The sequence below is a fragment of the Salarias fasciatus genome, chromosome 6 (genome assembly GCF_902148845.1).
Source record: "Salarias fasciatus chromosome 6, fSalaFa1.1, whole genome shotgun sequence".
NCBI lineage: Eukaryota > Metazoa > Chordata > Actinopteri > Blenniiformes > Blenniidae > Salarias > Salarias fasciatus.
Window position 1 is genome coordinate 16,270,105 of NC_043750.1, and position 72,089 is coordinate 16,342,193.

The window sequence follows — 72,089 nt, forward strand, 5'->3', positions numbered from 1 at the left end:
AAAGATTTCACTTAAATTTGAAGGTTCTAAAGTCACAGATTCAAATAAAGTGTTTCTAGGTGATAAAGTGTGATTTCTCTGAAAAAGCTTCCAGTAATCATTTTCATATTTCTAGATCAGTCTGTCTCGACAGCTGCTCTTTACTCTTCTCAGCTCAGTTTTCAGCCAAACAGAAACCCTCCTTTTACAGACAAGACAGGAAGACGAAGCGACCCCGGTGTGTTTTTGAAGGATCCAGCCATGGAAAGACACATCTGAACACGAAGACACGTCAGCCGCTCTTACTTTGCCAAACAAACTCTTCTCAAGTGAATCCTTCAACTTTTTGAAATGTGCAGCAGTTTGGTGATGTTTATGGCACGACGGCTCAAATCGTAACAACTTCAGTGTGTAAAATCTCTGACTTTAGGGTCATTGTGATATATATATATATATGATTTAAATACATGTTTTGAGGCAACACATCTTTATAAATCTTATATCATGGTTCCAGTTGAGAGATCAACGCAGACCCTCCTCGTGACAACACACCTCCCCTGAATTCCGTCTCTTCCTCTGTGTATATTTGCTGTCAGAGCTGCTGTTGGTGTGACACTTTGATCAGGACCGTCTCAGTCTCTGAAGGACATTATACCTGAATATGAGTAGAAATGTGTTTTTGGAATTGTCCTTATATGGCCTGACAGGCTCTGTTTGTTGGAGGTCTTTCTTTCAATCTGTGTTTTTTTTTTTATTTGAGATAATAAGAATCAGCATGCTCTTTGTAGCTCTGCCCTTCTTAATGAGTCACTTTGACAGGTTAAGCTGGAAAAAAAAACCTTTTTCTCCATCCTCGTCTTTCTATTGTGATTTCTTTATACTTAAAAAAAAAAAAAAAAAAAATAGATAAACACCTCCAGAGAAACAGCTCAGTCTGATTTGTGTTATTTGTGCATTGTGTTGCTAACTTTGACTCAATAAAGATAGATGAGAAATTTTAACGTAAAAGCTTCAGACTATCAGCACCAAATTTTAATAAAAAGATCTGTTTTCACACGCTTTGCGTTCCGAGGATGTTCATTTTCAAACCTCAGGAATAAGAATGTGAACGGTCGATGAAATGCGACATAAGCTGAAACTCATTATTTTTCCAGAAGATAGCAACAAGGAGACAAACTGAAGAAGAATCTCATCATCAAACTATTTCTGTTTCAGAAAGAGAGGTGTGGGCTGGCAAATACTGCACGTAAACTGTGGGCTTGGAGCGCAACTTTTCCAAGAACTTGACATTTAAGAGACTTGGTTGCATCACACTGCAGGTGACATGAGATTTTTTTTTGAAAAGTTTGATTGATTGAAGTCATAAATAAAGAAAAGGAGGTGGAGAGAAGCTTTGGTGACTCTTTATCATGCTGCAGAAACGGACTTGGTGAAGGATGGAAGGAAGGGTGCTGGTGAATGTCAGGTGTTTTTTAGTTCTTTGCACTGACGGATGACTCAGATACTGTAACTCCAAACAACCGCAGGGCCAGGAAACATTCAGAACCAGAAGCCTGAGACAAAGTGAAATAAAGTGACCACATCTGAAAAGTCCCACAGGCGTAGGAAAAAGGTGAGCTCAGCACTGAGACGGGTGCCTGTTCTGGCATTTTGAGGGTTAAAGAATATCTATAAATATCAATCAATCAATCAATCAATTTATTTTTGTATAGCCCAGTATCACAACAACAGTTGCCTCAGAGGGCTTCAAGATGTTACATTTGTCGGTAAAAGTAAAAACAGTGAATAAGCATAATGGTAATATGTCAATATTTACAGTAACGAGACAGAACGAAGCAACCACCGCCTTCGACCCTCACATCCGGCAAGAAAAAACTCCAAAAACCCAGTGGGAAAAGAAGAAATCTTGGGGAGAACCACAGTATGGAGGGATCCCTCTCCCAGGGACGGACAGCTTTGGCAACAGCTAGCATGAGACAATAAGAAGTAAAGCCTAGGACTATGTTGAGGACAGTCCGTTGGACGGTCCAGCACAAGAACCACGGATCCCAGCAGTAGAACCGAAGCCAGTCCACGGGCAGGACCGACAGGGGTGTCCTCCCGGTCCGGACGGAGCTTGTTCATAGGCCTTCGTAATAGTGGAGTCAGCAACTGAAACTGGAGAAGACTCCCCCTCGAAGGGGGGGACAGCAGGTGAAAAGCAATGAACGGACTAAAGGGAATAACATTCAGACATTAGAGGAGGACAGGGCTCAGTGCACCGTACTTCCCACAGCATTCTAGCTCCTGGGGCAGCTTTGTGGATACTTAACCTGTTTAAACTAGTATTTAGTTAGTATAGTTTAGTTTAGTTTAATTTAGTTTGGTTTAGTTTAATTTTGTTTAGTGTAATTTGGTTTGGTTTGGTTTAGTTTAATTTAATTTAATTTAGTTTAGTTTAGTTTAGTTTAGTTTAGTTTGGTTTACTGTAGTTTGGTTTGGTTTACTTTAGTTTGGTTTGGTTTGTTTTAGTTTAGTTTAGTTTAGTTTAGTTTAGTTTGGTTTACTGTAGTTTGGTTTGGTTTGTTTTAGTTTAGTTTAGTTTAGTTTGGTTTACTTTAGTTTGGTTTGGTTTGTTTTAGTTTAGTTTAGTTTAGTTTAGTTTAGTTTAGTTTAGTTTAGTTTAGTTTAGAATCCCTAGCTGACCTGATCATAGGCTGCATCGAAGAGAAACGTCTTGAGCCTAACCTTAAATGTGGAGACTGTGTCTGCCTCTTTGACACCACTTGGAAGCTGGTTCCATAAAAATGGTGCCTGATAGCTAAAGGCTCTTCCACCTAGTGTCCATTTAGAGACTCTAGGAGTCACCAGTAACCCTGCATTTTGAGAGCGAAGTGCTCTGATTGGTTGATAAGGCGTTAAAGCATCTTGGAGATAGGTTGGAGCCATCCCATTTAGGATTTTGTAAGTGAGGAGAAGGATTTTAAATCTAACTCTAAACTCGACTGGAAGCCAGTGAAGAGATTTTAGAACGGGAGTAATGTGTTCACGTCTTCTAGTTCCAGTTAATAATCTGGCGGCTGCATTTTGAACCAACTGAAAGTTTTTTAATACACTTTTTGGGCAGGCTGCGAGAAGGGAGTTGCAGTAGTCCAATCTCGCAGAAACAAATGCATGGATGAGTTTTTCTGCATCGCTTCTAGGTAAAATGTTTCTTATTTTAGCTATGTTGCGCAAGTGGAAATATGCTGTTTTACAAGCCAGGTTGATGTGTGCTTTAAATGAGATATCCTGATCAAATAAGACCCCGAGGTTCCTCACAGTAGAGGAGGAGGATACACTGACGTTATCTAAGGTAATAATCTGTTTGGATAGACACTCTCTCAGTTTATGGGGGCCTAGTATAATGACCTCTGTTTTGCCAGGATTCAGACGGAGATAGTTCGTAGTCATCCAGGTTTTAATTTCTCTGATACAGTCACTGAGTCTGTCTATTTGATTAGTTTGATCAGGTTTCATAGATAAATACAGTTGTGTGTCATCTGCATAGCAATGAAAATTGATATCGTGACTTCTAATTATGTTCCCTAAAGGAAGCATATATAACAGAAATAAAATTGGCCCGAGCACGGACCCTTGAGGAACCCCATAACTGACCTGGGAGCACGGTGAGGACTGTTGGTTAACGTGAACAAATTGGTACCTATTAGATAAATAGGATTTGAACCAGCAGAGGGCTTTTCCTCTGATGCCAACCTCACATTCTAACCTCTGCAGGAGAATATTGTGGTCGATTGTATCAAAAGCTGCACTGAGGTCTAGGAGAACCAGGATTGAGACTAGACCTGCGTCAGCCGCCAATAGCAAGTCATTAGTGACTTTAACTAACGCAGTCTCAGTGCTGTGATAAGCTCTATATCCTGACTGAAATTTCTCAAATAAACTATTGTCCTGTAGGTGGCGGTAAAGCTGTTTAACCACAACTTTTTCCAGGACTTTTGAAATAAAAGGCAGATTTGATATCGGTCTGTAGTTAGCTAGAATATCAGGATCGAGATTAGGTTTTTTCAGCAGTGGTTTGATTACTGCGAATTTAAATGACTGTGGCACATAGCCATTTTCTAGAGAGGTATTTATTATAGTTATGATCGTATTTAAGATAACTGGAAGGATATCTTTGAAAAGCTTAGTTGGAATTGGATCTAGGAGACAGGTTGAGGTTTTAGAAGACATTACAATTGAAGTAATCTCAGCCCCATTTACTAATGAGAAACTATCTAGTATTTCAGGTATTTCAGGTGGAGGCAGTGGCTGGATTCCCTGAGCTTGATCTGAGGAAAGCGCTTCACTGATTTTACCTCTAATGGTTATGATTTTATCATTAAAGAATTTAAGAAAGTCATGGCAGTTTAAAGATTCTGGGATTACTGGTTCCACTACAGTATGACTGGTTGTCAGTCTGGCTACAGTGTTGAATAGAAACCGAGGGTTATTTTTGTTTATTTCTATTAAACGAGAGTAATATAATGTCTTGGCTTTAAAGAGAATTTGTTTATAGCTTAGCAAGCTACATTTCCAGGCCTTCAGAGATTGTTCTGATTTAGATTTACGCCACAGTCTTTCTAATTGCCGAGTTTTTTGTTTGAGAACACGGGTTTCAGAATTAAACCATGGAGCAACGCGCCTGGGTCGATTGGTTTTCAGCTGCAACGGGGCCACTACGTCAAGGGCAGATTTTAGTGAGTGCATAGCACTGTCAACAAACTGATCACTATTATCACCACTGGCCAATAAGCTCATTTCTGTGAGTTCACAAGATAATGCAGCAAATGCAGGCTGGATCAATTCTTTGTACCGAGCCACAGATTTTTCAGATAATGTCCGTATCAGCTTAATTTTATCTTTTTGAGCACAGTAGTCTTCAATCAAAACCTGAAAAGTAATTAAAAAATGGTCTGAGAGAATAGGGTTCTGAGGGAGAACATTTAGGTCACTGACTTCTATCCCATATGTTAAGACCAGATCCAGGGTGTGCTTGTGACTATGAGTGGATTCATCAACATTTTGAGTGAAACCGATACTATCTAATACTGCAATAAACGCATTACTCAAACTATCACCAGAATCATCCACATGGATGTTAAAGTCACCTATTATAAGGATCTTGTTATGAGTCAATACTATATTGCTTAAAAACTCTGAGAACTCAGTTAAAAAGTCAGAGTAAGGACCAGGAGGTCGATACACAATAATTAATAGCACAGCTTTTTGATTCTTCCAATTTGGACAAGTAAGCGTTAGTATTAAGCTTTCAAAAGAGTTGAATTTAACATTAGTTTTGGGTTTAAGAAGAAGACTGGAGTGGGAAATCACTGCCACACCTCCACCTCGACCTGTTGATCTAGCTGTTTGGAAATTAACATAGGTTGGAGGGGTACATTCATTGAGCCTCACATAATCATCTTGCTGGAGCCAAGTTTCTGTTAGAGCAAGGAGATCAATGTTATTGTCACCGATAAGGTCATTAACTAACAGAGATTTAGTGGAGATTGCTCTAATGTTTAGTAGACCACATTTTATGTATTTCCTACTGGAAAAGTTATTTTGTCTTGTACAGATGTTAAGCTTTTTACCCATTGACTTTTTTTTAATGCTTTGAGCACTTTGGACAGACTCAGTCTCTGTTAGCCTAGGTAAACCTCCATGCTTGACTTGTAAAAATCCGGGAGCAGGATTAGTGACGGGATCAACAAGATCAACAGAGGAGTGTTCTACACGACTGCTCTGCGCCCGGGGCTCAGAGCTGGATTGTCAATTTAGAGTTCGAAGCCGATCAGCCATATTGTGAGCTAAAAGGGCTGCACCATCCAAAGTTGGGTGGATGCCGTCCCTGCGGATGAGCCCAGGCTTTCCCCAGAAGGTGCACCAGTTGTTTAGAAAAATAACTCCGTTTTCCTCACTCCATCTAGACAACCAGCGATTGAATGATGAAAGTCGGCTATACATTTCATCATTGACCAAATTGGGCAGGGGACCAGAGAATATTACGGCATCAGACATCGACTTAGCCAATTCACACACCGAGGCTACTTGTAATTTGAGCACCTCTGATTGTCTCCGCCGGGCATCATTACCGCCTGCGTGAATCACGACTCGACGGAATCTCCTACCTTCCTGTTTTAAAAGCCTAAGGTTCCCCTCGATGTCCCCCACTCTGGCCCCCGGGTAACACCTAACCTTCACCGCTGGCAGCTTCACGTCTCTAACTATAGAGCTGCCAATCACCAGCGTGTCCAGTTCAGCCGGCGTGTCGTCGCTGAGGGGAGAGAACCTATTGCAGACGTGAAGCGGTTCTTGGAGTGCTACGTGGCGGTGCTTAGCACTAGCCTTCCTCCGGACTGTCACAAACCGGTCCTGGTCTTGTCCCGGCTGCTCGGGACACGCTGCGGGGCTAGGCTTGCTAACACTCCTCTCACTGCGGGAACGGGCTGCGAGCCCTGCCGCTACCTCGCTATAGCTAGCGCTGCCCTGCCCCTCACATCTGCGCAGCCGCTCCTCTAACTCGGTTACCCTGGCCTCCAGCGCTGTCAATACACTGCACTTTACGCAAATACCCCTATCGTCAAGGGAGGCAGGGTTCTGACTCAACATACGGCACACTGAGCAGGAAAGAAAAGAAGACAGAGGGGAGGACGCCATAGCGGTCCCGGCGGACCAAGCTAGTTAGCACGCTAAGCTAGTTAGCACGCCGGTGGCGCTAACGGCGGAGAAGAAATGTAATTCACGAGAGATCGCTTGGTCAATCGGGGGCGAAGTAACCCCGGGGGCGTAAATAACCCCGATTTTTGATTGCTTCGTGAATTAACAGTAATAGCAAGAGAGAGACAGCAAGCACTTCAGTCGCTCGCAGGCTTCAGCAAGCTTCACCAACACGGAAAACACTCACCGGAGTGACGTCAGACGCTCAGGCTGCGCAGAATCCTCAATAACATCCTTAATAACACTTCAAGATTGGAATGATTAATGTCCCAGGATTTGAATATGAGCGGTTTTAATTGATATTTGAAGGCTGAAAGCGAAACAGAGAGCAGCAGTGTCAAAACAGGTGAAATTCTGAAGGTGGACGTTAGACGGCTTCAGACAGATGTTTCTGGCAGATTTGGGGGGCTGTGCCACTCACTGTCACTCTGTCACAGACATTTCTCGAAATCCGTAAAAGAAAAATCGTGACAGCACACTCCACCGCAGCTCACTCAAATCTGAACCAAACAACCACCAAACCGAACTTTCACAGCAGGAACATTAAGAGCACATTCTGTAAACGGACATATGATCAAGACCTTTGATAGATTTCAACACTTGGAGTGTTTCTGTTGGTTTCTGCTCCAGCCAGGTCTTTCAGATCCGACTTTGCTTTACTTTCAAATGTTCCTTTCATGTTTGTGAAGAAATTTTATTCAACAAAGCTTTTAGTACTGAGTAGATGTTATTTTTCAGGGGAAAAACAGAGTGGGGTTTGCCCAGTGAAACTCAGAGCTTTCTAAAGCTATCAAACATGAAAAATAAGATTTAACCAACCATCAGGAGCAAATCGACACAAGAGCAAAGTTTGTCTGAAAGCAATAAATAAAGAATCATTAGGACAGCGGTGACTCAGATCTCTATGGTGTGTGAGTGTGTGTGTGTGTGTGTGTGTGTGTGTGTGTGTGTGTGTGTGTGTGTGTGTGAGAGTGTGTGTGTGTGTGTGTGTGTGTGTGTGTGTGTGTGTGTCTGTGTGTGTGTGTGTGTGTGTGTGTCTCGACACAGGCGTCACTCAGTCCCAGTCACTGATTGCTAAATTGCAATAGATTAAAATAGTTGATTCAATTTACGGTAAACGGTTTTTACACTATTTGACGTCTGTCGCCCACACCGTTCCCAACAAATGATTAAAATCCCAATTACACTACATGATTGGAGGAGTAAATGATGGTCTCCCAGCATGCATCCCTCCATGTAATTATTGTATAGAAATCACACTAAATCATTTGTTTCATCAAACGCATTGAATCACAAATTATGAAGTCGGAACATGTCATGAAACAATTCTGGATTCTGTAAATGTGTAAACGTGTGTGTTTTTAGGAAACATGTTCACACACTCAAGCATTCACACACCTAGTTGAACTACAGCTGGAACATTCCAGGCATGTGTAGTTTACACAAATGTACCGAAAGAAAAGGATAAAATGAAATTACATCAATGTGTGATAGAAGGCTTGCTGTGTCTTCAACTCTTCTTAACAAACATTTGTTTTTTTGAATTGGAAAACCAGCCGCGCTGAGGTGCTTTTAATCGATGCAGACGTGTTTCACCTCGACCCTGCATCAGGCTCAATCAGTGAGATGAAGAAAGTCAATTCCTTCACTCTGTGAAGAAGGAAAAAAAAACCTGAACCAACAGTTTTTCCTTTCAGAGTTGGTACAGCAAACGCATGTTTGTGTCTGTGAATCTGAGCGCAGCATCTCAAACTACCCGTCGCTGTGAGTGTGTTGCCCCTGCGGTTTGACCTGCCTGTCAAAAGAAAGTTGGATTTTTCTTCCAGGTGAGTTTCTGGCAGTAAGTTGTTCCCTTGAGAGCATTTGGAAACTCAGAAAGAGAAATGCCTCACATGGAGATTGGTTTCAGTACTTTTGACAAACCATACACACACACACACACACACACACACACACACACACAGACACACACAGACACACACACACACACACACACACACACACACACTTTATCATTTATAAGTTGATTTGAAAACAACGCAACGCAACAATTCAGACGCACAGACAACAGATTTAAATGATCAATGATTATGATGATGGCAAGTAGAAGGATTGGGACTATAAAACTTCATAGAAAAGTTTCTACTGATCACTTCATGCTCACTGCAGAACACAGCTGTCTGGCCAGTAAAATAAATTGTACCTCCTGACATTCATTTGTATCATTTCTGCACTCCGATGGCAGAGATGAGGCAGAACTGTGAAAAATGTGAAATTATTTTATGAATCTGATAAAATCGTCGGGGCCAGGACCTGTCTGGGCTGGTATTTGTCAGTCCCGCTCCTGAGGACCTGCCATCCTGTGTATCTGCGACTCCTCTCTGCTCATTCAAACGATGGGGCGTTAACACTCACTGCAGAGTTTGACGGCCGCCCACTCATTCCACACAGTAACATGGCATTAACAATTTCTGGGAACCTGCGTATTTCCTCAGAGTGCGCCAGGGTTCACAGTCGGACACCCCCACAGATGTTTCTCAGCGAGACATTCTGCTGTCTTCCCTCTAAATGTTATGACTGTTTACCTAAATTGCTGCTTTTCGCCCTTTCGTTCGCTGTACCCGAGTTGTATAATTAGAAAAATCATCATATTAATCAGGCGCTTTTGACAGAAAGAAAGAAAAAGCAGAACAGAGGCAGAACATGTGCTGTCTGCGGATGAATGGTAATGTCTGGTCGGTGTCGTGGCCGTGCTTCAGTGATGGCGGAAACGTGTTTTTGACATGAGAAATATGCTGAATCCAATTTAATCGTGGGTTTAGGGATAGAAGAACAAATAGGTTGAAGAGGGTGTTTCATTTTTTTGCTTGGAGTCGTTGCTTTTATCTTCAGGAGGGCAACGAAACCAAGTGTGGAGCAAAGCGAGGCTGCTGTAGAATCTACTGCCGATTCAACCAGGGTGGAGTTTAATATATTCCAGTCACTCAGTCCTCAGCTTCAGCATGCTGGAAGCACAAGTGGACGAACAAATTGATATTAAATAAAAGATCCTCACTCAGTGTTGGTACAACTCCCTTATTCATTTAATACACCGTATCACAACCCTATGTGCTTTGGTTATGATGAGCTTAAACACTATTTACATTTTAATTTATGTTTAGCCTTTTACTCCTCTTTACCTTTAAGAAAGACAATGAAAGTTTTGTGTTGTATGTTTGTAAGTGGGATGCCAGTAATGACTTGAAAAGTGGTGAAGACGGCCTCAAAATGCTGCAAATGTGAATGAAAAGCTGCATGCGACAGAGCATCGCTGTCCTAAAATATGCAAAACCTTTGCTGAAAGACATGTAGTCTAATGGAAGCAAATCTCAGTGCACTTTTCAGCACTGATGCATGCTTTAATGACGTGGAAGCTGGCCTTGCCACAGGCAATAATGCAAAACCCAGCCTATAGAGATACCGTCGACTGTTGACAGGCCTGCAGGGCGTCTCTCCTCTCTCGTCTGCATGAGACGGCGTCCCTGGTTCCTGCCGCGGATCAAGGCTCATGAGAGTAACACGGTTCAAAGAGTTGTTCAAAGTTCAAAAACACGGGCAAAAGTCCAGAAACATGAAAGAAGTATGATGATCTGGCAACGGACACACGAGAGAAAGGAGTTTGAAGAGGACGACACAGGTGAGATGCACAAACAGAGTCCTCCACCGGCAGCAGGGTCGCTCAATAGAGGTTAAACACGTCACTGAAAGCTTCAGCTCACGGCTGCTGTTGAATCCTGAGCGAACTATTTAAAGGTGAGGCAACTCAGAAATTGAAATTCATAGATCATACAGCCCACTGTGTTTAGAATGAGTGATTTATGGAAGTGTTGCTGAGTCAGTGCATCGATTGATACCCAGCCTGCGTGACCTCTGACTATTGATAACGCAGTGCTGCCGGAGGGCCCGGCGTTCACCAGCGTCCAGCCTCGACCTTTAGAGCTGTCTCTTATGCACGTGGTTTCATCCGGATCCGTTGCACGGCTTTACTTCTGTGGAGCGACGTCCTTTTAAAATGCTCCTGATATCCAGCTGAGCTGCAGAAATCGGCCTTTTGTTGCTCCTGCTCCGGGTTTTCTGAGATGTTCTCCTGCCATCAAAGTCAAATGAGCAAATACTTTCCAACAGGTGTCAAGGTGTCAGTTTTAACATTTGATACGATCATCAGAGAACAGTCTTTGTTCTCTGAAAGTTGTACATTGTAAATGATGAAATCTCCAAGTTAGTATTTTTATCAATAATTTAATACTAAAAAAAAAATTCTCTATTGTTCTGCTCTTTGAATGCATCATTATCTTTGGTAGCACGTTCTACAAGCACATACACTCCTGACCTGCAGGTGGTTAGAAATTAGATTTCCCTTTTCTACAGGTGATCTATTTTAATATTGTGCAACATAAAAAAAAAACATTACTGGTGGTAGATTCAGAAAGAGTTAATATTATTCAAAAACAGTGCTTTTACTCGATTTTAATGTTTGGTTTTTGTGTTCACTTCAGGTAAAAAAATGACTTTGCCATTATATTGCAACCTGAATGTTTTCACATTTTCCACAATCTACTGCTTCTCTGACCTGTACTCTGATCATATGTTACTCAGGAGGATAACTGAAGGCAGCAGGAACTGAAGACAGTGTAATGGTTTCCTCAGAACATCTGCTTCATGATGCATTTCCATGAACCGGGACCATGAACCTGTTTCTTAAAGCACAGTAGAGTTAAAACCCTTCATGTGTTAACTGATCCAGACACTGGATCATATGGATAAATTATTAGTATATCAGAAATCATAAAGTATATTTAAAGTTCTATGTTACGGGACATGTTACATGAGTAAATGCTGTTAAATTTTTTTTGTCGTACATCATGTGTCCGAGTGCACGGAAAACTGCACTCAGTTAAAAATCTTTTTCATTTCTTTGATGAGGAGACGTCTCTATCATATCAGAATTCTTTTGTGAAAATAAAGAGACTTTAGTCTTCCAGGATCATTTTCAGTGTGTAATTTAAAGAAAGTGTTGGATTCTGATTTGAGATTTCAAAATGAGTGACTCAGGGCCTTCGTGAATCATTTTCAGGAGGAGAGAGCTGCGTTACAGAGAGCCTGATGTGCAGAAAAGCTTTCAGTGCATCAAATTACAGACATGACAATGGCTGCCTTCATTTTGGTCTTCTTTGAGGGCCGGTCCACCATATTTTACCTCCTGTAATCCCTGCGCTCACACGAAGAATTCCTGGGCTCTGCCTCTCTTTCGTCACATTTGTCAAACTGGAAGATTAACGGTCTCCTTGAAAAAGCGTCTGCTGAAAAACAAAGTTGAAAAAAGTATTTATTGACATTTGTGAAAGCTCCAGGAAGCTACAACAGAGAGACTGAAGACTCACATGAAGCTCCAGGAGGAAGAATGACTGCCATTTAGCCATTATGCCATTTTCCATTATGTCCCCTGCTGCAAAGATACAGAAAAATGTCCCCAAACAAAATTCTTTGTAGTCCTCTTTCAATTCGGTTGCACAAATTGCTTGACTTAATTTGGCAAATCTGCTGAACGGCCCTAAAGCCTTCCTGCCACAACGCTTCTCTTCTGGTCTCTGCTGTAATAAGGCTGCAGCTTCTTGGTTCACTTGATGTTTGCAGTCTTCAAAATGCATACATTTTTTTTAATTTTTCACACATAAGAAAATGCTCCTTGCCATGTTCCAGTGTGATTTTTTTGATTATTAATTGATTATTATTAATTTTTGTCAATGTTAAAATTAAGATTCTTGGAGGATCTTCCTGCTCTCCAGATTGGACCATGGGTCGGGCTGATGGTCTGAGTTGTGAAGAAGTGTCAGGGCTTTACATTTGCAGCACGCAGCTGGGAGCCTGAGAAAAGATGGGGTGAGGACGGCGGCGTGAGGTCATCCGAGCCGGCCGAAACGTGCTGCTGCAGCGTGAACGAGCTGCGGGGGTTTGAATATGTATGCTGGGAGACCTGTTGCACGGAATCCCTTCAATCCACCCTCCATATTAGAATCTGCTCCATGCCCTCGGGGATTTTTGTCTGATCAAGTGGATGCTGCACAGAGCAGAGCAGCCAAACCAATCACACAGAACTCAGTTAGATGTGGCGGGGATACAATTACTGACATCCTGTATGCTGAATATGGAATTGACCAGCACGCCGGCTCTCCTTGCTGTTGGCAGTGGTGGGGAAAAAAAAAAACACTCAAAACTGGAGCCATGTGTTTGCTATTCAGCAACTGTCTGAAAAGAAATAAAACTAAAAAAATACATACAGAATGGACATAAAATTTTTGTTCAATATTCACAAGCTGAATTTGAGATCTGAAGCCTTTTTTTTTTGTGATATGCAGACTCACTTAAAGCCATGGAAGTTTAGTTTTGATTGTAAGTCAGATGCAAAGATCAATGTGGTCAGAGAACAAAGAGCTTTTCAAAGCTATTAAATTGATGCTGAGAAGAGATGAAAAGGACATTTTCCCTCAGGAGTTCACGTGAGCAATATAAATCCAAACCTCATGTCGGTATTAAATTGATCATATTGAGGAGGCATCGTCTCAAACAAACAGATCTTCTTTTGAAATCACCTTTTCTCTGGAATATGACATGAATCTGTATCACAATAATGTGATGAATGCAGTGATGTGATGCTTGCAAAATAAAATGCATGGCCTTATAAATTGTTAAAATGGAAATTAAATAAATCCCTTCAAATGGAAATGTGGGCTATTTTCCCTGTTTAAAGACAAGGGGCTGCTCTACCTTCGCCCACAGTCTTCATACTTCCTTCAGCCATCGCTGACAATCTGTCTTGCTCCCAGTAATCCTGACTTCAGTAGAGCAAAATATGGTGGATAAACGCAGGCTAGCTCTCTGTCTTCTTAACTGAAAGGTCATGTCTTTATTTGAAAGATGTTATTCCTCTTAAAAACCATAAAAAAGCATGATTAGTTGCATTATCTGCAGCATCATTCAGTGCAGTACTGGTTTCACCACCTTCATTTAAAGCCATGCCATTATCTTTGAACATAAGAGTCCCATTCTCTGTGCACATTAACGCACTCAAGTATATATATATATATATATATATATATATATATATATATATATATATACTGTGACATCCTGAAAGGTTTTGCCTGGTGCAGGAAGGAAATGCACAAAACAGATTGGAAGTTAGATGCAGGGTTTTATTGCCCGCATGGTACAAAATAAAGTTTAAACTCCACTAAAGTAGAGGGCACAGCGACTTCCCCCTTCATTGTCCTTTTCTCTTGTCGCTGTGGCCGACAATCCAGCTGTCCGCAAGCCAGTCTGCAGTTTCCCTTCTCTCATTCTGGGTATATATTATTTAAAAAAAAAAATAAATAAATATTACAAAAGAAATTGATGTTAGGCAATCATCCATCCTAAACTATAGCGTTTTCCATGGAATTGATGTACAGCAGCTTTCGAACACGCCATGTTGCGAGGTCAGCCGCTATTCCAAAGAAGGGAAACGTGGAATGGCACTTTTGGACTGTTTATAAAAATGACGATATTGACTTCCCTGAAAAAAAATTGGGCCCAGAAAGAGAAAGGTGAAGGAACTAACACCACGATGTCTGGATTGAAGACTTGAAATAACAAGCTGGAAATATTATCTTCAATCAAAGCACTCAAGAAGTATCAAGGAGTACAAATCTGTGCCGTGAAATAATGGCTGAAGAATAGCTCTGGAACATTATGGACGGCCAGTTTCACTCTGAAACTCAGCGGGTTCACAGACATGAACAAGACAGGCCAGTTGGGCATTTTCCTTTGGATTGCTTTTACAGTTGTCACCATAAAAGAGGGAATGTTAATAAAACTGAGAGAGCACACACGGGGAGAGGACGTGTGAGAGCTCAGGGATGTGGCGGCAAAGATCACACTGCTCAGGTGGTCACACAGGGACGTGAGATGGCTTGGAGATTTAGAGAGCTCTGCCTGGAGATGAAATTGATTCTTTACGTCAATAAAAAAGCAGAATACCACCCACTAAATGACGATCGGCGCCTGCAACTCTTGGCCTTTCTAACAAATGAAAAATTAAACATTTTTGGAAACTTTAAAAACTTTGTGTCAATTCAAAAAGATTGTACAAAAATATACTGTGGAAAGCAGGAGAATTTGCTGTTCACATCACCTGATACTTCATGACCAGTCATGTCAACACAACACGACGAGAAATGAAAAGGATCAATAACTCGGTCCTCGGGACAAGACAAGGCGAGGTTATGTGTGTGGCACTATTGACACACGAGGCAAATCAAAGTGCACCACAAAGACAAAGAAATACATTAAAGCAGTATAAATCAAACAAGATATTAATGAAATAAAAGAACATATAAAGGGAATTAAACCAAGAGAATAAATAGTCAAGAATTTAAAATGAAGATAAGGAAAATGTATTCAGAATTGTTGTAAAATAAAATAAGTAATGTATTCAGATCATGAGAATGCTGCAGTGAATAGTACATTTTTCAGCCTGAATTTAAATAAACCTACAATTCGAACAGACCTCAGGTGTTTGAGAAGTTTGTTCCGTAAGTGTGGAGTACATAAACTAAATGCTGCTTCACTTTGCTTGATTCTGCATCTGGGAGCAAACAGGAGACCTGAAGGCTCTGGGTGCTTCATGGGGAACTTAGAAATCTTGTCTATAGTTTGTTACCCTAGACCACATTTTAAAATCGATCCTTTCACTCACACAAAGGTGCTGCTGTGGCTTTCCCTGTTGCTGTGGCTGTTTGCTCGGGAGGGGAGGGAGAGGAGTGACTGGGACTGGTATCCTGTCATACATGTTTCATGCTGTACGAGCCGCTCGCCTTACCTGCATTCAGAGCTGAGCGTGGCAATGAATTCTGCTTTTTGAAAATACCCAAAGGACTCATGAGATTGGAGAAAAATATTCTAATAGATTGTATGACTCTGCCCACGACGCCATGTCTCAGTCACCGACTGTTATGAAGTGATTAGCTGCTTCCAAACCAACAGAAATACCAGCTCGTCTTCGTTAAGGCTGCGATAACCTGCAGTGAGTTGTTTTTTGTTTTTTCATATGAAGCCAGAGCAGCTTAATGCGGTCACGTCGCTGCCCGCCAACTAAAACTTTCACTGTGAAAATGAGGCTGGATTTGCATGCTGCACAAATACATTCATTCTTCTTCTTCATCTGCTTAATCAACTGAATGATAATCATGTCATCTGCTGCGTAAATGGAATTGATTTTTTTAATGAAGATGTTCTGAGCTGTGTTGCTTTTTTTTTTTTTTTTTTTTTTACATCTCAGCTCTGCACTGTTGACTACAGCTTTAAAATGAAGCTTTACTGAACTGGTTGAAGAGAATGACTCAAAACCACTAAATATCATCCCAGCACCATTCCACAAATAATACTCAAGTGACAAAAAACATCTAATATCAACCTGCTAATATGATTTAATAGGATGTGATGGATGCAGGTTTAGCTGTGATTTTTCTTCCACATGCTGACAATCTCTTTTAACCAGATGAAGTGGGTTTAAATGTAGCTCTCCCACACGACTTAAATTAGTCGATATTCGTCAACGGAGAGCTCAGTCGCTATCAGACCACTATCAGGGGAAGTAATTCAGTAAGGCTGGCTTGGAGGAGATACAGGCTTACAGGACTCCAGATCGTTTTGGTAATTCATTTCTTAAAAATAGTAACAAAAGAAGAGAAATCAGGTCGACTGTGCTGAAGAGCGGAGGCCATTTTTCTGTTATTACTAAGCTCGATATGATTCAGTTTCAGCAACTTAGTTTTTGTGCTTACTGGGGGGAAAAAAAAAAGCTAAAAAAAAAAAAAAAAATCATGGTGGAGGAGTCAGGCGAACTGATGATGCAGCCTGGACCGTCCACAGCAAGACTCATGAGGGGAAAAACATCAACCACAGGAAAACATGTAATCCATCCTGAGCATTAACTGCCACAGGCTAAAAGCTATCGAAGTTTGTTTAAACCTATAAATCTATAATTTAGGAAATTCTTTCCCCTACTGAAATAGAGAGTCTCATTTTTATTCATGTACCTATTGGCTTCAAATGAATAAAAGCCACAAGCTTAGCTCTGCTATAAATGAATGAGAGTATATCAGCCCGATTAAAATTAGAATATTAAAAATCTTATAGGTCTTTAAATGTTTCTTTTCATCACAAGCGATTTGACATTTTAGGACCAGTCTTAGCATTTGCGGTCTCTCTTGAATCAAATACTTAATTCTGCAAACAGCATGACATATTTGCCCAAAGAGGAAGACAGAAATAGCTCATCAAAAAGAAAAACTATTTTTTAGATATTTGAGACATCGAATAAAGGCTGGTGACATGCTGGTGACACTTGTATAGTTTAATCTGATCATATTTGACTCTCAGTAATCCAAATCTGGACAAGAGGCTGATGCACACTGCACTTCTTTTTCAGTTTAAGAATAAAGCCACAAAACGGCCAAGACATTTCGTGCTTTACCAAAAGCTGAAGGGTTTGTGTAGGCGATACAGTGGCATGAAACAAAACCTCATTAGATTCCTGCCTGGATGGCATGTCTATAAAAAGTGTGGTCGAAGTTGCGGTGGTCTTCAACCAGGCTGGGGTCCTCATTCAGCAGCTCCAGCTGACTTCCATCTAACAAATAAACTGGCTCAGTTTTATGGGAATTCCTTATTATATTTCAGCTTTTAGAGACAATTTCAGGTGATTGAATTGATTCAAGTGCAACCAAATGCCTTCACAGGTCAACTGATGAGTAGATAAAGTCCGCCTGTGTGCAATTTAAATTCAGCATCAATCCAGTCATTCTGTGAAGGCCTGAGCCGTTCATTAGAGAATTCATGAAAACCAAGGGACATAACAGACAGGTCAGGGAGAAAGGGATTGATCGGAGAAGCAGTACTGGGACAGTCTTCCCACAGCACAGTCAGTCGTGCACGTTTAAATGCAAAACAGTCTGTATGTGTGGCCAAAACCCGGAGGTGGCAGCGTCGTGCTGTGGGGATGCTGTTCTTCAGACTGGTCAGAGTTGATGAGAAGATGTACGAAGCAAAATACGGGGCAATCTTTGAGGAAAACCTGTAAGAGTCTACAAAAAAACTTGATATTAGAGGTTCACCTTCCAGCAGGACGACCAGAAACACACAGGCAGGGCTACAGTGGATCGGCTTACATCAAAGGATGTTCATGTGTTAGAACGGGCAAAACATTCAGTCTCTAGATGTACAAAGCTGGTAGAGACAAATCCCCAAAGACTGGCACCTGTGACTGCAGCCAGTGGAGTTGGTCTATCACATTCAATCCTAATAGAAAATATTTGTGGTTGCAAAGTGAAATGCAAAGTTCAAGTTATATGAATGCCTTAGGAAGCCACTGTAGCGCCTTAAGAAAAATAAATAAATAAATAAAACTGTGACATTTCAAAGACAAAATACAAGTAAAGAAGAAACACCAAACAATGTTCGCTAATTATTTTTTGTCGTTCTCAGCTGTGCTTTGAGGTCCTTCACAGGTCCTCTGAAAGCCTGTTCCAGCAGTTCACAACCTAATGGCTAAAAGCTTTAGCGAGGATTTTCAATCTGTTTCATTCCACAAAGAGAGGCCAGGCCCACAATCCACGAAACGCTCCTGTTTCATTAAAAGCATTCCACTTTAATAGCCCAGTACATCTCAACAAACTCTGAAGACATCCTTCAAAGCCATCAGAAACTTGGTGAGGACCCAGTGTGCTTTCTTCTTCAGTCTTACTTCTCACAACGCAGGATGTTTTAGAATGAATCTATTTCCAGTCTCCTTGAGCAACTCAACCAACTCCAGTGAAGGTTCAATATATGAGCACTGCTCACAACAGGATGTGAATCAAGATGCTACTTATAAATCCAAAAGCATACTGAGCGACTGAATGCCAGCCCCTTTACCGCTGTTTCTCCTCCGTAATTTGTTGAATAAAGTGCATCCCGTGTGGATGCGAGTGGGAATCACACACCTGCAGTAGCACATCTCAGGCTTTTAAAGAACCTGTCTGCGGATCTCAGCTGGCAAAATGCTTTTAATTCACTTTTTGAAAACCTATGAAAGAAAAGTTTGCTGTAACAGACTTTACACAAATTAATTTTTCTCAGAATATGCTTTAATTCTGCCTGGCTTTCACTGGATATGAATCTTTTTTAAATCTGAATTTCCTTGAATTTAATGCATAAGTTTTCCAATTAGAGAAAAAAAACTGAATGCATATTATTGAACTATATGCTACCTCATTCATTCATTCATTCATTCATTCATTCATTTTCTATGCCGCTTATTCTGTTCAGGGACACAGGCATATGCCAACTGTTGTGACTAATTAATTTGCAATGACACTACTCAAGCTGGGCTGCAGAGCGATTTAGTGGCCATCATGGAAATACGAAAGAAAGGAAGTTTCATATCTCCACATGAAAAACACTGGTAATTAGATTTTCTTAAATGAGATCATTATGATTCTTTGAAACACTGATCAGTTCCACACTGTGTTGTTTGGACCTTCCCGATTTGTATTCTTTGGATGTTTCACCCTCTCGGGACTTTTACTTCACTGCAGCTTTACTTCGCGAACACAAGAGAAACAGCATTAAATTAAAGATACGTGTGACTGCACAGCAGGGACTGCAGCAAATTAGCCCTAACTCTGTGGGGGAAAATGATGCATGAAAGTTTTCTGCAGGGGGGGCAGACTTTCAGTTATCTTCACTTTGTTTTTCCATCACCCAAGGATGGATCCACCATCCTGACATTTGTTTTTCCCTTTCAGTAAAAAACAAAAAAAAAAACATTTGTTTTTGTTCACTATGTACTTTGATTGGGTGGTCGGTAGTTTTATTCTTGTGGCTGGGGGATTATGCCGAGGCACGCTTCAACCCGAGTTCCAATCTACACTTGAGGGTAAAGAATGAAACAAACAACAGTGGTTACTCCTATAATGCCACACAAGGTTGCCATACACTGCTGACAGCTGAAAAGAGACACGGTTTTATGTTCAGTTGTGCTGTCCGCACACAGCTGTGTCGATAATGAACATGCTAATAATCAACCAACGCTTTGCAGACAAAACGGTTCTTGGAAGCACAAATATGTTTCACTCAAATATTACTAAGAGAGAGAGAACAGAAGAACCCGTCACCAAGGTGAGAAAAGAAAATGGTCAACTTAGGTGTAAATATTTCCTGTTGCTGTGCAAAAACCCACATGAAAAGAAGGCACGAATAACTGAAATATTTCTGCCTGTGGTGACCCGCGACTACTTCTGTGTTTTGAGCAAAACACTCAGACTTTCCAGTGGCGAGGCGACCCGAAACACTGCCGCATACTTCCGCTGACGGCGAGATGTTCCCGCAAGATGTCTAAGGTCTTGTTTCTGTGGTCACAGTAATCTGTGGTGGGCTTCACGCTATGAATAGAAATGCAGCTGCCGAGTAATGAGAAACAACCCAGCGAAGGCGCTCTCTACGTTCAGTAACCAGGCTCGCAAGGCAGGTAACCAGAAAAACAGACATTTAATGAGCTGCTGGAAAAGTCACCTAAAAATAACCCGATAATTGATTCACGAACATTTCTTTTTCCTTTGTCTCCACAGGGTTTTCTGCACTTCAGAGTGAGTCTGTGCTGTTAGTGCTCTCCTCACTCAGCTTACTGATCATCCTGGACACCGACCGTCATCATTAAAAGAAGCCTTGAGGCATTTCGATTGCCCCTTGCCACCTAATTCTCACTTTATAATTGCTTCAGCCAGAATGACAGTCGCTTTTCATAGTTAAACATAATGGAATATGTACTGTAAGTATTGAATTTTGTGAGTTATTTGCATTCAGTCGTGTCTGCAAGCCACACTTACACCCTTCCTATCTTCACTTCATCGTCTACAAACTCGCCCACGGCCCACACCGCTAGATAATTACCTCAGTGCAAGAAAGTCCACTTTATTGCACTCATAGCTTCAGTTTGTTGAATTAATCTGTGTTAAATTTGATCACATAATATGATAATATGGCATAAATTGGTTTGCGCTCCTCATTCTTGTTTATTAAAAGAATATAGAAACATTCACTGACGATTATTCTTATTAATGTGATTATTTCATCCCTTTTTCAGGTCTGGGATGGACAAAAAAACTATCTCTGTTGATCTGACAGCAGGACAGATTTTTAAATTCGACAAGTGGGGATGAGTTTCAGGATGAACACAACTTGCATAAAGTGGTTGCAGAAGGGATGAGGGTTTAAAAACGGACAGACAGTGAGACTTTACTCAAGATAATTAGCATAATTTTACAATATTCAGATCTTTGCAGGTGATTTCTGCTAAAATAATTATTTCCATGTTTATTAATGCGCAGAAAACACATATACAAGTAAAGTCTTTTATGTTTTCCAGCAGTTATTCACCCTCTTCTTCAGTTAATTGTCATTTCACAGAATGTACTGACCTAACAGCAAATGGACGGAATTTGGATTTTGAAAAAGGAAAAAGATTTTCAGTCATTATTTTTGCAACAGCAGTGAATCAAATGTCAACACGACTCATTTGCCAAAAGATAATGATGTTTCCCACAGTTCACAACTATAATCTTCCAATAATTAATTCTCACTCACGTACTGTCGAATACAGGAGGAGGGTGACCTGCCAACCCTCAAACTTCTCATCCAGGCAGTATTTGTCACCCAAACTGGTATTATAATTCCAGTAACTATTTGTCATCAAAGTAATATTTATGCAATTTCTATTAAAGAGGCGTCTGAAATATGGCCCATTTAAATTGAATAAAAGGAAATAGTATACATATGCACACATTTGGAACCTGCACTGTATTGGACTTCTGAGTTTTCACTTAAAATTATTTTTTAAAGAAAATGTTGATGTTGGTAACTTGAAATGGCAGAACCAAAGTTAAAACAAGATAGCAAGTACACGCCAGACAGCTTTGTCCAAGTGAACATTGTGGGTACTGGATAATATTTCAGCCAAGTATTAGAAAAATATAGGAACAGAAGACAAGCTAATGGTTTTCAGTAAATAAAAACGACACAAATACTGTGACCTATCGTTGCCTCATTGTTCATTCCCATCAGACATCCCAGGACATTTTTTTGTCACACAGTTGACAAAGTTGGGCATCTTCCTGCTATTTGAGAAGATCACCCATTTGTTTTTAGAAACATTTAAAACAAGTTTCAAATCTATAACCTGATGTTCCACAAGGTTAAAAGCAGTCTGCAAGTAGCCAAGGGCCTCGACAAGGGTGGAGCTCCAACAGTAAATGACTGTATCGTCAGCATAAAAATGGAATTTAGCATCAGGAACATTTCTGCCAAATTTGTTCATGTAAATGCTGAACAAGAGTGGGCTCAAAACAGAGCCCTGAGGCACGCCAGGAAACACATTAAAGAGTGTGTTTCGTGGCGTCAGTCCTGACGAGATTGGCAAATTATCCAACTGCTTGATCTGACAGTTGCTGTGACAACACAGAATGGTCCACAGTGTCAAAAGCCTTAGAGAGGCCAACAAAGAGGCCTGGCCAGAATTTTTGGATATCCAGCAACTCTATTAGACAGTCTGGGACTTTTAGGGAAGCTGTAATATTATTGTGCTGTTTCCTGAAACCGGATCGATATGGGCAGAGAATATTGTTTCCTTAGAGAAAGTCCTTCAGCTGATCAAATATCAGCTTTTCAAGGACCTTTGACAAAATGCACAAGTTGGAAGTTGGCCGACAGTTGTTCAGTAAAACACCATTCCTGTAAGAAAACAATTAGAACACAAAATGGAATGGAAGTGAGAAGATAACAGGGTAATCTTCACAATCTGATCTTTACATGGCTGTGTTGCACCTTAAAGGTCTCAGACTTTTGGAGGATAAGAAGTATTTTTGAAGCTTCCTTCCCTGCCACTATCATACCCAGAAACCAGTTCTTTGCCATCTCATCCAACAGCCACATCAGCGATGCAGCAGAATATGATGTAAATGAGAAGAAGAAAGGCAGTGAGGATTATGACAGTCTCCACTGTGTCCGGCCTCTGCTGGAAATGATTAAGTCCCGCTGCATGGCCTTGTATCATCCCAGGCAAAACATGTCTGCGGATGAGAGGATGGTAGATACGAAGGCCAGGCTGAGAATGAAACGGCTCAGGCGGCCTGTATGACACTTGGTCAATGAAGGGAACGCAAATAATGCAGTCATCATATGACTGCAGTCATATATATGTAAGACCGAGACTTTATCTGTTTGTAACAGCATTACTCAATCTACACAGTTTAGGAAAACATTCAGTTTTCTTTTGCTGGCTCTGGCTGGTTTGCAGAACATTATCAGCAGCATATATCCTGCCAGTGATCCACACCGACTGGAGTTTACTGAGCACGTTTCTACGCTCATGGTGCGTCTAAAGACGGTTCAGAAAAACATTCACCACCTGTTAGCGGTGTGGTTTTAACAGCTGAAAAAAGTGAGGCGGACAGAGAGCATTGATTAGTTAATCATAGATTACTCGCCAACACAGGTCCTCAGCAGTTCCTGCTGTGATGCTGTCCTTTGTGAAAGTGATGAAAGAATCAATTTAGAAGAAAGACCAAGGAAAACGTCATCAGTTTACAACAATGCTTTACTGCGAAACCTATTAAGGAAACATCGTAACAGGTATGAAGGGAATGCGTCGCCTTCTGTGTCTCAGTATTATTATTAACTTGCTGCTGCAACACAATCTGTCTTCCTGATATACAAGACAAACAAGTGGAAATTATTTTTATGTATTATGTATTTACACACATTCAAGTGTGGAAATTCTTCCGTTTGCTCATTCTGGCCACTCAGAGTGACCGACTGACAAGAGACGTGCAGCTTGAATGGGGACATTTCCGTAGGCTTGAAGCCAAACGTAACAAATGTACCTGCGGGAAAGTGTTGTTTTTATTGTTAGACTCACACCACATTGACACAGTCTTCCACCATTTCAAAGAGGAAGTGATGTGGGCCGCTGCGGCGGGCCAGCTCGCCCGCCGTCTCCCCGCTGCTGCTGCGCAGCCCCGGCTGCAGGTGCCTCTGGGACAGGAGCAGCTCCAGCGTGTGCGCCGAGTCGGTCTTCGAGGAGTTGGTGTACGAGGCGGCGAGGTGCAGCGGCGTCAGCCCGCCGTTCGTCTGGGCGTTCAGCTGGGCTCCGTGCCGCAGGAGGCAGCTGGCCACGGCGACGCGGCTCCAGCGGCAGGCGCTGTGAAGGGGCGTCCAGCCGTCGATGGTGCGGGGATTCGCCTTCGCTCCACCGGCAAGCAGAGCAGAGACGACCTGGACGTGTCCGCCGTACGCCGCACGGTGCAGCGGGGTGTAACCGTCCTCGTCACAGCAGTGGACCAGCAGAGGATCAGCCGTGACCAGACGGAGGACGATGGAGAGCTGAAAGAAACCCACAGAAATGGGCATTAAAGTGATGCAGAGGAATGTTGGAAAGTCCCCGTAATCCAGAAAATAATTTATTACTCACATTTTTATTGTATATCAGCTGTTTTTTTCCTTTATGTCTGTCTTTAAGATAACATTCTTTACAACATGCATTAGTCTTAGTCTAGGGAGACAATAGACCAATGAAATCATGCCCTATGCATCTTTCACATCCATATGGCGACAAGACGAACATTTCTGCAAAACAAATAAACCAAAAAACCAACAGTTGAGAATCTGCAGCGTGATGAGTACAGATCCTTTCCTTTAGACAGTATTCCAATTTTTTGAATTCCTGTTTTCGTGGGTTTTATGAGCTGGAAGCCTAAATCATGTAAAAATAAACATATAAAAACTTGAAATCATTTAAATTGTGCATTCTATGCAGCGTTTTATAGAAGAGGCCCCAGGTGATTAAACTGGCCTGTGGAATGACAATTCAATGTGTAAAATTTGCAAAGAACACGTAGTCGCCTTTTCTCATTAAGACTATCTAATAAGTTAAATATAGTTACTGAGATTATTGGAGATGAACAGACACGAGACATTATTGAGACCGGAGAAGGGAGGAAGCAAAAAAAACATGGTTTTCACATCTATTGGCACAATAACACGCAAACAGTTGAAGATTTTCAAACAATCTAATGTAAAGAACATTTTGTTTTGCCTAAACTGTCAGTCTGTGTATTCTTCCATGACTATAATGAGTTTGACCCGGCACTTAGATGTTTTTTCTTTTTTAAATCTGGAGGTTTATTTTACCGAATGGTTGATGGATGTTTGCCGCCGCATGATCTTGAACAATTAAAGAATTCTAATGTGCTCTGACAAGTGAAAATTAAATTTTCAAGAGGCCTTTAGGCCAAGCCGCATTAAACTGAGCGACTATCAAGAAAGCCGGCTCCGTGCCTCAAGCCATCAATTGCTCCTTCTATCCAATAATTAAGCATTTAGTACATCGCCAATAAGCTGGAACAGCTTCTTAATGCGTAAACATCTGAGTTTCAGTCTTAAAGGAGAACTCCTGTCATTTAAGTTGTGTGCTTCAAGTCAGCAGAAAGACTCTTAGGAAAATATCTGAAATGGATGCAAGAGCTACACTTCAGGTTGAAGAGCATTTAGCAGGAAGGACATTTCTGTGTAAAATTACAGCGTTCTTTTCAGACCTATAAAAAGCATTATAGAAAAAATAGGAGTTACAGGTAGTCGCCTGAGGTAATAACCTGCACTTCATGGTATTGTTCAGAGCTCTTAGTGAACTGATGTGGGCGGCATTGAGACAACTTGCAGAGAACATACAGAGAAAAGTGAATTAATTTATGCAACGCACTTCTGAAACACATGGATGAAGCCATGGGAAAAAAAAAAAAGGAGGAAAATATAAAATGTAAAAAAGCAGAGTACCATGGACACCGTTCCCCAAAAAAAAAAAAAAAAAAAGAAAAAGAAAAACACAATGTAAAAAAATTTAATGTATGAAGCGCTTGTGTTAATATGATTTAAAGGTAAGAACTGGACATTCTGACAGCTCTGTGGGACTCAAGTCAAAATCAGACTCAACCTAAGCTCTTATTCACACAAATAAAATAAATAATACATCACTCACCAATCACTTCACATTCGTTGATAATTTCTTCAGTTTTGCAAACCTTGAGGAGTTCATCTATTTTTGTGCCAAATTTATTTACAATTGAACATTGGCTTTGCAGAAAGTTTTTTTTTTTTTTTTTTTGGGAGGGTATTCTACAAAGTCGAGCTGACTAGTTGTGAAGAAAAATACTTTGAGTAAGCAACAAAACAGACATATTGGCAAAAGAAAAAAACCTGCTTCAACCACAGGAATGTGTTCAATACCAAGCCTGTGCTGCATCTGAAAGTGAAAATGAAAAGAAAAAATGCAAATAAAAGCTTCTATGGGACAAACAAAGTAAGCAAAACTGCCTTTTATATTTTTGGCCCACTCGCTGTCGCTATTGTTCACTTTCAGTCATGGTTTGTGTGGGTTGAAGATTCACCGATGGCGCCTGATGGTTTTCTCAAAAATTCAAATAGAGCGACAAGTGGTGGGCAGCCTCGTGTATTTCTCAGACTGCAGCCTCTGCAGTTCAGAAATCAACGTGCATCACGCTACACTTTGAATTTACGTTTGATCAATCGGGCCCCGATTCAAACAAGTCGCAGCGTCTTAAAGCCAATCTCGTTTGTCACATAACTGAATTTAGTAAGTATGTTTTTTAACTTTGAGCCAACAGTGGCGAACTACGTTTCTCAGAAGTGAGGAAACAGTCACTTACAGGTGCTGTCGAAAAATGACACGACGCCAGTGCCAGAGAGGTGTAAGTGCTGCTATTAAGCGACATGCAGAGCAAAAAAAAAAAAAAAAAAAAACCCCAACCAGTAATTATAGACCCTTTACTTCTGTCCCCACAGAGGAAACGGCGAGCACCAAAGCCGTAACTGTCAAGTCCAGGGATCATGCCTGTTCGTCTCACTGAGCTCAAGGCATGTTTGGTTCAGATATAAGCAATCTGAAAGAGGCAGCAATAAATCAGCATTGGGTAGAGTTTGGTATTTTGAGGTGATCCTTTCTGGTAAAAAAATGTTATTTGATCATTTTCATGGTTCTACCTTTTCTAAGCCAGTGCATTACTATTTTAACTTCTTTTGGCAGTTTAGTCATGCAAATGAGCAGCGTTTGGCCAGAGTCCTTCTACCCCCACCCCCCCCCCCAACTCACCGATTTTGTCATATTTAACTTACTGTGTGGAAATACAGGGACAAACTTATGCAAATTCACTAATAAAATAAAGTTATACAAAATGAATTATGAAACAAATTCATGAAATGAAGCGCAAACTCAACTCAGGTATATGAGTGATTTGTGTAACCTGCTCAACAGTATGGGTGGTAATCAAATATATGTTTTGGGCAAAATGTGTGTTGCAGTTTATCTAGAAATTATAATGTGTTACTTGCTTGGATAAAAGTTAAAATGTAAAATGGAATCGATTTCTAATCTAGCATCTGACCTTATCTGACCTTTGGTGGATCACATGATGGGGGCACGTCATGGCAGGTGAAATAAGTCCAATCAATTGTTTTATTGACTTTCTTCATTATATTGGTGGAACTTTCGTTATCTGTGGATTTTTTAAATTCGTTTTTGAAAACATTTTGAGAACATTTTTTTTTTTTTTACATAACGGCTTCAAACTTTGTGTCAAAATGCAACAGACTGATCATCGACCACGGCTTGTGGATAAAATCATGGTCTTCACAGTGCTTTGAAGTCAGTGAATGGAAGTTTCCGCTGCTGGATGTTTCAATAGTGTTTTAGTGTCATTCATCTTTGTGTGAGCGTCATCTGCAGCAGCACAGAGCAGCACGGAGGCATTCAGGGTCAAGCCGTCTGCTTTCAGCTCAGTTCCATGCTCACTTTGAAGTATGTTTTCACCATTTTCTCCCGTGTTCTACAAAAACCTGCTGTCAGGATATACTTGAAGCCATTCCCTAAAGCAAAGAAATGCACAATAGGGGATACATATCACCACCAACAACTCAACAAACACCATGAGTCGAGGAAGTCGGTCCACAGAGATGTGCCGTACCGATCAAACTCAACAAAAATGCAAAAAACATTGGACAAAATTAAAAATGAATTCCCCTGTTTTTTCTTGCGGGGCTGACATGAAAAGAAAAAAAGCAATCTTTTTTTTTTTGCTTCTTCTTTTTAGTTGTGATACAAAATGTGCAACCTTAAGATGAAAATGAAAATGCAGTTTGGATTACTGATTATATATTTTCATTATGAGCCAAATAATGTGTAACCCTAAATATTGATAAATGAACAGAGATAATACATTCTGCTTTCCAGAATCTAAAACAACCGTTAACTTCAGCTCCAGTGCCTGGACGGCCAGATTATCACCACCTTCACATCCAGGCAAAGGAAGGTTTCCTTATGAGAATATTAGTCCAGAAAACACGATTCATATTGTCACGATTCCTCACGCCTGTCCCCAGTGGTTCTTAACATGCCGCTGTGACCTTCATGGCTGAGAAATCTTCAGCAGTCATACCAGCTCACGACTGTGTGGTACATGCTCCCCATGCTGTCTTGCGCACATTGACTGCCGCCCGACAATCTGGGCATGAGGCAATCACTCATCTCTTGATTTGACACGCTCCCCTCCTGTTACACCAGTCATGTTGCTCCCCGTAGAGGATGTTAAGCACATCTTCACGATCAATTCAGAATTGATTCTTCAACACAATCACCATTCATACCAACTGATGAGGGACATTCAGCTGGATAAACGGCGAATGATTGAGAAAACCACTGCCTGCTGGTTACGTGAAGCTGCTGAACACGAGCCAGCATTCTAAAGGAAAAGTGCAAGCATATTCACCGATTCCAGATAAGTCTCAACAGAAATAAGTAACAATATGCATGAAGTTTTAACTTACACGGTTGTTTTCTGCTGCCCACAGAAGGAGCTCCTTCGGTTTGTCCTTGAGAGCCTCCTCCTGCTGCAGATACCACTCCTCACTGTGCTCTCCTTCCTCCAGCTCTTCCTCCTCATCCTTGCTTCCAGTCCAGAGGCTGCTGCTCCCTCGCGGGATCAGATGTCCATGCGAGTCCAGAAGTTCAAGCTGGTTGAAATCCTCTGGAAAATCCATCACTTTCTGGTTGTAAGAAGAATTCAGCACAGAAAGACAGAGGAATAAAGAGACATGGCAATGAAAGACATTGTTTCCTGAACAGTCATCATTAATTGCATGACATGCCCACATACTCAATTTGGCACAACTCCAAGATCTCACAGCAAGGCTAATTAATGCAGTAAATCTGGTGTGAAGCAGAACATAAACTGCACATGGCCTCCGAAAAGCAGAACAGTCTGAGAAACTTTCCTTTTCTCATTTGTTCTCATTTCAAAAAGGTCAGACAAAAATCGTTTTGTCTGCTGTGGAGCGGATCATTTCATCAGAATGTTGCTCAGCATGGAAACCTTCAGATGTCTGTCTAATTGATCCCAGTTTGGAAGAACCGCCCATTTATTTAACCATGATGACATTGAAAATGAGTTTGCAAAAGTATTTGAAATATGGTGAGCACAATTTAATTATGAGTTCATCCATCCTTAATGGAGAGCTAGAGGGAAACTGACAATACTCTGCTAATAATACAAATAACCTTTATGATTCCCATCTTCTCCAACTTGAAGCTTTATTGCTTTTGTCCTTTTACTCCCATGTCATTTCAGTAAACTATGAAGAGTTTTCTTCATTGTCCTCTAACATTTAACTTTGTAAATCATGGAAAACAACTAACCTTTCCAGCAAACTAACTAACTATCTGTTTACATTGTTTATTAGACTCAAGAATTAATGATTATTCAAGTTTATGATGAAGTCAAGCCATTAAAATCCCCTGCAGTGTGAAACAGTGTGGTGGATCAAGTTGAAAAGTGGTGAAGTGAAGGATCAGAATGGGATGATAACCAGATGTTGCTCTCATTTCAGTGATTATGCACTCAGATTCAGATGAGGAATACTTAAATATTACATCAAAATATGTATAAATGGATATATCCAAGAACAGGCCAACAACACAGGGCTTTAAAGTCTAGGAAAAAAAACAGACTCAGAAACAGAAGGCATTTTATTGTTCACTTCTTCAGATTTTCTGAATCTTAATACCATGTAGCACATGCACAGACTGCACTTGCAATTTTGCTGGGCTTTTTTTTTCACAATGACAATAAAAACTATTGTGATCCAAAAAAAAAAAAAAATAAATAAAATAAAATCAACAGAATGACATGTGATCAGTCAACTTGCAATGTAGTTTTGGAATTACCACCCATGCCTGACAGCGACATGTCACCACCTTTTTATAGAGACCATTGCAGAAAAAAAAAAATATAAAAAATACTGTGTGCAGCCAGGGCTCATATATTAATAGAAATGGGAGGTAAAGGCAGGCATTTGTTCGTCATGTCTTTGCCGGACTAGGTTTGCTGTAGATTTTTTGGATCGATGCTGAGATCGACTTCAAAGAAATGTTTTATGACCCAAAACAATGAAATACTTATTGTACTTGCAGCTTAAGTCTGGAAACTCGGAGAGAGGCGCTGCAAATAAAAACAGAAACATACCTGGAGATGTGAGTTTGCTTCCAGTGGCAGTAGAAGATAGAGTCAATGATCCACGCTCGGAAACAAAACCTGCTCTCTAAGCGTATATGTCACGTTCACTGTCGGCTCCATAATTTCAGCAACATTTCGCTCCAGAAAATATCAGCTAATGTGGTAAACATCAGCCCTCAAGTAAGAAAAACCAAAATCAAAAATCCATCCATAACAATCCAGCAGTGAAACCAAGTCCCGGCAGTAACATGGGACATGTAGTTTATTCAGGATGTTATCGGCCCTGCGGTCCCCAGCTAAAGACTACACTACCCAGAAGACCTTTCGGCTGCTCCTTTCTTCGTCGTGGATTGAAATTTGAGCAGATTACCAGAGACTTCCGTTTGTTCCTGCCCCTTATTGACCGTTTGTGCAATGTTGGGAAACCTTTGCAGATGTACCAGTGGTGAACGAACTTTATTAAAGAGCACAGTTTACACAGTGCTGCATCAACCTGCAAAAGGAAGTGAACCCGCTGAGCTTTAGCCAGTGTTTGGCAGTAACAATAAGGCTTCTGTGAGAAGGAAGTGTTTCGTGTGTGAGTGTGTTTAGTCTGAACCTCACTTCCTTATTGACTATAATCAAAAATTCCTCATACAACAAATATCTTTTTAGAATGGTCTCATATTCCATGAGTGAAGAGTCAGCTGCACCTTTGTTAAGAAAGTTTACAAACGAGCATATTTATGTGTAGATTTATTAAACAAAAATATTTCACAAATAATTGACAACTTTTTCCTCTTATCACCAGCCCCCCACCCAACAAACCCAAAAGACTTTTATTGACCACTTTGTCATGCCTACAAGCTTCAACATTTCATCAAATTTCATGCCCTCAAAACACTTTAACTATGTGGACAAATCATTGAAACCGCTTTCATCTTTCTGAAATGTGTTACAGGCCAATCTTTCTGTATGTGTGGGTTTTCTCCAAGTAGTCAGCTTTTCCCCAACTTTTAAAATTTTGTAAGGTGTCACGTCCTACACAAGCTGATTTCGGATCATGTAACACCAGACAGTCAATTGACACAAGTTAGTTTATGGAATACATATGCATGCCAGCAATGTGCTGTAAGCACCCTTACCTCAAATTAAGAAAGTTCCATCAGCTTAGGGGCCTTTAAATGTCGAGTTGTGATATTATCTCAGTGAATACATGGATTCTTCCTGATTTAGACACAAAACTTTAATAATAATCAGCATATTTTTTTAAACTATGACTCTTTTTGCTCAGAAACTCTTCTAAGCTGTGTCCACAGTGTTGTTAAGTGAGGAGACTGTGTTATTTTCCTCTCACTTGCATAAAATGCAGATGAGGGAATTTGTGTCAAGAGAGCCAAAATCAATCAGGCGCGGCTGCAGGAATGAAAAACACCACCTTGGCATCAATTAGATAACATTAAACTGCATTAGCAACAAGTACACTCAGATGTGATAGACGTGGAATTTTTAATCAGAAACATTATAACAGTTGTGCAATGTTTACAGCTTGGAACCATCCATCATTTCATGTTCCCGCATTCAATAGTCAGTTTTCACATTGCTTGCTTTTGATGCTGCTTCAAGGGTGTTTTAGAATTAGAAAATAAAGATCAACCTCCATTCAGTTGCTTTGAATACGTCTTTTGAGAGATGGAAAAAGCTTGTTGAACAATCATTTGCACTGACTCGTGCTGCTTTTGCTGCAAGCCCTCTTGACCCTGATTAGTTTATATGTGAAGCCAAAAACACATAAACTCACCAGCAGAATCCCATGAAGCAATTTGCCGACTGCTGAAAGGCCTTTTGAAAACCAGCAGGTTAAAGAAGGACAACTTGCAGTGCTGAATATATTATATGTGATTATCATTTCAGTTGAGAAAAGATTTCACAAATTAGGCACAGCGTGAGCCACATCTTTGGGAGTAATGTCCATGTTATTGTAAACACACTGACACTGAATCCTCTAATGATGCCGTACGCTGTGTGTTCCCTCTACATGGTAATATGATGTTCTTTACTCTTATTACATCACATTAAGAAGGAGCTTCTTAGGAATGGAGGAGCCTGTGTGTCCATATGGACCCTGCTTTGTTGTGGCAAAATAGCATCTATTGATTTTTGCTTTTTAAAACAACCAAAGCACATTACATTTATCAATAATTTGCTTCTACACCTTCTTGAATAATTTTTGCCGCAGTGCCCCAATCCATAAAAGCCGCCCTAATTTTCCAATTTCACCATCTACTGCATGAGAGTTTATATGGTTTTCACATGGATTTGAATTTACCTATTTTAACAAAATAATACTACAACTCTTTGCAATTGATTATGAAAATTAAATATAATGCATAAACAACAAGCATGACAATTACAGTTTTACACACAGTGTTTTAGCAAAACAACAAACAAGTGATTTTGCATTGGAAACTAAATACAAAAATTCAATGTTGCATTTATTAATTGGGACACACTGATACATAAGCATACACTCATTTAGCAATGACAAATCAGACATTAAGAGCTTGAACATCAAACGCATTAGCCGGTGTTTCTGTTTTAATGAGATGGAGATGACAAAAGGAAGAGAGAGCTGAGGAAGAGGAGCATGAGCCTTGAAACATTGTTGCTTTTGTCCTTTGTTCAGGAATTGTCTTCACGTCCATCATGATTACAAACAGCATGTGTGACAGCAGAAGAAAGCAGATAAACGTGTGTGTATTTATTCACAAAGATGTATTTACTGAATGTGTACTCCTCTTCACTGCCTGTCTGTTTTACTGCTTATTATCCATATAATCTACTTGAGTGAAGCCGATGTACAACTCTAAGCCGTCAATTATGTCGGATCCCACAGCATTTAGAGTGACAGCAGAAAATAAGAGCCGCCTGTCGGTCAGATTGAGTGAGGAATAAAAAATGAAATCGCATGGACTTCCTTTATTTTTATCATCTGAGAAGAATCCTGATGAAAGGATGAAGGTTAAGCTTAAAACTAATAATCATTTTATCAAAACAGATTTAGAACTTTATTTATTTTAACTGTAATCGAGAAAAACCAAACAATTGAATCAACCTACACAGCCAGAGGCAGAGCGTGGGTCTCAGAGGGGGCGGAGCATTCTCTACAGGCCCTTATGATAGTAATTTTACCATTCAAACAATACCTCATCCTACCATCAAACAACACACTAATGCTCACTTTTATTAAGCCAAGCAAACCTATATGCCTCAGAAAGCAGAATAAAGTCACAGAACAGTTCACAAACTTGTTCTGAAGAACAAATACACATACGCGCGCGCGCGCACACACACACACACACACACACACACACACACACACACACACACACACACACAAACACGCTCAGTCTTGTATTTCTATCCTTGTGGGGACCGTCCATTGACTCCCATTCATGTCTAGCCCCTAACCCTGACCCTTACCCTAACCCTAACCCACACCACAACAAAGCCTAACCCTAAAGAAATGTTTTTGCACTTTTACTTTTTTCAGTAACAACAACATGGTCAAGAAAACACTGTTTCTCCTACTTAGGACCGGAAAAAGGTCCCCACAAGGCACGTCGTTCCACGTTTTGCTATCCTTGTGGGACATTTGGCCCCGACAAGGATAGAAATACAAGAACGCACACACAAACACGCACAAATGCAGCCTGAAGGGTGTCGAGCTCAGAGCGTCCGCTGTCCATGGTGCTGAAAACGCTGACAAAAACTCACTGGCTAAATCTGTACCATCTTATATACAGCTTGAATATAAAATGAACACAGCTGGTTTAAAATTACACAATCTATTCAGATAGATATAGACACAGCTATCTATATCTTTTGGAATTTACGTATATTAGAAAAAAATAGACTCGGTGGTCTCTTATAGTTGAGCGCAACACAAGGCACATTCAAATAGGCAGGTGTTTAAGACCACAGCATTCTGATAAAGAAAATATTTTTGAAGGTTTCACTGACTCACCAGCGGCTCCGATAGCTTTTGGGTAGTACCACTAGCGGCTAGCATAGTGTTTAGCATACTAACTGTTTAACTTCCCTCCAAAGAGTTCAGATCAAGTGCAAAGAAAAAACTCGTTCATGCTGCACAGCCAATCAGCGCTGGCTTACAGCTCTGATGCATTCATGGACAGTCGTAATGTAAGAATTGGCACCGCTACAGTACACAGCCAAATTAAATCGCAATGTCACCGATTTGACAGCTGCATAAACATCATCAAATGTTACACTTATATTTTAAAAAGAAGAATTTAGGCACTTAAGTAGAATTTATAGAGGGAGAAATGTGGGGAAAGATGTCTCCACAGCAGTATGTGATTCATTAAAAAATCAGAAAAATGGTAAAAAGGTAATCCTGAATTATTGATTTTATTGGTGAACAACTGGCTTCATGTCCTCACACTCTCCACGCTTCCTTTTGCCACGAGTCATCAGTATTATGAGACGCCACAGTTAATCCCACACCGTTATGTTTGCTGGCTTCATATGAATTTCTTATATGAATTACTGTTTGTTCGCTGAACATGATTTGAAGTTGTGACTCAGATGAAAATTAAATGAAAATCATCGATGACTGTGGGGTTCACAAGTAATTTAGATGTCGCATTTATCATCCACATCATGCTCACAGCTTGGGAAATTTTCACATCGAGCTGGAAGATGGACTGACTTATCTCAGTGTCCAGCTGCAGTCTTTTCGCTGAATAACATAATCCCTCCACATTTATCATTAAAGCATTTCAGGGAGACTTTATGTGGACGTAAAATTGGAGTTTACTGTCCTCCCTTTAAATAGTTTTCCACAAAAATATACTGCTTTCACCATGTAATTACTGGCTTAGTGGTGAATATGTTTCTTTCTCTTACCTACTCTTATTCAAGCTTTTTTGTTGTTCATATTTTTACTAGAATGCCAGAAAAATGGACACAAGGCCACCTCTTCATCACAATATTCTGTCCATGCTCTTCAAAATAGACTCATATGCCTTTTATTGACACTGTGCAGGAGCACTGTGACTCAAAGTAAAATAAATATATATAGACACACAAATATATAAGGTGTGGTGCAACTTTTCTCAGCAATGACACATATGGAGGACAGAAGAGGTTCAGAGTGAAGATTGCACCTGGAAATAAGCAATAAGTCCCTTGGTCTTATTGCTCATGCCCTGAAAGCTCTGTTGTTGTTACCGGCAGCAGTTCAGAGTGTTTACTAAATGTTTGTGTGGGTTCTTTGCAGATGGAGCTCATATTGTCTTGTTTCCCTTCTAGATCCCACCCAATGTTGCACTTGCTGCTCAGCTGGACGCTGTGGATGTTTAGGATGCTCTCTGTGGATCAGCAACAGCAGTCAGGAGCCGTACCTTTCGAGAGAGGCCAGAGTTTCATTTTCTTCTTCTTTTTTTGGATTTTTCTCTAGAAAAAAGCAGAAGATGAGACTGAATACTTGATCTTCATGGAACAGTTCATATATTTGATGATTTACTGTATTTCCTGAAATATATAAGTTACTATAAACTTTTCTGCGTTCTCAATGATGACCCTGGTTGAAAGAAGCTTTTATTTTGGCTGCTTTCAAGCTCATATCCATCCTGATTTCAGCAAAATGTTCTTTACACATGAAGATGATACAGCACTTAATAGCAGATTATTATACCTGCTGATTTGTCATATTGTAGAGTTGATTGAGCATACTTTACAAGAGCAATCATTCAACGACACACTGTTGATCAAACATGCTCCCTGATTATGTAAAGCTTTAAGGCTCTATATAAAATTCAATACTGACTGATTTTCTGATGAACCACCATGATCTGTCTTCTGGACCATGAAAACTAAAAAAAAAAAAAGGAAAAAAAAAAAAGAATCGCGAGCCGTAGAAATGCAGCCCATCGAATTTTACTGGCGTCCAATTTTGAATAGGAGACTATGGAGCCAAAGCCTTTTGAAACCAGCCGCTGGTGGACGGTGTGATGTGACAAGTTTTGGCCACTTCCAGGGAGGCTTCATTTTTGGAACCAGGCACTACGTCCATCTTTATCATGCAGTCTGTCATCTCATCTCCATCACTGCCCTCCATTTCACCTGTCTTCCCCTTCCCCAGTGTGTATAAACCCTCTACCTTCATGTGTCAATTGCTAGATCATAATACCTTTGTGTCAAGACACCCCCTCCCATGTCTTCCCTTGTGTTTACTCCTGTTGTGTACTACCTGTTTTTCGGGCTTTTAATGTTTTGGACTCTGCTCGTGTTTCTAGACATCCCTTGCTGGATACCTTTGCCTGGTCCAAACTTTCAATAAACTCGTTGAACTTTGATCATTTGTCCGCTTTTGGGTTCGCCACTGAGCCGTGACATTTGGTGGCGAACAGAAGATGATGTGCCTCAGTCCTCCCCACCAGCTGTCTGAGGGCTCGGTCTTAATGTTTTATTATCCTTGCTTTTGTGGGTAGTACTGCTGCAATGGTAGCAGCTGATGGCGAACCTGCCTCATTGTGGTATGAATACTAATAGGTCACTGGGTGCATGTCTGTACATCACATTTACATAATGCCAACATGTTGGGTTGAATACACTCCACAGAAAACTAAAGAAGGGAAAATGAGAGGATGTCATCTCTGAATGTACTGATGAGCTTAATCATGTGTTGTGAAAATACATCAGTCAATAGAGAAGAGGTGAAAATTTGAAAGGGTAATTTCATGCATTTCCTCAGCATGTTTTTCTCTTATGATGACAGATTATGATTCAGCAAATTCACCTCAGAGAGTCAAAAAAGTGGAGTCAAATATACATTATAGTGTTGAATACACTCTTAGAAGTGTACATTCTTAGAATTAACACAGGAGTTGTTAATACTCTGTCAGCATTAGTAAATCAACACTACGCAGTGTTGACTGAAGTGTATATTTGAGTCCACTCTTTAACACTCTCAGTTAATTCAAAACTGGAGGATTTGCAGTGTAGATTACGGTTAAAAAGTATTCAAAGCAAAAAAACAAAACAAAAATAAAACAAAAACAAAAAAAAAAACAAAAAACAAAAAAACAAAAAGGAGTATTAAGTGACTGTCAAAAAAGTGTGTGGTGTGTGTGTGTGTGTGTGTGTGTGTGTGTGTGTGTGTGTGTGTGTGTGTAAGCGTACACGCCGATTTAAAAGCAGCTGCCGCCGCCGCCGCCGCTGCTGCTGCGTCGCACGCGCACATCCAACCTGTTGCTCGCGCCTGAGCGTCCTGACTCTCCTGCGCTCAGCTCGCGCTCTCACAGATGACACGGAGAAAAAAGAAAGGGAAGGACGCGGAGAGCGCAGAGAAAAAGTGACTGAGTGGAAACATGAGCGGAGCGGTGTTGGTGTTTCTGCCCGGGCTGCTGTGGTGGAGCGGCCCCGGCGGGGGGGCGGCAGCCGCGGGGCTCAACAACTCCTCACTTCTGGGAGACGGACTCTTTTCCTTCCCGGAGCGGTTCCAAAATGTCTCGGGACAGCCGGGGAACAGGACCTCGGGCTTCTTCCTCCTGGACTTTGACGAGGGCATGCTGGAGGACTGGCGCTCCCTGGCCAGCCGGAAGAGCGGCGGCGGGGAGTCTCAGGACAGCGGGGTGAAGGCGCTGCTGGTGGCCGCCTACTCCTTCATCATCGTCATCTCCCTGTTCGGGAACACGCTGGTGTGCCATGTGGTGGTGAAAAACAAGCGCACCCAGTCCGCCACCAGCCTCTTCATCCTCAACCTGGCGGTGGCTGACATCTTCATCACAGTCCTCAACACACCTTTCACCCTGGTGAGTGCAGCAAGTCACCCGAGACAGGATGCTGGTGCTTCCCAATGTTTCTGTGCTTTATTCTCACACTGTGATAATAATAATAATAATAATAATAATAATAATAATAATAATAATAATAATAATAATAACGATAATAATAGGAATAAAAATAAGAATAATGATAATAATGAAAAGTAAATTTTAGAAACATAAGCTCTGGTGCGATAATGGAAAAAAATGTAATGTCTTAATTATAATTTTTCAAGACTTTTTCAAATTACTGAATGGACACTTGATTGCAATACAGATTATTGTCTCCAAGAGATGGCGCCAGTGAGCTTATGACAGCCCCCCCCCCCCCCCCCCCCCCCAAAAAAAAAAAAAAAAAAAAAAAAAAAATCATCTGTCTTCTTGAGATGATTCATGCAGTTGGAAACTTATCCTGTTATGTATGTGTGTGTGTGCAGGTTCGCTTCGTCTACAGCACCTGGGTGTTTGGGAGGATGATGTGTCACATCAGTCGATTCGTCCAGTACTGCTCTCTGCACGTCTCCACTCTCACACTCACAGCCATCGCTCTGGACCGGAGACAGGTTGGTCAGCATTAAAGGATGAAGTGATGAGCTCCTTAGTCTTGAAGAGCATCACTCACCTCTGCAGTTTCACATTCAGTCATATGACTCCAATTCAATGAAAGAAATTTTCTTTATTCTTTTCTATTTGTAAAATAACCCAATAAAAACGATTAAACAAATAAAATCACATCAATGTCTCTGGCTTGGTCAAAAGTCAGGGTGCAAAAATAATTTTTAAGATTGGTTTTAGAAGTGGACAAAGAAGTGGCCGTCAAGGCAGATTGTTCCACACGTTAGAGACATAAATTGAAAGCACTCTGACTCCTCTGAGCTTCTGTGACTTGCGCTCCAGTTAAAAGATGTGCAGCTGCATTTTGAACCATCTGGAGACGTGAGAGAGAAGACTGGCTGGCTCCAAAACGGAGCTATAAAATCCAGTTGAAATGTGAAGACGTCATGGAAGATGACTTTCTCAAAGTGCTCTCTTGAAAGAACAGGCTTCACTTCAGCTGAAACAGATGAAACAAGCTGGACGTTACTGTACGGGCAATTTGGTAGTCCTTAAAATCATGGTAATAATGTGTAGTATGGGAAGTAAGAAAAAAAAATATATTAACAGAGACACAGGTATATACTGTATTCAGAGCAAACCAGCAGTCTCTGAGATGGAATACAATTATTGATCATTCTGAATACAGCCCAACAATGCAAAACAAGTGAGTCCCTGTTGAGCACTCAGAATAAGATGGTATTTTGTGGGTCTAATTAAAGTATTGTTATTTTAATATGGGATGATGCACATCTACCCTCCACTTGTCTGAATTGTCACAAAAAAAGGTTTGCATGTGAAGATCAGCTTCTTGAAATTGCCCTGCGTATTGTGTATTTCCTGATGGATCTGGCCCCTTTGGCAAAATTTTTCTGAGTGGTTCCAAAGTGGAAGGATAATTTGTGTATTGTCTGAGCCAAACATATCCCACAGTCACTGAACTAATAAGAGAGATTTCAGACACAGCAAATCAATGCAAAGCAGCTTTACCTGACATTTTATTTGTGAGTTCCAATAAGAATTATTGAGCATTTGAAGCTAAAACATTTCAATCAATCAAACTTTATTTGTAGTGCACGTTTCATATTGAAAAAACAACATAAAGTGCTTCACAGTGCTAAAAACAAAAGTCTGTATATAGTAGGAATAAAAACAGATTTTACATGCACAAGCTTTGAATAAAACTTCACCAAATGAAATTCTAACAAACTGCTCGTTGCCTGAGAAACCAAGAGGCAGATCAGAACAGATTTTAATTTGGCATGTTTGGAACAGTTTCATCCTCACTGAACTCTATTTTCATGATCTTGCATTTCAGTCATCTGCTCACCAATGCTACCGGATGTTACATTCCCTTTTTAAATAACCAGCAAGACTAGCATAAGTCATATTGAAAAGAGTGGAGAAGACAAACTGGCTGCACAAACAAAGGCCCATGTACAAGGGGGATGAGCAGTGTGTTCCAAAAGACTGAAGACGATATAGCAAAACAGAGAAGAGGTCATCTAGTTTGAAATCCAGCGCAAAAATAAATGAAGATCTGTCTTTCCTCTTCAACATGAAGGTCTTTGAAATGCTTCAATGTCTTTTTTGGTAACACTTTACTTGAAGCCGCCCCGTAAAACACATTATAAGTACATTTAAAAAGTATTATAATGTCATTATAGCATGTGTAGCTATAGTTATAAATACTCATAAATGATCACAATGCCAGGACCTAACCCTAACCCTAACCCTAACCCTAATCCTATGCTGTATAGTGGATTATAAAACATCGTGATCATTTATGAGTGTTTGTAACTACTTATAATGCGTTATACCGGGTGCTTCAAGTAAAGTGTTGCCTCTTTTTTTTCTGCACAGTTGAGTTTTGTTATTGGCTTTGACTTTTCTTTGTCGATATGAAGGTGATAATTGTGAAACAATGACACAATTTCTCTCTGCATTCTTCTCAGAGTTCAGGTGTCAAAACATTCTTCACTTCTCTGCATGCTCTAATTTCACTACCTTTTTTCAGCAGTGTCTAAAAGTGCCTTTTTGATGTTTCCTTGCATGAATCAGAATTTTGGCCTTTTTAGTGACGTAGGTGGTGTTGACAGTCCAGCCAAGGTCCTCTGAGAGGTGAAGCTGGAGGAATTTGAAGCTTGTAACCCACTCCGCTTCTTCCCTGTTGGAGTACAGGCCTGCGTGCGGCGTTGTCACATGCTGCACCAGGCTGCCAGTGCTTGGATCTCCTCCCTGTTCAGTGCTTTGTCATTGGCAAATGAAAATGCGGATGGTCTGCAGCTGTTCCCAGGTTGAAAATGGTAAATGCTAGTGAAATGGCACGATGTGTTCAGAAATGATTCAAGAGTGAGTCAGCCAGTATCACTTTCTTGCAGACCTTTATTCAATGAGAAATGCCTTGAGAAAATAATAACGGTCCAAGGTTCATGACATTTTACACCAGGTAGAGAGGCTTTTCATTAAATCACACAACATACTGGATGCGAAACCTTCCTTTTATGTTTGTTTGTATGTTTTGATACCATAGGTTATTAATTGAGCTGCCATCAGTTCAAATTCTTTGCATGATTATGAATGCGGAAGCGCTATTTTCCTTTTGCTTTTGTACTGTTAAATGTGTTTTTTTTTCATATAAAAAATATATCTCTGTTTTGAATTTTGGGTCAAGTTGATCCTAATGTTGAATAAGAAGCCACTGAAAAACACCAATATCTGCTAATTGAGTCTCGCTGAGATGATTTGCCGTGCCAGATGAGGGTTAGTCACTTAATCGAGGGTTTCACTAAAGCAGCCCACTTACTTTAATATGGATTGCTAAATTACTCACCTCTTGTGAGTAATTTGACATTTGAAGCTGTTGGATAGGATTTTGTACGTTGCCAATAACACCTGAGTACATTTATCTGCAACTACAGATGCCGCTCTTTTCTTATTTACATCTTTTACAAGGTTTTAATCACATCCCTGGCTCTGCTTTCACCTCTGAATTGATCTGCCTGATGTACCTGCGAGGTGTGTTGTATTCCCTGTCAAAGGTACACATTTCTGCAAACACAACACCGTCACTTACCTCTGATCACTGTCTTCAACTGACACACACCATCTCTGTGCCGGAGGAATACACATGTCTTCTATGCCGTGTTATATTTGTGATGCTATACCCTGTTTTACCCGGCGCAATCATTTCAGAATCTCTTCCTTCTCGTCTATAGCTTTGAATTTTTTTCATAATGCATTCCCCCCCCCCCCAAATTTAGATTTATTTGCTGTAGTGTTTTGATGTTTGATAACTTCCTCTGCTTATAGTATTGTGTGCTTGTGGGGCCTCAGAGCTCCATACAAATGCAATATGGCAGACTCAAGCAAAAAAAAAACAAGAAAACAATACAGATCCTTATGTGAATAATAGACACTTATACATACAAACCCTTATTTGAATAATTCCACTTTTGCATGATGATGGAGATGTAATTATTATGAATTATCTGCAAAACAGACAAACTGAAAGCGTGTCCTGTTTGTGTCTTATAACATTCATGCAGCCTGTCACCTGCTGTATTTATTCACAAAAGAATAATTGCTCTGTGGTGTACTGACGAACATAAGAAAGGAGAATACCAGTGTGTGACAGTGATAATCGCCCCTTTTGAGCCTCTTCAGACACGTCTCTCCAGGGTTTGAACTGATGGTTCTGCTACACCGTGCAGGGCGATGCAGGGCGATATTTAGCTGTGTTGTGAGAAGTGATGTGAGAAGTGATTCTCACCGCTTTGGATGGTTACTAAAAACTCCTGCTTATCTTTCTCCACAAAATCATCATGGATTCTTTGCCATGCTCTTTATGAGTGATTGAAATGGCTTGGATTAGATGGCTTTACTGATGCTGAATGGACACATGTAGCTTTACATGTTTGCTCTTTTATCTGTCCATGTGTGGTCATGACTGCTTTGTTTGCTTGTTTGTTTCCTCAGGTAATTTTATATCCGTTGAGACCTCGCATGTCTCCAGCACAGGGTGGAGTTTGGGTTGCTGTCATCTGGATAATGGCCACCTGTTTTTCCCTCCCACATGCAATCTACCAGAAACTCCTGACTTTCACATACAGGTAAACTCACACCGCACCCACTACCAGTTCCTGCTGTCACTGTCAACCAAATGGTAAAACATATTTTAAAAAATTAAATGCTTGAACTTAAATTGTGATTATTTTAAATTCTGAGCTGTATTTCCTCCTTTTGTATGACCTTAAAATAATTTGGACGTTAAATAAAGATTAATTATCACATATAATACATAACATTTTCACATACAATAAAGATCACCTTCAGTTTGAACCAGATCTCAGTTTAGGATGTAGCAGAGTGACTTCAGTGTCTTTAGAACTATACGAAGTGATGGAATAGTGCAGGACATGTGTTGTATAACAATGTATGGATTTGTGTACTCAATTTCCCTCTGCAGTCCAAAGATTTGCTTCTGAGGTGCGTCAATGACTAATTTACAGATACAGCATGTAACAATGGATTATTTCTTCTTTATTTTTAATTAGTTTGCACTTTGCTCATTACTTCAGACTCCTGTATTCAGAACTATTCATTATTGGTCATTACATTTAGACATTTCTCTGTACTTTTGGTCAATTAAATATAAATACAGAAATTATTGTGGGCTTGATTAGTTTTTCCACCTTTAACTTTTTCTTAAAGTAGGAAAATAATCAAACTTGAACTTACTTCTGAGTGTTTTCCCCTGCAGCTCAAGCAAATGGCCAAAAACAGTAACATTTTAAAAAAAAATTTTTTTTATATATATATATATTTTTTTCTACATTGAAAACAAGTTCAGGCAGTCATAAAAATCAGTATATTTCTTAGTTTTACACTGTATTTCTTTACTTTGTGCTCCTTGCTACCATTTGCTGATTTTCCCTCTGCAGTAAGGAGAAGGAGCGCAGCCTTTGTGTTCCTGACTTCCCAGAGCCCTCAGACGTCTACTGGCAGTACATCGATCTCCTCACTTTCATACTGTTATACGTGCTGCCTCTGCTCATCATCACTGCCTCCTACACCACCGTGGCTCGCCGACTGTGGCGCCACAACGCCATCGGCGTCACCACCACGGCTCAGCATGCCACCCAGAGGAAGAAGCGGCGGAGGACGCTGGCCATGCTGCTGCTGGTGGTCGGCGTCTTCGCCGTCTGCTGGTTTCCCCTCAACTGCTACGTGGTGCTTCTGTCCAGCCAGGCGATCCACTCCTCCAACGCCCTGTACTTCTGTTTCCACTGGCTGGCCATGAGCTCCACCTGCTACAACCCGTTCATCTACTGCTGTCTGAACCCCACCTTCCGCCAGGAGCTCCAGATCCTCTTCAGCAGGTGTCGGAGGAGGCGGAGAGCGGTGGTGGACCTGGAGCCGGAGCTCCGCCCAGCGGTCGCCTGCGGTCCCTGCCACAGAACTGCTTGGCCTGATAACAACGAATCCTCGAGGCCGAGGCACTCTCTGTCGCGCCCGGGCCAGGGCTCCTCTGACCAGAGCCAGGCCTCGTCCAGTCGGTCCCACAACTTGAAGGACGCCCATGTGCTTTTCACCGCCAGGCAGGCGCTCACAGGGCGGACTGATATCCTCTCCGTGGAGCCCATTGTGGCGGTGAGCTGACTGGAGGCAGCTGCCACAGGCCTGAGAGAGCTGGCATAGTGGAGCAGTTGAAATTTGCGTTTCAAGTGTGGTGCTGTGAAGAGCAATCTGATAAAGGAAAATCCTTCACTTGCCGGTCACATGGAGCCAACACAGTGTCCATGGAAACTGCAAGAACACATGTCATGTTTGAGGCAGCGTGCTCGACGTTCCAGATATAAACTCTGAAAAGGATTTTTTTCAGAGCTTGTTTGAGTTTTGAAGTTAATTATGGATTCCTGAGATGTTTGGCTGGAACAGCTAAAGAGGAGAAAGCATCTAGGATTAGTTGAATTGCATAAAGTGGCACTGAAATGACTCATCCGCAATCCTACCTGCATCTGATGATTTGTCATGCCAAGTTTTTTCTTGCGTGCAAAATTGATTGTCTGGATTCTTCTGAAAATGGACCAAATGCTCCTTCAGATGGATCCATCAGCAGCTTTATTGACTTTCCTCAACAGGTGGAGCTTTGGTCATGGTCAAATATGTTTTCTCAAGCACTCAAAGGATTGCACTTCTATTTTCAAAAGTTCAGATCTTATCGCTGCAGCTTCGACACTGTGAGTTTGTGAGTGCAGCTGCTTGGGAGACAAACCCACATCTAAACAGGACAGAGCATTTCTGAAGAAGGAGAGATGCCGTTTCAGAAAACATCAGGTCACCCAAGTGAATTGGAAGAGTGGTTAGACATTGAGTGCAGTGTCTTGATGTGACTGATGTCTTTCTTCACCGACCTTCACAGCCTGTATGACTGTCAGCGGAACAACATTCCTTATTCATTGCCAGAATGTCAAACTGTGAGGGAAAAACACTCACTAACACTGGTTTTGTCCTATACTACTCTTCAGACGAGGACGGAGTCTTTGTGGGCGCATACATGTTGCCATAGTGGCTCTTCAGACACTTTTTTTTGACAAAAACTTGAAGGCTGTGCACATCAAATTATGATAGTTTAAATTATTTCTCACAAACTCGCTGTGAAAACATCCAGAGGGAAAGTTTTCAGATTGACTGTCATAACCCACATAAACCAGCTAAAACGTAGTTGAAAGGAAGCTGTTCACAGCTAAATAAATGCTTTTAATTGAGTTTTTTTTTTTTAATAAAACAGTGAAGCTAAGATGTACTGGTGATGTAGTAGTTTATATTACTGTTTTATTATAATGTAAGAGATCTCAGATCTGCTTTGTGGGGACATTGTAGCTGTGTGATGTGTACAAACTGATGTGCTTCATTGGACAGTGTGACAGAAAAAAAAAAGGTCTGAGATTCTTTTTTTTGAGATCCATTCAGTTTGACATCTGAAACACTTTGGTCATTGTTGTTTATCTTTATGTGAAGTAAAGATAATCCACAGTGCAATGTATATCCCTTCATGTCACTGTTGCACCTGACTGACTAATGTTATAATATATAAAAGATGCAACATGCCTGAAAAATCTGAGTTGAACTCTCACACGTGTCCTTTCAGTGTCTACAGCATATACAGCAGCAGTGCTCAAAGACACTGTGCTGAATACAAACACAAACACAAACACAAACACAAACAGTGAGCTCTACTTTTGTGACTAAAAAGCTTTTGAAGCATTACACTTCACAAATCCACTCTCCTAATTACAGCTGGGACCTTATAAAAGCATAACACACTCCTCCAGACTACGGTAACAAAACGGACTTCAGCTCTGCACTAATGCAAGAAATACACATGGAATTGTGTGCGGGCTACATTTTATCACATCAGCTCTCGTGTTTGCTCTTTTACCTCTTCATAAAACACAAAGAGCGCGTCATTGTAGCAACATAAAAAAAAATTATGTTACTCAAAATTATTTTTTTACCGCCTTGTGATGACATTCAGATAAAAAAACTATAAATATTACAGGTTCAGTATTTTTGCTGATGCTGACTTCAGTCTATTCCTCAGGCTTTTTTCACAGCACAAACACTAAAATAACATTTATAGTGTTTCTACAGTTACGCGGTCAAAACATGGATGACAGTCTAATGAAGCATGTCAACGTTCAGGGCTGTGTTTCAGTGAAAACTATGTGTAATGATGAACGGAAAGTGTACATATTCCTGTGATTTACATGTGTTTGGTGCAAAAAGAATACAGCTGCTGAATTGAAAAATATATTTTTTGCTTAATCGTGTGTTTGTTGAAGTCCCAGGTCAAAAAGAGGAAACCTGTGTGACTCCATCCGGCTAGTTTGATCTTCAAAGAGATTATATCTAAAGAGGTGGTTTCAATGTGTTTTTCAGAGTTTGTGTCAATAGTAGTTATTTGTATGATTTGCTCTCCTCTGTAATTTCTTGCTGCCGCGACATCACAGTGATGTGCAAGATAAAATATATAAAATACTCTTACCAATTTGATTTGATATTTGTTTTGAAGGTTTTTTTTATTTAGGACGGTCAAACACACTAATCATAGACATTACATGGAAAGACTGGAAGACATGGAAAGAATGATGCCGAATGCAGCATGGCGTACGAGTGCTACATTATTCCCTACTTCAAGTACAAATGGTGCTGTGTAGTGGCAAAGATTTATTACATCAGTTCAGATTTTATGCTAAGATTTTTTTTAATGGTTCACATTATAATTTGATTCATATGAAACAGAACTTTTGCTGTTGTCGATCAACATGTGTTTACCCAGGCTACCATTGGAAACAGCTGAAAAACTGCATTGTAAATCAAGTCTTATTTTGTCAAGACTACATATGTTGAAGAATTTGATTCAAACGTATCCAGAGATAAAGAGAGAGGAGCGGGTTAGGAATTCACAATGTAATTCCCGAATGGTGAAAAATATGCCCTCATTCATTAATCATAAAAAAGGTCATGCAAGGTGATGCAATGGAGATTCCAAGATGGCGACCGTGAGGCTTGCCACGGTACGAGCTCTGCTACTGGGTCTGCTACTGTTGTCGGCTTTTCATGCCAGGAAGTCACTATGCTACACATACAGTCGTCTGGAGTTGATCTCCTTAAGGGATAATCCCTATATCGCTGATGAAGTGTGGATCTCAAGTATTCCTGCAGAGATACTTGCTACACCTATACCAGCAGACCAGTGCTGGTATCACAAGCCGGCTAGCAAACAACGTCGTGCCAGTGTTCTCTGCAGGTTCAGGAAGCGCCCATACCGGCCACCACTACCAGCACTGCTTCTCACCAATGTCCGATCAATCAGAAACAAAATAGATGAACTGTTCCTCCTGCTTCAAACCAACAAGGACTACAGAGTCTGCTCTGCCATCTGCCTAACAGAGACCTGGCTGGACCACAACGTACCTGACCAGGCTATTACTCCACCCGGCTTCTCTCTTCACCGTGCTGACAGGTCAGTGAAGCTATCAATTAAAACCAAAGGTGGCGGAATCTGTCTCATGATCAACCAGATATGGTGCAGCAACAACAAGATGCTTACCAACTTCTGTAGCCCTCATGTGGAATACATCTGCGTGAAGTGCAGGCCATATTATCTTCCCAGAGAGTTTGCTTCTGTTGTTTTGATAGGCATTTATATCCCGCCGTCGGCTAATGCTAACGAAGCCACTTCAGAGTTAGCAACATACATCTCCTCTGTGGAAAACTGTAATCCCGACGCGTCTGTGATTGTAGTTGGCGATTTCAACCATGCCAATCTGTCAAAGGATCTTCCCAACTACATCCAGCAAGTTACCTGTCCAAGCAGAGGCGTTAACATCCTCGACCACTGCTACGTCCCTTTCAGCGAGGCATACCGGTCCTTTCCGAGGGCACCGCTGGGCAGGTTGGACCACGCCATGCTGCTGCTCATCCCAAAATACAGTCAAAAACTAAAATTCAACCATGTACAATCCAAGGTTGTCCAGTGCTGGTCGAGCGCGGCCATCGACACTTTGAAAGGCTGTCTCGAGTGCACTGAGTGGGATGTATTTCGCGCAGCGGCGGCTACTCTGGATGAACTGACGGATACAGTGACGTCATACATTAACTTCTGCGTCGGGATGTGCATCCCTACCAAAACTGTGAAAATTCACAGTAACAACAAACCATGGTTTACGAGGGACATTCAAACCCTTCGCAGGAAAAAATGCTGTGCCTCGGCTGAGGGTGATATGGGGCAATACAGGCAAATACGAGCTCAGAGCTGCTATTAGAAAAGCTAAATCAAGGTATGCACACAAATTGGAGCATCAGATCACCACAAATGACATCAGGGCTGTCTGGAAAAAAATTTAAAAAAATGACCAACTACAAAAACAGTACTGCTCCCACTTCTGACACTGACAAAAACCTCCCAGATCAGTTAAACACCTTCTCTGTGAGGTTTGAGCACCTACCCATTCCTACCTACTCCCCTCCGTCCCCCTTGCCGTCGCCTCCCTTTTCCATCCAGGAAGAGGAGGTGAGAACATGGTTTATCAGGTCAAAAAAGGGAAAAGCTACTGGTCCTGATGGTGTAAGTCCATCTGTTTTGAAACACTTTGCATACCAGCTAGCCCCAGTATACACCAACATCTTTAACAGCTCTCTCATTCAGTGCACAGTTCCCAGATGTTTCAAGGATTCTGTCATCATCCCGGTCCCAAAGAACAATAAAATGTCATGTCTTAATGATTACAGACCAATCTCTCTCACATCTGTCATTATAAAAGCATTTGAAAGAATTATCCTCTCTCACCTCAAAGAACTCACCACCCCCCTTATGAACAGTTTTCAGTTCGCATACAGGGCCAATAGGTCAGTGGAAGATGCAGTAAATCTGGCTCTTCATAGGATCCTTCATCATCTTGAGACCCCCGCACCTACGCCCATGTGCTGTTCATTGATTTCAACTCCACCTTTAATACTATTGACCCAGTCAACCTATTCATTAAACTTATGGACATGGACATTGACATTTCGTTATGCCACTGGATCAGGAGCTTCCTCTCAGAAAGGACACAGAGAGTCAGGATGGGCGGCCTCTTATCCCGACCTCTGACCCTCAGCACCGGGGCCCCTCAGGGTTGTGTTCTATCGCCCTGGTTATTCTCACTCTACACAAACACACTCACATCCTCACACAGCTCAGTATCCATCCTCAAATATGCAGATGACACCACAATAATTGGACTTATCTCTGACAGTAATGAAAAACACTATCGCGAGCCGGTTACCCAAGCAGTCACTTGGTGCCATACTAACAACCTTCAGCTCAATGCATCAAAAACAAGAGAATTGATCATTGATTTTTCACGCTCACCTACTCTCAAAGCACCCATCTTCATCAGCACTAATGTTATAGACATTACGGACTCATTTAAATTCCTTGGGACACACATCAATAACTCACTCAAATTTAAGCAGCACTCAGACGAAATTTACAAAAAAGCCAATGAAAGACTATTTTTCCTTAGACAACTCAAGAAATTCAGAGTCAGACACAACATCTTCATTCAGTTTTACACAGCCATTATTGAAAGTATTCTCACCTCTTCAATAATAGTCTGGTATGGAAATTTGGACAGTCACTCACGCACAAAACTCCAACGCATAATCAATAAATTCTCCAAAATCACTGGCCACACTCTTCCATCCATAGACACACTGTACCGAAGACGAATCACACAGCGTGCAAGGAAAATTATCTCAGACCACACACATTCTGCTCATGACCTGTTCACACTCATGCCCTCCAGGAGGGGCTACAGGTCTCTGACAACTAAAACAGTCAGATTTAAAAACATTTTTTTTTCCAATAGCTATACAGACTTTGAACCAACCATTGCCTTGATGTAACCTGCTGTATTGTAATGTTCTGTTTGTTGACACTGTAACTGACCCTGTGAGATGTGAGCATTAAGTGCTGTACCGGAAATAAATTCCACCAGCTTTGTTGTGTGGCCATTAATAAATGATTCTGATTCTGATTATTTGACACGGCACATTTAGGAGTAGCCAGGATTTGCATCCGCTGGTTTTTGCATGCAGATCTTGGTATGCAGGCTTGACTCGGCACAACACTTGTAGTACAACACAAGTGCCTGGCAGGTCCACTGGCAACATGCCACAGGGGTTTCCTCCCTGCCATGTTGCAGCTCCTGTTCAGAGGCTCGGTACTCTGGAGCTCTGGAATATTGTCCACATGAGTCATATCGGGTGGACATCAGAGCGCTTGCCCTTGTGACATTTGTGTGTTTGGAGGGAAATGGTAAGAAAACGAGACGAAGTAGAATATGGGATGCAAACTTTGCAAAGGGAGTTTTAAAGGAGTACTATGCAACTTTTGCTCTCGTGTTCCCCCTACTGGTCTCCTGTGAAAGTTCACAGTCGTAAACGTTCTCCGCATCACCCCCCCACACCCCAAGCCCCCACCCCCATCCCCAAGTGCAGAGAGTGTCCCACTCCCGTTTCCTTTTTTTCTGCTCGTCAAAGGTTTTTTCTGTCTTTTTGGTTCTGCCATCCATGCTCACCTAAGGGTGGAGTTGCTAACACTAGCGAGGGTTTCATGTGTGGTTCATGCGCTTGTATACTTGTACTCCCTTATGCGTGCCGTAAAGCAGGTTTGTTCTCGCGAGATGTAGTCGGGTCTGCTCCTCTGAAAGTTGCAAGTGCTGTTTTCAGGACACAGACCCCGGGGGGAGTGGAGGGACCGGCGAATCACCATGTTAAGTCTTTGTTTACCCCCACAGGGATTCTGAAAAGCATTTATTGAGGTAAAAAAGTTGCATAGTTCTGCTTTAAGTATCCACTGGCATTTTGTTATGGTCTCTCATTTTCCAACAAAACACGCTATATGTAACGTATCAGGCATTAGCATTGGTCGCAGCAGTAGTCACTGAATTTCTGACACTGTCAGAAATTTATGGCAGCTTATCTTTGGTTGCAAGATGATGACAACGGCTATCCTTGACCCGCTCTTCCAGCACAACAGAGGACCACAGATTTACAGCCAAAACCACAGATATCACAACAATTGTGTCACAACTGTTATCTTGTGTCTGGGACGGCTGAAAATCGCAGTGTGTAGAGGCCTGACGACACCAGACAGGAGTACACAGGAGGAGACCTGGCACACACACACACACACACACACACACACACACACACACACACACACACACACACACACACACAAACATGCAAGCTGAAGTCACTGAGGTGGTTGGTATTCTCCTCGGTGGTAAGGCACCGAGGGTGGATGAGATTTGCCCTGAGTACCTTTAATCTCTTGATGCACAGACTCTCTTGGTTGACACGTCTCTGTAACATCGCATGGCGGTCGGGTACGGTGCCTCTGGATTGGCAGACTGGGGTGGTGGTTCCCCTTTTGAAAAAGGGTGTGCTCCAACTATAGGGGGATCACACTCCTCAGCCTCCCTGGGAAAGTGTATTCCATGGTACTCGAGAGGAGGATTCGCCCAATAGTCGAACCTCAGATCCAGGAGGAACAATGCGGTTTTCGTCCTGGTCGAGGAACACTGGATCTACTCCTTACCCTCCATAAGGTGCTCGAGGGTTCATGGGAGTTTGCCCAACCACTTCACATGCAGACAGGTAAGTCAGACCCCTTCCCGGTGCATGTTGGACTCCGGCAGGGCTGCCCTTTGTTACCGGTTCTGTTCATAATATTTAAGGGACGGTGGGCTGGCCCGGACGCTGGGCTTCTGCGTGCTGATTGGATGATCTGTCTGAAGCTTGATTGACAGCAAAATGAGCAAATCAGCATCTTAAAGTAAAAAGATGCACCAAAGCGCTTTTGAAGTTTTTCATTCTGTTGTGAGTTGATCTGTAGGCTTCACTGATCCTCAGAGACTTTGTGTTTGTGAAAAACAACTAGCGTTGTGTATGGCGACTCCTTTAGGTCACTCTGCGGTTTCTGTCCCCAACCAGCAGCTGGTTATATAAATATATATATATATATATATATATATATATATATATATATATATATATATATATATATATATATATATAATTTTTTTTTAATATAAAAAAAACCATAAGTCAGTTTTATTCCTATCTTCCTTGTGTGGATGGATTGAAGGTGATCGATGTGGGGCTGGGAGATCTGTCTTTGCTGGTCTGCAGTTCACATTATTCTCTAATTGATCAGAGCAGCACTCTGACTCCTTTGTGAGCACAATGGCTTAATCGCAAAACTATCAAGGCTGTTCAGGCCTTTTGGCTTTGAAACTACCTCGGAATGACTGACTTCTTTTAAATTATGTCTCTTATACACTCTTGTTTTACTTTTCCTCTCCACTTGCCCGAGTTCATTATTTTCCCAATTTTTGTAAATAATTTTTGTCATTGCATTTTTTTTTTAATTTGTTTATTTTTTTCCTATACCTGTCTTTACAGTGTGGAGCTTTTTCAATTAGTGTTTGGCATTGACTTGTCTGCCTTTTTCTAAATGCTTGCCTTCGCTTCCTCTGCCTCCGCCTCCGCCCCCTCCTCTTCCTCCTCTTGCTATTCTCATTCCTTCATCTTCACTTAATGATAAATAAATAAAGCATTTTATTTAGAGGTGCTTTTCAAGTCACCCAAGGTTGCTTCAAACATCGTTAAAACAGAGCAATATAAAAACAAGTGAAATGCGCAGTGTCCGGTTTTTTTCCATTCTTTTTTCCAACAATAATATTATCCCTAACATGAAGCACAGAACAAAATCAATAATGCAAATGCTTTCAATAGAAAGACAAACAAAGCAAACAGTTTTTTTCATTCTCCTGGAAGAGGAGAATTTCTTTAATTCCACCCCAAAGTCCTCATCGGTCACTTGACAGTGAATTTTCAAATACTTCAACTTAAAAAACAGCAAGAAAATCTGAAGATTAATGAGATAAACACAGCAGCTTGATCTGGAAAAAACAAACACAACTCAACAATTCATAACAGATGATGAAAATGATTAGATAAGATTGAACGAGAGATAAAGTTTGTCACACCAACACAGTTTGACCAATAAGTTGACTTTTGTTCCTGTGAATTTGAAAGATGTGTGAATTTCAGGAAAAATAAACTTGGAAGCTGTGCTTTAGACTCAACAGCAGGTGCATCCTGGGCCTTTCTAATGATTTTTGTCTACAGCATCATTCGAAATGTTGAAATGCTTTATTCACATCCATCCATTTTGAGTCCATTTCAGTGTGTCTGATAAACCAACCTGCAAAATCACATTGCTAGTTCTATATGACTGAAGCAACTCAGAAGTTTTCACATTGCGGTGTTTAGAGCAAAAGAATCTCTTTTTCTGACACCTTTCAATGCTTCTTTCATCCTTTCTTTCACGCTCTCTCTTTCCTGTCAGTTTTAATCGAAACCTCTTCATGTTCTTACTCAACCTGAGGCTCGCACTGAATTCATTATTGGATTTATCCCACATACATAAGTGAAGAAACATTAAAAATTGACAGAACACACAATCGATCAATGTGAATACATCTCATAGGCGTTTCTGTTTAACACTGAGGCACAATGTTCTCTTTGTTCCTCAGCGGCAAAGTAAAAGAAAGAATGCAGTCATGTATAATAGACTTCACATGGTATTTTTTCAATTATATGAGCAGCTCCCACAGTGCTTGACACTCCAATGTATGGATGTGACAGATGGGGAATCAAACCTGCAACATTTCAATTGAAAGACGATCACTCTCCCGACCGATTCACAGCCGCCCATTGTTAGTGTTGAAAGTAGAACTGGGTGACACATGCAAACATACAAAAGCGCGACAGGTCTATCCATCCCCTGCAGTGCATGGATGAGACATGATGTTCGTTTTGCAGCCTCACAGATCAGAGTACACACACAGAGAGGAAAAATGCATTCTGCTCTGCGTTGAAATGTGCCTGGGGAATCGCATGAGCTGGAGACAAACAGACAAAAGCAACAATCCGTGATCCGTGCAGCTCTCCAGCACAGAATTAAAGCACAAGTTAAACCACAGACCAGCAAAGCTCAATTAAAACCAACCATTCAGTATGAACCAGCAAAGCAGACTAATGGCTAAATCGGGTGTTTTGCCCCAGAGTCTGAATTGTGCATGAGGCAAAATGAAACTGTTCATCCGTCTGATGGCAGGAGTATAGTAAAAGACACGCGTAAAATAACAGCATGCATAACAGTGAATCTGTTGAACTCATAACTGGTGAGCTTGAAGCCGAATGTGAACAATTTTCAACTCTAAATATCTCTTTACGCATTGAAATCTCTTATTACAAGTACAAATTTTAATACTGAGCTGCAGAATTATTACATATTTGAAATCCAAATTACAGACATAACTTTTGAAGATTCTGGTTCACAATGACATTTTCTTTTACATAAAGACAACACTCACTTTGGACACACAGACTGAGATACAGACAGACAACCATAAGCATTGACAAATAGTTTCGCTCTAACAATGTCCTGATAGATAGGCAGGTATGAGTTTGTACATCTTGCTTTGGCAGTTTGGTACTGCTATTGTGTTATCTACTAAAGATTTTCTTCAATATTTCACATTATTTCATAATAGTTTCAGAGTCTATAATGCAATTTTTTTCTTGTTGAATCATGCATATCATCTTTGTTGAACCTTAATTTCACCAGGCACTGTTGAACACCTTGTTGGCGATGTGTGTTTGCTCTAGTCAGCACAGACAGGAGCAGATTTTCCCATCATCTAACAAATATGACACATTAGGATACCTTTGTGTCATTTAGAATTGTTTTCTTAATAAATGGAATTATTAACCAGAGCGTAATTCAATTTCAGCTGAAATATATCGTTCGCTCTGTGATAACCTTTCAAGAAGTCACAGATTATATTCAATCTCAAATCAGCCATGCATTCTGTATCGTGATCAGTGCAACATATCTATAGTTTGCTTAAGATGCACTAAGTGGCATTATATTTTTTAAAAATGAAAACCTAAATCCAAATGTTCTGGTCTCCCATTCTCCCTATGCCTACTGAAGACCCTGAGAGTACCATTAAAGAGCTGCCTCTGCACCACGTGCACTCAAATACCATGAAAATGTGCTTTCAATTAGAGCACCAATTTGTCTCTGAGGAGAAAATATGGACAATACATCAATGAGGCTTTGAGAGCTTTTGAGCCACTGAGGGTCACGTCTGTTCTCAGTGTCAGCACATGGACACCTGCTGTTATTACACATACAGGACGTGGTGGCGAGATGTGCGTCCACGAAGCTCTCAGCTAGAGTCAGTGTTTTATCTGATCCATCAAGCACTTACAAGCTGTAAAACTGGCCATTATCAAAATGCCACAAGGCTCTCTACCTTTAAAATGACTGAAATGACTTCCACAGTGACTCCAACATGGCAGCAACATAAAAAGGCAACTCCAAGACATTGACATTTAAAAAGGCCCGATATGCCGATAAGTGAATGTGTTGAGGGATGAGTAACAACAGAGGAAAAAGTAGAAAATCTACAAAAAATGTGGACTTTAGCTTCCAGAAAGATGACAATCTGCCTAATCTCGCAGGTGAGTTAGTAGAGCTGGCGTCAGAGTCAGAGGCACTGGGAGAGGAGCAAGCAGACTCAACAGGTGATGGAGCTAAAGCAAACCCAGCAGCATGTCAAATGAAGCTGCACTGAGAAAGAGATGTTTGATGATGTTGAATGGTTGAAGGGGGGACAATGCAGATACCCAAGCCTGAAGAGAAACAAAAACCTGCTGTGAGGTTTTGCAACAATCCAACAGACACAAAGAATAAACCAAATATAATATGACATTTGTTCATAAATAAAACTCTTAGATTGTGTGTTGCCTCATCAATCTACTTACGCGCACACACACACACACACACACACACACACACACACACACACACACACACACACACACACACACACCAGTGGCGACGGCTTCAAAACAAACACTCTCCAATCATTGGGAGTAAATTGGCAACTTTATTGGAAATGTTTTTTTCTTTCTATTGCTGAAGGTTTTCGGCAGGGTTTGAGACAAACAAGTTGAAATTAATTATGTTGCCCATTTTAGAAAACCAACATTTTTTTTATTTAGCAGCAGTTTTTCTGCTTTTATTCCAAAAGTAGTAAATCCTTTCTTTGAGTGACTTTTTGATGGAAAACTGATCAGTACCCTGACTGGTAGATTTACAGACATGTTTCTCTTCAACATCTCATCTCACACTCATGTTCTTTCAACATGATTATTAATGATTTTAGTGTGACTGCTTTACATGTCGTCATTTTCACACCATGGATATGTGAAAAAGCAGGTGGCAAGTAGGAAGTAAGAGAGGAAAAAGAGTCACATTTACCAGCCATGATGAGCCATTCCTCGTGTCGATGTATAGATCTGCAAATGTTTTCCAGCCTTCAGCTTGTGCTTCTCAAAATCAGAATGATTACATCCTATTTCAGTGGTACATTTCAGTTTCCTGGGAAGCAAGAAAAACATGCAAATATTTATGCAAAATTAAAAATGCATAAAAAAAAACAAAACAAAAAAACAACAACATAGATGGCAGTGCTCAAATCTGGAAGATAAATCTTAGAAACAGTTTCTTTGGAGACAGACTTGTCGGCCTGCATACATAAATAAGAGTTAGATGAAAGTTTGATTCTTTTTTTGGTGCATCTCCATAAAAAAACTGTACTCACAGGTCAAGAAACAACATAGAAGATTTTTTAACTGTATTAAACTGTAATGACTACAATAATTAAAACACAGTGAAGTCATGAAATAAGCTTTTAAAATATTGGGAGAACAGCGATGCAGCCATTCCCATTGGAGCAAGCTCTTGTCAGCGGTGGAGAGAAAATCTTATAACAGAAACGAACCTCCCTCCGACCCTGACCCAGATAAGTGGCAACCAGCCTCAGTTCACTGAAATAAAAGAGACATGGCAAAGTGAAAAGAGAGAACCATACAGCGCAACAAATTGTAAAGATTTCATGAGTTGGTGGGGACAGAAACCAATCAGAAATCTAAGCACTCAGCAGTCAAACTCACCTGCAGGAAGGTGCTGGGAAAATGAGGACGGGGAGAAACAAACACCGCAAGCAGTAGAAGACCTGCAGTCAAGAGCCTGGAAAAAATCTGTAGTCCAGCTCTTCATTCATTTTACAACTGTGAATTAAATACTTTCATTTGTGTTTTAATTTGCTTTCTGATTACATGATCAGTCAGGCTTACAGAATGAGTCAAAGTAATGATTGTAATAATTAAACATGTGGACTATGTACTTTTCATTCATTTTCCCTTATTTTCAATAAGTGCTGTTCGATATTGCTCGGCTTTCCTATTGGTGTGTGAGGCCATTATGCATGATGAATAATTATTTCAGCTTAGGTCTCTGCTGTTAATGTTAATGAGGAAAAACCAAAGTGGATTAAGATGACACAGCAGCCGCACTCTGCGGCTATGGAAAGGCAAGAATACATTCATCTTACATTCCATGTAATTTTTTTTCTCTTTGTGTCATTCAGGTCTGAGTCACCTGTGAAAGGCTGGAGAGAGCGGCTCTCTGTACAAGAGTGCATTCAGCTCACACTGGTCATGTTTTCAGAGCGAATGTCCCCCTTTGACTCAGCTTCACGTATTTCAATTTCCTGCTTGCTGACTGTTGAATGAATGTCACCACAGCAGGTTAATTGAGCTCCTGCAGTAAATCTTTTCGCTCTTCTTTGCAGTTATTTCTGTAAAGAGTTTTGCTTGAAGATGTTAAAGCAACACTAAGGAACTTTCAGTTTTCGTTGATTTTGGCGGCGCCAGTGGACAAAAGTGGTAGTGTTTTGCCTGACCGAATACTACAGTTCCCATGAGGACTAGCGCGTGGCGTCGTAAATTGCTGCTCCCGGTGGCATGCTGTCGGACTGAACTCGCCTTCATTTGTTTCCAGGGGCTGTGTGAAGGATGGATAGCAACGAGGTAATGAATCTAAATGAATCTAATGGTGGCTAAACAATGTTATATCAAGATGTGACGCATGCCGTAAAGCAGTTCGCACATTTGGAGCTTTTTAGTGTGCAGGATTCCTACCACCCTCCTCACAGCTGCTTAGTCCAAGTGAAAGCAATACTGACGCCCTCAGCCCGTGACAGAGGGGTCATTCAACTAGTTGTAAGTCGATGTATCATCACAAAAGATATTAAAATGTTTTATTAAGGTTGAAAAGTTCCTTAGTGTAGGTTTAAAATTGAATCTTACAGAAGTTAGCACGTCATTAAAGGTATGGGTGAGACCTCATGCTGCACTTCCTGTCAGGGTTTCATCGTCAGATGATCGCTTCCTTAAAGCTGAAGCAGACCCGTCGCAGACTCTTTCAAAATGTTTTCAAGGCGCTGTCCGTGGTGCTGAAATAGTCAAACCACGGATTTGGTAAAGATTAATTGTCAGTCTCGATTCATTGATGAATTCCAATTTGCTGTCCATGGTGCTGATATAGCCAATTTATTGTTGTGGTAAAGATTAATATTAAGTCACTGTGTACAGATGAATCCAAGGCACTGCCCATGGTGCTGAAATAGCCAATCCACCATTGTGGTGCAGAATATCAGTAATTCGCTGTTTCATGATGATTCCAAGGCGCTGCCCATGGTGCTGAAATAGCCAATCCACCATTGTGGTGCAGAATATCAGTAATTCGCTGTTTCATGATGATTCCAAGGCACTGTCCATGGTGCTAAAATAGCCAATCCACCGTTTTGGTCAAGATTAACAGTGGGTCTCTATTCATTGATGAATTCCAATTGCTGTCCATGCTGCTGATATAGCCAAATGACTGTTGTGGTGAAGTTTAACAGTGGGTCGCTGTTTACCAATAAATCCAAGGCGCTGTCCATGGTGCTGAAATAGCCAATCCACCATTGACGTGCAGAGTAGCAGTTGGTCACTGCAGACTCTCGCCAGACATTCGTCTCACGGGGGGCATATCAAGTGTATGGGGGGGCACAAATGTGCGTTCAGCGGGGGGGGGGGGGGGGGGGGGGGGGGGGCATATAGCATTGGATCAATAATAGGATGGTGCGGTGCTTAGTTTGGCACAACATTTATTTGAGGGGGCCAAGCCCCATAGACCTGGCCCTGAGCTGAAGCATCAAGGCCATCGTCAGGTTTTCACAATGAAAACAAAAGCAGGGACACAGGCTCTCTGGCTATTTGCAAGAAACCGTCATCTTCATGTCGAATATGTTTTGTGCTCCGTGATCGCTGTGCTTGAGGACTCCTGGGGCTTAAAATCTTGGAGATTATGTGGATTTCTCATTGCTTCTCTTAAGATGTATCACAGGGTGCCTTGAGGTCCATGTTCAGCCGTAAATCAAACATAAGTGCACAACCGAAATACAATTTTAAACATTGCTATTCTGATAAGACAAAGCAAAATGTGCCAGGAACCATCGAGGACATTTCACCCGCCAGTGGCCATCCCTAATAATGGAATGCAGAAAGACACAAGAGGAGACCTGTGAGGATCCACTTAGTCTGAACCCCAAACGCCACCTGGGACTGAACTGACCTTTTTATCCACCACAGTGCCAAGTCCTCTCTCCTCCCTGTACAAATTATAACCCCCTCTGCTTCCCACAAAACATTGAAATCAAGCTGTTGTTGCTCTGCTGGACCATCCCTGAGTCTTCTACTGAACAGAGAAAACATCAGTCCTACCTTCTCATGATCCTCTGTCAGCAAGCTTATCGCTTTTTTTTTTTTTTTTTTTTTAAATGACCAACACTATCAACTCAATTACAGAAAATATCCATGGAGATATATCCTGTCAGTAAGAACTTAAATACCAGGGTGTTGAAAAGCAGAACACATGAGGAGGGAACAAGTTTACACAAAAAGGATAATCAAAGTAAGAGATTCCTTATCCTCTAACATCATGTCTGAAAACCTCAATACACGCTTTGTGTTACGGTGTTTTCAGACCAACAGGCCTCCTACATCAGAGAACATTTGAACTGTGATTCAACAGAAGCTGTGGTGAAGCTGGTTCATATTTCATGGAAAAAATCCCAAACTTCAGGCTAACAGTAAATTCCTCTTCATTAGGAACAGGATTAGGTTTCCTCCCAAACCTATTTAGACTAGAATGATAGCTACACATAGCTACACATAGCTACACATTTATGAATTCTGACTCTGGTGTGTTTTTATTTTATGTCCAATTATGTGGAACAGCCTCCCTGAAAGATGCAGTACGACTCCAGATCTGAGTTTCTTTCACAAACACAGCTGAAGACCTGCTGCCTTTCAGTGTATTATGAATTGTCTTTACTCACACTCAGCTGAGACTGACTCAGCATCTGGAAATGCTGAGACATATAATATGAATGAAGGACTAAATATTTAAAACATAAAACTCCTGTTGTAAAATTTGAACATTTCTCCTCTAAACCCAGAACAAACAGAAATAAAGTTGCTGTTTGAAAAATGTGCTTAAATGAGCAAAGGCTGAAACATGAAAGCAGCTTAAGTCTCTCTCTTGACTGTTTTTTTATTTTCTCTGGATATTTTGTCTCTTGAATACATTTTTTTTTTGTTTAACTACAACACATTGTTGAACAGACATGCAAAAAGAAATTCCAATTCCCATAACATCCTCAATCACAGAATAAAGTGAAAATTCTTTTCAGCCAGGATTTTTTTTTTTATACACACTCCACAAGATGTTCATAAGTATTTTGAAATAGTCAAAACAGTTTCACAAAGAGTTCGAGGTTCCTGGATGAAAATTGAACTGGCTTAGCTGCGACAGTGCAGCTTTCGCTCTCCCTCCGGTGTGTGTGTGCAGAACAGGTCAGGGGCGCTTTGAGTCTTCTTCCATCTATTTCATCCTGTAGTGTTCTTGATAGCAAAGAAATTGGCGAGTGTATGGCTCATCGATCAGTCAACATGGTTCTTGAGCTGCTGCGAGCAAAACAGACTTTGTTGACTCTGTCAACACATGAAGCCCAGGATGCACTGAAACACGACCTTAATAGTTACGCCTTTCTGCAGTTCTGTTGTCCTCAAGTTACTTCCATCAAGGTTCATTTGGTGAATATATGCAGTGTGTTCCTCAGTAAAACTTCTGTTTCAGGTAAATGTAAAACTCTTAAACTTGCAAATCTTGTGTCATGCTTGTTTCGTCTCTCTCATGAAAACTCAGTTTCATCTTCAAGCCAACAACTTTAAACATCTCAGGTGTTCAAGGGCAGACAAATATCTCAATAATACAGACAGTTCAAATGGGTTTTCAAGTTCTCACATTATGTTTCTGTGTGTACTCCGACTTCTTCATTGTGTGGTGACAAAGGACAACAAGCGTAATCTTTCAGCTGAATGTAGCATTGAACTCATCTCATGTTCTGTCAAAGCTCTGGCAGCACGGAATTTGACGTATAATTTAAAGTTCACCATCTTTTTATCTGTCCTTCACTTTTGTGCTCGTCCATTTTTTTAAATATTTCACACACAATTAGTCATTTTACAGGAGAATCATTTTTGAAAGTCCTTCACAAACAATAGAAAAGACAGTTGCATACCTACATTATAGCACATTTTCCACTCACGTATTTCTACTGTTTGAGTCTTCTTTTGCTGATTTTAATGGGGAGAGTCAACTGAGCATGATTTAATGTTGCTGGATATCTTCTGTTAATTATTTTATGACATGTTCATCAAACAGAGTTATAAAGGTAGTCAATTATCTGTCACACATATATTTATAGTTATAAAGGAACCAGCGCCTTGGTGATCTAAGGTTGAGCAATGCTTGTGAGGGCAGATTGATTTCCGGAATGCAGGATGATCAGGTAACTTCTTCTATTTGGCACTTTACTTCTGAGATAAGAAAAACGCCTGATAAGCATCTGATGTACAGTGGCTTCTGATGGATGTGCACAAACAAACTTGTTGCCTCATGCAAACTGCATGTAAATGTTTTTTTTGTTTTGTTAAAGAGTTCTTGCATTCAAAGAGAAAGCATTCCTTTAAAAATGTTGCAAAGAACAGACAATTTCAAGTCTTGATAAGCTTTTGGGAAAACCTTTTTTTTTGTGGTGCCTGCATATTTGTATGGAACTTAAAAATTACTTGAAAGGTCTGTCACAATAAGGACATGTGGACTCCAGTATGTTTCAGTCGTTGAGTTGCTTTAGCTTCTCTTTATCTTCTTCTGTCCTCAGCGGCAGGTCAAACAGCCATCATGTACCCCTGATGTGACTCCAACCTTCCATAAATCACCTGCTTTATCTTTTCTGTCGTTTTCTCTGCTCTCAGCTCTCTTAAGGGTACTATAAGTACATGTAGGTAGAGCTGAAGTGTTTGAGTGTCCCTTTCACATTTTCTGCTGTGGGTTATTGTTGAAAAGTGAAATGTACTTTGCAACCGGGGAGGCAGAATAATGCTGGAGTGTGAGGTCAGGTTGAAGCGTGACTTCCTGACACTTCAGATCTGTGAAGATTGATGTGACTCTTGCTGGCTTTCTATCTGAAAAATATTTATTTTGTGTGTCACCTCTTCAGAAAAGACTCACAGAGTTCCTTAGAAAAATGCTTTTTTTTCATTCATGTGTTTTTAAATCTCGATAGATAGATAGATAGATAGATAGATAGATAGATAGATAGATAGATAGATAGAGGAGAATTACTAATAGTTTGAAACACGGCTTTAGAATTACGTCTGTTGTTGACATGAGGGTAGCAGTAATGTGTTGATCATCATTTCCTTCAATCAGGATGCATTTGGAGAAGAATTCATTCTCTCAGCCCTCTTTGCTCATCTTTATACGGTTGTCACTTCTGGCAGTGTTAACAAAAACACATCGAGACGATAAGATTTCTTCTGTGGATTTCCTTTTTCCGTTACTCAATACTTGAATTTAATTTTTGACCTGTCTATTATGAATAATTCCCCATCCCACGAGTTCTCCTGTCAACATCAAGATGGCAAGCTTCTTGTGTGCTTTCTTGACTTTTTTTTTTATTGTTATCACTAACTCTTTTGTTTCCTTTCACTGTCAGAGAGTTAACCTCTTACCATTCATAGCCTTGCACAAGACGTATTGTGCTATCTACTCAAAGAAAACATAAAAAGGACGTGCCGTGGCTGTAGATGAAAGCACGCTATTATGTAAAAATGTTTTTAAACAAAAACCCTCCAATGACTTTCTTTTGTCATGAATGTTAATGGAAACTGGAAAAACTGTGCTAATTCACAGGAGTAATCTCAAGCAGGCCTGCAAATGGATTCTGTCTCAAAAGAAGCTGCGAATGTCATCATTCATCAGCTTCATCTTACTTGTTTAATGATTCTAACAGAAGTTCGAGATTCAGTCACAGAAAGATCGTCAGGCCATGACCGTGTCAGCTCCACATTGACTTCAACTGGGAACAGACCCGTTGCCAGACATTCGTCTCAGGAGGGTCAAATCAAGAGTATGGGGGGGCACAAATGGTCGTTCAGCGGGGGTGGGGTGGGGGTGGGGGGCTCATGCCCCTGTGGAGACCTGGCCCTGTTTGAAGTGCTGATTGGCTGAAGTGCGCTGTCAGTCAAAGGAGTAACCAACACCCCCTGCAAGAAGTTTCAATGGGCTCCTATCCAGACTAAGCTTAACTCCAAATCCAAATGTGGATGAGGAGTGACTGGGTCTGGTTTACGAGGCAAATGACAATAACACAGACTCTTTCTTTCTCCCTTTACTGCCCAGACCGGTCGATACTTGAGCTCCTTTTCTTTATTTATTTACAGTTGTGTTGAAACTTAAACACCTTCTTCTCTTCTTCAGCTGAACTGATTTCCTCTTTGTAGATGGCGGACGCTGGCACGCGATGGCTGCCGCTCCCTCTGTGTTGTCACTAATTTAAAACTGTCATCTCTACCATGGTTCCTGATCACGCTCTATCTGCCTCATTTTTGATGCCCAACAAACTTGGATAAGGACTTTTTACGATCATCAGGATATATCACTTCCAACAACTGGCTTACCGCTTCTGCTCCTGTCCCGCACCGGTTCCTGTCCCACCAGCTCCTGTCCGGTGGCTGTTCCATACAGCTATTCCATCTGACGGTGCCTGTCCTGTATTCTATCATCCGGAATGGTTTCCCTCGCTGTCACGTCAATCTGGCCTCTGTCCCACTGACTGTCCGCCCAGGATCTAACGATCCCGGTGCGTTCGGGCCGGTGGGAGCACGATACACACTCCCATGCAGACAGCCCGTCCTCAGACTGGACCCCAGGCTTCGGCCAATAAACTGGATTTTCTCTGTTTGACTGAAACCTGGCCCAAACCCATGGACTATTTTGCACTTAATCAGACCACACCTCCTGGATTCACCTACATTGACAACCCCCGTTCAGATGGACGGAGTGGCGGCACTGCAGTAATTTTCAATAAGGACATTAAATTAACTCCCATATCCCTCACAAACACCCACTCCTTCGAACACACTGCCTTCAAACTGTCCGGTCCCTCTCCACTTGTCACTGCTGTCATCTACCGTCCCCCAAAGCCCAACACCTCCTTCCTATCAGAACTCACAGACTTTTTGACCCAGTTAAGTGTCATCTCCTCATCCATCCTCCTGCTTGGTGACTTCAATTTTCACATTGACAATCCAAACTCCAAACCTGCTGCTGAATTCCTGGACCTTCTCACCTGCTTCAATATCACTCAGTATGTAAATTTTCCCACACACAATCACAGCCATATTCTCGATCTCATCTGCTCCACTGGTCCCACTGTACACAACCTTTCCAGCCATAACCTAAACATATCGGATCACTAAGCCATCACATTCAGTATACACATTCCCCTCACAGCCCCCATAACAAAACGTGAAATAACCTTCAGAAACCTCAAATCCATCGATCCACCTGCACTTTCAGCCCTCCTCACCACCAAACTGACCACCTCCCCTCCATCACCGTCCGATAACGCCACTGATTTGGTCTCTCATTACAACAACACTCTCTCCTCCTGCCTCGATGAACTTGCCCCCACCAAAACAAAGACAGTCTCTTTCACCCACACAGCCCCCTGGTACACCCCCGAGCTCCATCAGATGAAATCCCGCAAGCGCCAGCTTGAGAGACGATGCAAAAAATCTGGTCTTACTGTGCATTTACAAATCTACACAGAATACATTCAGCAACACAAAGATGCACTCAACTCTGCTCGGTCCTGTTATTACTCCAACCTTATCCACTCCGGCTCCAATAACCCCAAGGCACTCTTCACTACCATAAACACACTTCTCAAGCCCAGTAATAACACTTCATCCTCACTCACTACTGACAAATGCAATAGTTTTCAGTCTTTCTTTCAGTCCAAAATTGACACCATTTACATTTCCATTGACCTCTCTGCCACCCCCATTGCTCCACCTGACTCTCCTCCCCCTGCCTCCTGTCCACAGTTCTCTCACTTCTCACCCATTTCCTCTGCTCAGTTAACACAAATTTTATCTGGCATTAAAACTCCAGCATGCTCCCTGGATCCCATTCCCTCCTCACTCATTAAAACCTGTCTTCCCATAATCTGTCCACTCATCACTCAAATCATAAACTCCTCACTCTCATCCGGATCTGTCCCACAGTCTCTCAAGTTGGCTGCCATCACCCCCATTCTCAAAAAACCTGGTCTCGACCCCGACAACCCTGCAAACTTCCGGCCCATTTCCAACCTTCCCTTTCTGTCCAAAGTCCTCGAACGAGTCATTGCTTCTCAACTCCAAACCCACCTCAGCTCAAACAGTCTATATGAACCCTTCCAGTCCGGCTTCCGTTCAAAACACAGCACTGAAACAGCTCTATTAAAAATCACTAATGATCTCCTCCTCTCTTCTGATTCTGGCCATCTTAACATCCTCATCCTCCTGGACCTCACTGCAGCTTTCGACACCATCAGCCACTCCATCCTCCTGTCTCGCCTCAAATCCACCCTCAACATCACCGGCTCCACTCTGTCCTGGTTTCAGTCATACCTCTCCGATCGTCAACAGTTTGTCCACATCAATCGCTGCTCCTCCTCCATAGCCCCCCTGCCACAGGGCGTTCCCCAAGGTTCGGTGCTTGGTCCTCTCCTCTTCATCCTCTACATCCTCCCCCTCGGCAACATCATCCGTAGTCACGGTCTCCACTTCCACTGCTACACTGATGACATAAAACTTTACATCTCCACCACATCCATACACCCCAACATCCACTCCACCCTCACCCAGTGCCTCACAGACATCAAAACATGGATGAATCGCAACTTTCTCAAACTAAACAGTGACAAAACAGACATCATCATTATCGGTCCTCACAACATCACCAAATCCGCACAACAGTTCACCTTAAATTTTGATAACTCTACACTCACTCCATCCCCGCTGATCCGCAACCTCGGTGTTCTCCTCGACCCCACTCTATCATTTGACCCCCACATCAAACACATAACCCGGACTGCATTCTTCCACCTCAAAAACATAGCTCGACTCCGCCCATCACTCTCCTTCTCTGCTGCTGAAACTTTAGTCCATGCTTTCATCACTTCCAGAATCGACTACTGCAACAGCATTCTTTACGGTACACCATCCAAAACCCTCAATAAACTACAGTACATTCAAAACTCCGCTGCCCGCCTCCTCACCCACACCCGCTTCCGTGAACACATCACCCCTGTCCTCCACAAGCTCCACTGGCTCCCCGTCCCTCAGCGCATCCACTTCAAACTCCTCCTGATCACCTTCAAAGCTCTCCATCATCTGGCCCCTCCATACCTCACAGACCTGCTCCACCTCCACACTCCATCTCGCTCCCTCCGCTCCTCCAACTCCAACCTGCTGTCCCTGCCGTCCCTGCCGTGTAGGACCAGGCTCCCAACCTGGGGAGACAGAGCCTTCTCCATCGCCGCCCCCACCCTCTCGAAGTCACTCCCCCAACCTCTCTGTGACTGCTCGGACCTCCCCACCTTCAAGAAAGAACTCAAAACCCACCTGTTCAGAATTGCTTTTGATGTTTGATGTTTTTTTTTCTTCTGTTGGTTTTATGCTACTGTGTTTTATTTATGTTTTTGTATTGTGAAGCGACTTTGAGTGTCTTGAAAAGCGCTATACAAATAAAATGTATTATTATTATTATTATTATTATTAATATTATTATTATTATTCCTTTCTTGCTGCTTTCTGACTTTGTTTCTCAGTGTTTCATTGAATGTCTGCTCATCCTGGACTTCATGTGTCTGTGACACAGAAAGAGAGCTGTGTCAAGAGTCACTTTGTCCTGTCGGGATGTGGACGCCGTGACGGCTCTGTGCAAAATTTAATCCACCAATTCTGTATTTTCATACAACAACTTCATTCAACTCTTCATATTTCCAGAAGATCTGAAGGTAGTCCTAGTTTCAAGGTGAACTGCAGTCAGTATACACTTTGGTCTTCCTTGATTGTGCAATTTTGGCATAATAACAAACAACATAACAGTAATAAAGACTACTGTGTGATAAAACGGTCATTAAATCAGATTATCAGTGGAAAATTCAACTCTCAGGGTTGGAGGACGTCTTTTCCTGTCAGAACTTCTTGTTATTTAATTACTGATTAATGATCAGGATCAAAAAAGGTAATTTTGTTAAAAAACACATTTTAGAACAGAATTCCCTGTGATTGCAGTGGAAACAAACTAAATGGAGAAAATATGCTTCAGTGTTATAATAAACACTAATATTAAAGCATCTGAAAAACATTTGATTATTTGGCACGAGACAGAGCAGGTGTGGAGTTGGTCAAGCTGTTTGAGGGTGGAGGAACCTCCTCCCGAAGACCCTCGATGAGATCGTCTCTGTAACACCCAGCTCATGAGATCAGTTTAAAAGACGGAAACACTGTCCAAATGGTGACCTTCACATTTACTTGAATGCATTTTATAGAAACAATATTTCTTTGTAGCTTTGTAACTGAGACGTGCCTTTCATATTAAATTCAACAGCTTCGTGAGGAATTCTAAACCTATTCCTGTTCAGATTTTAAGGGTATAATACACGATTTAGATTTCCGGGTGGATCACCTAAATAATTGGTGGGTCTGTTTGTCAATCATTCTGACGAGCTGCTTTCGTAAGGCGGTTCTACGTGCTTGCGCCCAATCAGCTTCTCCCTTTTGCGCATGCGCATTCAGAGTGTTTATGTGGCCGGTGAGCTTCTGAGCTAGTACTTACCGATGGCGAGTCTGACATAATGAAACTGGAACTGTCTCGGAAAAAAAGCTTTATTTATGAGCGAGGCGGATCGCAGAAACTGTAAACAGAGCCGTGCACACCGGAGAAGAGGAGATCACGCTCGTACACTTCCGCTTTTCCTGGGAGAAGCAGGAGAGCCGGGTGGATGGTCTGGCGCATGCGCGTTGTTCAAAAAGTGAGTAACAGACTTGGGGCTTCGTCTTTTCGAGAAAATCGTGTATTGGACCTTTAAGCTTGTGTGCATCATTGAAACGAAGGTCCAACGCTCCTCCTCCTCTTCTTGCTTCGTCAGCTCGTCTGTGGCTGAAGCCGAAGCCAAACCTCCATTCATTCATCTTCCTCTGACTGGGAGCAGCATGGCAGGCAGGAAGTCGGTGGTACTGAGGAGGATCATCAACAAGGACGGCCACAACAACGTGCGCATCGACAACGTGGAGGGCATGGTGAAGCTGTACCTGCACGACATCTGGACCACGGCGGTGGACATGAAGTGGCGCTACAAGCTCACCCTGTTCGCCTCCACCTTCATCATGACCTGGTTCATCTTCGGGGTCATCTTCGACTTCATCGGCATGGGGAACGGCGACTTCGAGCCGGGCCTGAGCTCCAACCACACGCCCTGCGTTCTGAACGCAGAGACGCTGACGGGGGCCTTCCTCTTCTCGCTGGAATCTCAGACCGCCATCGGCTACGGCTTCCGCTGCATCTCCGAGGAGTGCTCGCAGGCTATCTTCATCCTGGTGGCCCAGCTCGTCGTCACCGGTCTGGCCGAGACCTTCGTCACCGGCGCCTTCCTGGCCAAGCTGGCGTGGCCCAAGAAGCGGGCGGAGACCATCAAGTTCAGCCAGTCGGCGGTGGTGTGCCGGCACCGGGGCCAGCTGTGCCTGATGCCCAGGGTGGCCAACATGTGCGGCTACGAGTTCAAGCCGGTGCTGTTCAGCACGCCCAGCGGCCGCTACGTGGCCAACTTCAAGTTCTTTGACAAAGTGCAGGCGAGCAACGACCCGGCATTCGTCAGCAACAACACGGAGAAGCTGAAACTGGAGGAGGACTACAAGAAGGAGTAAACTGTTTATCAGGAAGGCAATGAAATGTTTTTTAGGTAACAAAGAGACTGAATAGAAAGCATGTAAAATACAGGACAAATTCGTAGCAGCTTGACCAGTGAAATGTGATTTGTAGTTTAATGGAATTATAAGATAAAGTGATATAAACTACAAAACAGCGTCAGTGGAGTTCACAGAATAGGATCCTGTTGGACGCTTCTCTGCAGAAGAAGACATAGATGGGAAAGGGAATGTATTTAATGTGTTCAGCAACTTTATTCATTGCAAAAACCACAAAAATTTACACACCTTTACCACAAAAATGTGTGAGAATTAGAAAAGTTTAAGTTAATCCACCAGAGTTCATGTCTTAAATTTAAATCTCTGCATTTGTGTTTTTTTCTATCTTGAAATAAAAACCCAATTACAGTCTGATCCATTCATTTCAGTTGATACCTGTTTCAGAATGTTGATCATCCTATCATTAAACGTGAAATCAATAATTCATTCGTATCTGTGAATTGGCTTTTGGACTCTTGAAAAACACACGAGTAAAAAGTTAACTGAATTTGCCAAATGTCACAATACAGATTGTGCTTCTTGCCTTTCAATAAACTGAAGTGATTTAAGCTCCTTGATCACGCAGGGGGTTTTGAATGAATGGGTTTGCTCTGTACTTACACAGATTAAAAGCAGAAGCCTCTTCAAGGACAAAACTCGTTCCTCCAGCAGCTCAGCTGTTCAGGCTTTCAGGGTTTGTTATGGAAACATGGTGGAGCGACCAGCAAACTGGAGACGACTGTTTCTGATCCAAACAACATCTGATCTTTTCCTGTCAGAGACAATAAACTAAATTTAGTAATAATTCTGTTGTTATTTTTGATATGGAACAACTTTTCTTTGTTGCTTTTCTATCAGCAGCTGCACATCTGATATTTGCTCTGATGGACTGGAGCAACACACACATTCTCACTGTAATTAATGAACGGGTGCAGGAAGCTTTTGGTTTTGTCTGTCAGACTGTACAACTCTACTGTATACGAGGGGGGACCCAAAAGTTTCCGGACTGATTCTATTAATAAAAAAATACAATGAAGTTCCGACTTTGGCCGGTAGATGTCGCTACAGGATAACGTCATGCATAACTGTGCCAGGTTTGGTCTTCCCCCATGATGCAGTCAGCTGACAATCATTGTTTATGTTGACAGAGTTACACCCCGCTCTTCGATTTTTCAAGATGCCGGATACCCACTGATTTGCGCACTGTCAAAACATTTTGTTTTTTATTGGGAAAAACAGCGGCAGAAACACTCACCATGTTGCAGACATTCTTTAAGAAGGATTCTTAGGGTTTATGAGTGGTTTGGCCCTTTAAGAGCGATCAGATTACATCACGAAGACCGGGCACGCAGAGGACAACAATCCACTTCCAGAACAGAGGAAAACGTCACAAGAACTGAAGAAGACGTCATGGTAGATCCACGCAGGACTTTTGATGACATTGCAGATCTGATGGGAGTATTGTAGAGATCCAGACAGATAATCCTCAGGCAGTTATTAGAAGCAGTGAGACGAAGGCACCCGGAAATGGCCGCATCATAGCAGACAGCAGATGTTGTGCGTAAAGCATATTTTTTTACTAAAACCATGACCAGCCAGCCTCCCCACCGCCATATTCACCTGGTCTGGCCCCAGGCGACTGCTTTTTGTTGTCAAAGATGAAAGTGGAGCGGCAGCGGAAAGGTAAGACAGGCATACAGGCGGGGGAGGGAAAATCGAGGTTCTATCTTATCGGCACAGTTACGCACGTTCATGGCGACTCTTCTGAACAGTGAAAATCTTGGGTGCAGCATTGTATTCAAGCCAAAGGAGAGTATTTTGAAGGTTGACAGTTTCAAATAATTGCGAAGATTAAAAAATAAAAAGTTATAACCACAGTCTTTTGGGTAACTTTTGGGTCCCCCCTCGTATGTAGAATATGAGCAACAACCCTGGACAAAATATCCTGCAGTCTTGGTCAATTTATAATGTTCTTTTTTTTTTAATTCTTTTTCCTCAATACACACACACACACACACACACACACACACACCCATTGTGACATAAAGTCCATTCTTCTTTTCCAGCGTCGCTGTTCCTTAATAAAAGACACTTTTTTTAACCGATTGTTTTGGGTTTCATTGAATTGTGCTTAGAAATTAGCTCTTTTTTTTGTTTTGGTTTAACCTAATTATGCCTGAAATGTAGCCCTCTTTTTTTCGTTTTGATCCTAAATTTTTCTGAATTTTTTCTTCTTTCCCTCTGTCTTCTTTTTCTCCGTCCTCAGTTTCCTTTCGATTTCCAGCTGAGCGAACTGGACAGAAAT

General features: G+C 41.4%; 2 protein-coding genes across 2 annotated transcripts; one reads left to right on the forward strand and one right to left on the reverse strand.

Moving 5' to 3' along the window:
• Positions 1-23,413: 23,413 nt before the first annotated feature.
• Positions 23,414-30,625, reverse strand: ankrd49 (ankyrin repeat domain 49). The gene is made up of 3 exons (XM_030094237.1): positions 30,417-30,625; positions 28,723-28,941; positions 23,414-24,210 (listed from the first exon to the last, which is right to left on the reverse strand). Exons 2-3 carry the CDS (start codon positions 28,933-28,935, stop codon positions 23,743-23,745), a joined length of 681 nt encoding a protein of 226 aa, XP_029950097.1. The 5' UTR covers positions 28,936-28,941; positions 30,417-30,625; the 3' UTR covers positions 23,414-23,742.
• A 7,281-nt stretch (positions 30,626-37,906) lies between these two features.
• LOC115390283 (probable G-protein coupled receptor 83) lies at positions 37,907-44,534 on the forward strand. Its single transcript, XM_030094084.1, has 4 exons — positions 37,907-38,224; positions 38,674-38,799; positions 42,809-42,942; positions 43,774-44,534. Exons 1-4 carry the CDS (start codon positions 37,979-37,981, stop codon positions 44,489-44,491), a joined length of 1,224 nt encoding a protein of 407 aa, XP_029949944.1. The 5' UTR covers positions 37,907-37,978; the 3' UTR covers positions 44,492-44,534.
• Positions 44,535-72,089: the final 27,555 nt, after the last annotated feature.

Coding starts and splice junctions, on each gene's coding strand:
- ankrd49 (XM_030094237.1), bottom strand. CDS start 28,935: ATGGATTTTCCAGAGGATTTCAACCAGCTTGAACTTCTGGACTCGCAT. Junction 24,211..28,722: donor GGGCAGCAGAAAACAACCGT/GTAAGTTAAAAC, acceptor GGTTTCTTTCAG/CTCTCCATCGTCCTCCGTCT.
- LOC115390283 (XM_030094084.1), top strand. CDS start 37,979: ATGCTGGAGGACTGGCGCTCCCTGGCCAGCCGGAAGAGCGGCGGCGGG. Junction 38,225..38,673: donor TCAACACACCTTTCACCCTG/GTGAGTGCAGCA, acceptor GTGTGTGTGCAG/GTTCGCTTCGTCTACAGCAC. Junction 42,943..43,773: donor CTCCTGACTTTCACATACAG/GTAAACTCACAC, acceptor TTCCCTCTGCAG/TAAGGAGAAGGAGCGCAGCC.